The 67300-nt window shown below is 41.1% G+C and overlaps 1 protein-coding gene across 6 annotated transcripts; it reads left to right on the plus strand.

Moving 5' to 3' along the window:
• Positions 1–13053: 13053 nt before the first annotated feature.
• On the plus strand, positions 13054–52105 carry ehbp1l1a (EH domain binding protein 1-like 1a). 6 transcript variants are annotated; one of them, XM_053415590.1, is made up of 26 exons: positions 13054–13347; positions 20745–20802; positions 21049–21144; positions 21253–21306; positions 21414–21592; positions 21752–21897; positions 23537–23770; positions 27387–27446; positions 27529–27634; positions 33368–33433; positions 34669–38165; positions 38258–38312; positions 38543–38749; positions 39156–39704; positions 40177–42495; positions 42741–42915; positions 43818–43984; positions 44063–44111; positions 44232–44744; positions 44839–44890; positions 45072–45115; positions 45977–46088; positions 46968–47067; positions 47648–47721; positions 48705–48819; positions 49732–52105. In XM_053415590.1, exons 1-26 carry the CDS (start codon positions 13244–13246, stop codon positions 49823–49825), a joined length of 9225 nt encoding a protein of 3074 aa, XP_053271565.1. In that variant the 5' UTR covers positions 13054–13243; the 3' UTR covers positions 49826–52105. The 6 variants fall into 6 exon arrangements, with proteins under 6 accessions (XP_053271565.1, XP_053271566.1, XP_053271569.1 ...); XM_053415591.1 differs by lacking the exons at positions 34669–38165; positions 38258–38312; positions 38543–38749; positions 39156–39704; positions 40177–42495 and adding exons at positions 29057–29497; positions 29672–33283; XM_053415594.1 differs by lacking the exons at positions 34669–38165; positions 38258–38312; positions 38543–38749; positions 39156–39704; positions 40177–42495.
• The last annotated feature ends 15195 nt before the right edge of the window (positions 52106–67300 follow it).

Raw genomic sequence — 67300 nt, forward strand, 5'->3', positions numbered from 1 at the left:
GTGTTATGCCAAAAATATGATATGTGAGGTACTGGCGGAAGCTGAAGTACCACTAGCTTTTTCACTTCTGCTGGAGGCAAGCTGCCATTTTCTTCTACCACCTGTGTGTGTGTGCTAAAATTGGATTGTAAAGTTCTTCATATTGTAGCCACAGAGATGAAAATTATATGTTTTCATTGTTAGACACAACAATATATATATATATATATATTTTTTATTAAACAATCTGTTTATTGAATTTTACATAATTAACAAACAAACAATAGTGTTCCATACAGTAAAAATGACAGATGTAATTTCAACATACCACAGAACAGATACCAACCCCCCAACCCCCTCCCTCCGGCACCTAGCCCCAACAGATGAGCCAATATAGTTGAAAAATAAAGAAAAACAAACAAAAGAAAAACAAAAAAGATGGGTTGATAGAGGAAGAGAGAAAAAGGATAAATAAATAAACAAGTAAATACATTAATAAAAGAATAGATGACATAAATAATAATAATAATAATGATAATAATAACAATATAATAGTAATACTAAAAATAAATAAATGAATAAATAAATAGATACATACGATCAATAAAACAAAATTAAGAAAATAAATAAATATCTACAGTACATCGACAGGTAATAATAAAAAAAAAACATGTATATATATATATATAAAATTAAAAATAAATTAATTAATCAATAGTAAAGAAAATAAATAAAATAGTTAAAGAGGAAAACAAAACAAAACCAAAAGAACAAACAGACAAACAAAACAAAACAAACAAAAAAAAAAAAGCAAGGCATTACTTAGCACACAATGATCAGACAGCTTGTGCTATTGACATAAGACAGAAAGGGATTCCAGGACTTCTCAAAAGAAGAAGCCTTACCAATCAGGGTCAGTCTAATTTTTTCTAATTTAAGAAAATAAAACACCTCCTTAACCCAGTGAGTATAGGTGGGTGGGACTGGGGATTTCCATTTTAGCAGTATAAACCTCCTGGCCAGCAGAGTTGTGAATGCCATCAAGTCCTTATCAGCTGGGGAAAGAGTAAGTGGGAAAGGCCATACACCAAACAGGGCAGTTAAGGCATTGGGAGACACATCCCTTCCAATTATCTTGGATAAAGTACTAAAGATCTCAGACCAAAATCTAGCCAGACATCTCCAAAACATATGTGAATAATTTGCTGTGGCTTGTTGACATCGTTCGCATAGGGGAGACACTGTATCAAATACTCTTGCAAGCCGAGCTTTAGTGTAGTGAGCCCGATGGAGGATTCGGCATTGCATAAAGCTGTGTCCAGCACAGATCGAAGATTTATGTACCCTCCGTAAAATCCCCTCCCAAACATCATCTGAAATCACCTCTCCAAGATCTGTCTCCCAAACTGTTTTAAGTACAATAGAAGAGCCTTGACAAAGGTTATGAATATTTAAATAAATAGAAGAGATTGCCCCCTTTAATGAAGACAGAGGCTTCAGAAATGTTTCGAGATCTGAAGACTTAGGAAGAGCAGGGAATTGTGGGAATGAGCTATGGACAAAATTTCAAACTTGAAGATATCTAAAAAAATGTCTTTTAGGAAGCAAACATTTATCTATCAATTGCTGAAAAGAAGCAAAAATAGAATCGACATACAGGTCTCTAAGAGTTTTTATACCCAGCCTAGGCCATATAGAGAAAGTGCTTTCCAATAACGATGGGGGAAAAATAGGATTAGCTGCAAGTGGAGCACCAATAGAAAGTGTTTGCAGGCCAAAATTATGTCTAAATTGAGTCCATATTTTAATACTGGAGGCCACAATCACATTATTAGTATAACCAGAAATAGTTATACTTTCAATGATACCGGATGAACAGAATTTGCTTCCAGGATCAACCATGATGGAGGGACATCAATTTCTTCATAATTAACCCAATAGTTCAAATTTCTAATGTTTGTTGCCCAATAATAGTAAAAGAAGTTTGGCAACACCATTCCGCCCAGAGCCTTGGGCCTCTGTAAAACTTGTAGACGCAACCTAGGAGTTTTCTTGTTCCAAATAAAATCAAGAATAAGACTGTCTACTTTACGAAAGAATGAAAGAGGAAGGAAGATCGGAATGCATTGGAATAAATATACAAAGCGCGGGAAAATGCTCATTTTAATTGCATTGATTCTGGCAGAAATGGAAAGATCTAGTAGCGACCATCGTTTAAAATCTTGTTTAATTTTTGTGAGCAGAGAGAGATAATTATTCCTATAGAGATTAGCCAACATTTTGGTAACATGTACTCCGAGATAAACAAAGCCAGAGTTCACAATCTTAAATGGTACATTTGGGAGTTGAAGTGAATTGTCATTTACCTCTTCATTAACAGTAAACATTTCACTTTTGCCCAGATTAAGTTTATATCCTGAGAATCTACTAAATTCGTCTAGGACTGAGAGGGCTGCAGGAATAGAACGTGACAGATGAGACAAAAACAACAAAAGATCATCCGCGTACAGCACCACCTTCAGCTCTACACCATTTCTGGCTATACCACATATATCAGGATGAGACCGCAGAGCAATTGATAGAGGCTCCATCACAATGGCAAATAAGAGTGGACTTAAAGGGCAACCCTGCCTTATAGAACGATGTAACTGAAAATATTCAGAATTGGTGCCATTTTTCCTGACCAAAGCCTGAGGAGAAGCATATAATAACCTGACCCATGCAACAAATTTTTCCCCAAAACCAAATTTCCCTAAAATAAAAAAAAGTTAATCCCACTCTACCCTGTCAAACGCCTTCTTGGCATCCAGAGCTATCAGAGCTTCTGTGAGAGCGATTGGAGGAGGATTTTAAACCACATTAAACACCCATCTAAGATTAAAAAAAGAGTGTCTGTTACGAATAAACCCAGTTTGATCCAAAGATATAATTGAGGGTAGGACAACTTCTAAGCGTCTGGCTAGCAACTTAGACAACAATTTAAAGTCAGCATTCAACAGGCTAATGGGCCGATATGAACCGCATGAAAGTGGGTCTTTACCTTTCTTTAAAAGCAAAGAAATGCAAGCCTGGTTTAGGGTGTGGGGAAATGTGCCTGACCTGTAAGACTCAGTGAACATCTCTAATAGGTGCGGGGCCAGCTGTTTCCAGAATGTTTTATAAAACTCGGCTGGAAAGCCATCTGGGCCGGACATTTACCACTTTGTAATGATTTAACTGCCGCCTCAAGTTCAATTGCTGTGATAGGACGTTCCAGGACACAACAATATTTAACCTGAATTGCTCCCTTTCATTCAATGACTGTTTGAGAATTGATAAGCCTTTATTAGTCCTACTTCAGGGATACTTTAGAGTGAAACCAGTTTTTGTAGTCAAACGAAAAGTTTGAATATGAACCGTTACATTAATGTTCTGTTTTCACTTGAGTCACTGTTGAGGGCCTCCATTTTCTCCTCCTACCATTCAGCACTTTCCATTTGAATGGTGCAGATTAGGGCTCATGGAGATGTGACTGATGGTCATGACAGTCTTGTGATGGCTGGTCATCAGACACATGAGCCTCCTCAGAGCAGAGTTAAATGCCACTGACAACTGGTGTCCACAGCCATGCCTCTGAGAGAAAATGCCAAACAATGAGTCAAAGCATTGGCATAACTAGGTCACATCAGCCACAGTCAGTTATTATATTCCTTGGTTCTTTTTGTTGTTATTATTATTGTCTACTGATATGTACGGTTTGCTAGGTTTTGTTCTGTTGTTTATGCTTTTAATGTTGTATGGCATGTGTGCAGTGTTGTGAAACCAGCCAACCTACCAACAAATCAAACTGCCAAAACTTCCCAACCAATTGACAGAGAGGAGAGGTGAATGGCAAAGAGAGGGGAGGGGAGGAGGAGAGATAAGTGAAAGAGGAGAGAGACCAGGAACAGTTGTGTAACCATCAAGTTTCAGCTCTCTCAGACTGGTTGTCATATGACAATAAAAATATGTTATTATTGATAACAGAGAGAGAGGGACAGAGAGAGAGAGACTATGGAAGGGAAAAAACACAAAGATAGTTTCATGTAGTGAAACAAATCAATGTGAGGGCAGAGAGACTGCTTGACATACAATTTGCCAACTCACAAACACCATCACACTATTACTGACGATAACTCCTCAATTCACTTTTCTTTGCTGCTCCCTTCATCTCTATCAAACAATTTCTTGTGCATAAACACTTTAAACATTGACACAGTTTTCTATTATATTACAAACGTTTTCTTCAAATCAATGTTGTAAACACTGTTATTTTGTTGACATGTTCAATAAAATGCTGCATCTATTGCACTTCTGTCCAGCTGGAGGATTTTCAAAGGCCTAATGTGACATTCTGACAATAAAGCATTACAGTAATCCAGTCTAGTCCAACATATGCATGGACTAGTTTCTCAGCATCCTTCTGATACCGGATGTTTCCTATTTTCCTGATGTTGCGCAGGTGGAAGAAAGCTGTCCTAGAAACTTATTTTATATGTGGGTCAAATGACATGTCCTGGTCAAGCCTAACTTCAAAGTTCGTCACAGTGGAGCTGGAGGCCAAGCGCTCACCATACAAGGTCTTTATCTGAGATGTTTAGGGTACAAGTACAATGACCGCAGTTTTGTTTAAATATAGAAATAAAAAGTTATTGGTCATCCTGGCCTTGATGTTCTTGAGACATTCCTGAGGTTGAACTAAGTGAGATTCATCCGGCTTCATAGATATGTACAGCTGGGTGTCATGTATGTAACAATGGAAGTGTGTGTGGTGCTTTCTGATGATGTCGTCTAAAAGAAGCATGTATAAAGGAAAAAGTATTGGCCCAGGTACAGAACCTTGTGGAACTCCATGACTAACTTGTCTGTGTAGGGAAGAGTCATTGTTAATGTTAACCAATTAGAATCTATCTGATAGGAATATGACTTATCACAGCCTAGTGCTGCCCCCTTTTCCCCCTACATGTTGTTCCACTGTCTGTAACAGAATCGTATGAGCTATGGTGTCAAAGGCTGGACTGAGATCCAACAGGACGAGTATAGAGACAAGTCCATCATCCGATGCCGTGAAAAGGTCATTCCTTTCATTTTTCACAGTGCTATTTCTGCGCTGTGATGGATTCTAAATCCTGACTGAAAGTTTAAATAATTGCACAACTGGTTAGCAACAGGGTTTTCGAAGATTTTGGAAATGAAGGGAAAGTTTGATACAGGTCTATAATGAACTGAAACATCTGAATCAAGAGTGGGCCTTTGAAGCAGAGGTTGTGAAGTGGTGTAGTCAGCTCAGAAAGAACTATTCAAGAAAGATTATCTTAATATAAATCTGGTGCAATGGTTGGTTTAATCGTTTCTCTACTGGACATTGTATCTTTGTATTTGCAAATATAATTTAGCACATTATTCTTGTTCTGTTTCTACAGTTTGAAAAAATACAACAGCATGTCTTTTGATTGGCATATGATTCCACATTTTGCCGTATGTGTGTTGTGCACTCAGAGGACATACATGTGACTTACTACTACTAATTCTGTAGACTGTTGTGTCATGGTTGCAGGAACAGCATGATGTTCTTTGACCTTATTAATATTGTTGCATATGCTTGTGCTGCCTCTCACACTCTCTGCGCTTGGGATGGACAGCTCACAGGTGCTTGGCTTAGCCAGGCTATATTTACAAAGGTCATAGATGAAACTGTGGGGCATGATACTAGCAGGGATCTAATTACTCCCCCAGTGGTAAATCTCAAGTGCATGTTCACCCATACCCAGAATTTCTCTCAGTTGTTTATACCTACACACTCACACACACACGCACACACGCACACACACACACACACACACACACACACACACACACACACACACACACACACAAGCACTAAATCCTTCGACAGATGTGACCGGATGTACTACTTATACTTGCAGTCCCACACAGTCTGATCCCAAACTCGTATCCATCCGTTGCTAAGTGATGCATTCGGCTCCCTGGCTGGTCCCTGGTGTTTCTTTGAATGGACTGAACTTCCCCTGACAATGTCCCTCCATCCTCCCTATCTTCCAGCTATTTTCACTGGAGGCCCACTGGGCGACAGCTGCATTTGGGTTGGGTAAAAATAAAGAAAGAATGAAGGAAGAGCAGAGGGGAGTCTGCATCTGGGAATAGCAGTTTGTTAAAGTTGATGTTTTCCAAAGCTCCATAAAGTTGAGGTGATGTTATCCAATAAACTATTCTGGGAATTGCTCTATCCTGGTCCCTATTGATTTAGTGACGACTCTTAATATGGACATGAATGGTGTGTGTCACATTGAATAGTAGGCTCGAGGTTTGTCATAGTAGTATCTATAAGATTAAGTTATTTGTAAACGTCCACTTCCTGCCTGTAGGCCACTCACCAGTTGGTGTGCATCCTGCTTTGGAGTTCAGGGCATTACAATGTCCAGAGACTGAAGGTCAATATTGACAGGTGTCCTCAATGCATACCTTGTTTTTGTTCTTTTTACTCATATGAAAACAAAGATACTAATGAAGATAGTACAAAACCTCAAACATGGGAAGCACTAATAAAATATATCAGTTTACTCCTGATTGCAGGAAGAAGTTGCCTAGTGCAAACGCTCTGCCAGGAGTCCTAAACTAAATAACAAATTTGTACTGTTCATTACTAACCATTCAAGCTCCAGAATCATACTGTCACAATAACTGTTAGTTTGTTTCTTCCTGTGGTTTAAAGTAATATGGAGTCCCACAAGGCTAAATATTTGGCCCGGTGGTATTTCACTTGTAGCCTATGTGCTGTGTCTTGGCCATGTTATACATCTTTAAAAAACTGTGTTCAAACCCATTCTCTGTTGAAAATACAACAAATTCAAGCAAGGTAATAGAGAGGAAAGTAAGGATCTTGACTGTGGCCATCTAGCTTTTATCCAGAACACAAATATATTAAACTATTTACCTTAACCAGTAGGTACTACAACTGAATATTATTATTTTCATTACAACAACCAATACAACCTCAAGTTAAATATGTCCCTAATATTTCCTTATCTTTAATTCTTTATTCACCTCTCCTCGAACCGTCACCTTATCGTGGTGGAGAGGTTTGCGTGTCCCTATGAACCTGAGGGCTGTGTTGTCTGGAGCCTTGTGCTCCTGGTAGGGTCTCTCATGGCAGAGTGGTCTCAGGTGAGGGGCAAGACTAAGAATGGTTAAAAAAAAACCTCAATGAACAACGGAAAAAGGGGAGATGTGACCCGGCCCGGAGGAAGCCCGGGGCCCCCGTCTGGAGCTAGGCCCAGACGGAGGGCTCGATGGCGAGCGCCTGGTGGCCGGGTTTGCCACGGAGCCCGGTCGGGCATAGCCCGAACAAACTACGTGGCCCCCCCCCTCTCTTCATCCCATGGGCCAACCACCTGTGGGAAGACCCGTTGGGGTCGGGTGCGCAGCCACATGGGTGGCAGCGAAGGTCAGGGGTCTCGACGGACCAGACCCGGGCGGCAGAAGCTGGCTCTGGGGACGTGGAACGTCACCTCGCTGTGGGGAAAGGAACCGGAGCTGTATGGGGCTCCAGTAGGGGACTCCGTAGTTCTGCTGGGTGACTTCAACGCCCACGTGGGCAACGATGGAGACACCTGGAGAGGCGTGGTGGGGAGGAACGGCCTCCCTGATCTAAACCCGAGCGGTCGTTTGTTATTGGACTTCTGTGCTAGTCATGGATTATCCATAACAAACACCATGTTCGAACATAAGGGTGCTCATAAGTGTACCTGGTACCAGAGTACCCTAGGCCGAAGATCAATGATCGATTTTGTGATTGTGTCATCTGATCTGAGGCCGCATGTTTTGGACACTCGGGTAAAGAGAGGGGCGGAACTGTCAACCGACCACCATCTGGTTGTGAGTTGGATCAGGGAATGGGGGAAATTTCCGGATAGACCTGGTAAGCCCAAACGAGTAGTGCGGGTGAACTGGGAACGTCTGGAGGAGGCCCCCGTCCTAGGTATCTTCAACTCACACCTCCGGCGGAGTTTTTCTGGCATTCCTGTGGAGGTTGGGGGCATTGAGCCAGAGTGGGCGGTGTTCAAAGCCTCCATTGCTGAAGCTGCGGTGGCTAGCTGTGGCCTCAGGGTCTTAGGCTCCTCAAGGGGCGGTAACCCTCGGACACCGTGGTGGACACCGGTGGTCAGGGAAGCCGTCCGATTGAAGAAGGAGGCCTTCCGGGATATGATATCCTGGAGGACTCCGGACTCGGTTGCAGGGTACCGACAGGCCCGAAGGGCTGCAGCTGCTGCCGTGTCGGAGGCTAAGCAGCGGGTGTGGGAGAAGTTCGGAGAGGCCATGGAGAAGGACTTTCGGTCGGCACCAAAGTGTTTCTGGAAGACTATCCGGCACCTCAGGAGGGGGAAACGGGGAACCATCCAAGCTGTGTACAGTAAGGATGGGACTCTGTTGACCTCAACTGAGGAGGTCGTCGGACGTTGGAAGGAACACTTTGAGGAACTCCTGAATCCGAATAACACGCCCTCTATGTTGGAGGCAGAGCTCGAGGTTGATGGCGTTTCGTCGTCAATTTCCCTGGTGGAGGTCACTGAGGTAGTCAAACATCTCCGCAGTGGCAAAGCCCCAGGGATTGATGAGATCCAGCCAGAAATGCTAAAGGCTCTGGGTGTTGAGGGGCTGTCATGGTTGACACGCCTATTCAACATCGCGTGGGAGTCGGGTACAGTGCCAAAGGAGTGGCAAACCGGGGTGGTGGTTCCCCTGTTCAAAAAGGGGGACCAGAGAGTGTGTACCAATTATCGGGGTATCACACTTCTCAGCCTCCCTGGTAAAGTCTACTCCAAGGTGCTGGAAAGGAGGGTTCGGCCGATCGTCGAACCTCAGATTGAAGAGGAACAATGCGGTTTTCGCCCCGGACGTGGAACTACGGACCAGCTCTTCACTCTCGCAAGGATCCTGGAGGGGGCCTGGGAGTATGCCCATCCGGTCCACTTGTGTTTTGTGGATCTGGAGAAGGCGTATGACCGGGTCCCCCGGGAGAAACTGTGGGAGGTGCTGCGGGAGTATGGGGTAAGGGGGTCTCTCCTCAGGGCCATCCAATCTCTGTACTCCCAAAGCGAGAGCTGTGTTCGGGTCCTCGGCAGCCAGTCAGTTTCGTTCTCAGTGGGTGCTGGTCTCCGCCAGGGCTGCGCCTTGTCACCAATCCTGTTTGTGATATACATGGACGGGATATCGAGGCGTAGTCGTGGTGGGGAGGGGTTGCAGTTCGGTGGTCTGAGGATCTCGTCACTGCTTTTTGCGGATGATGTGGTCCTCATTGGATCATCGGCTTGTGACCTTCAGCACTCACTGGATCGGCTGGCGGCCGAGTGTGAAGCGGCTGGGATGAGGATCAGCACCGCTAAATCTGAGGCCATGACTCTTAGCAGGAAACCGATGGATTGCTTACTCCGGGTAGGAAATGAGTCCTTAGCCCAAGTGAAGGAGTTCAAGTACCTCGGGGTCTTGTTCGCGAGTGAGGGTACTATGGAGCGTGAGATTGGCCGGAGAATCGGAGCAGCGGGGGCGGTATTGCGTTCGCTTTACCGCACCGTTGTAACGAAAAGAGAGCTGAGCCGCAAGGCAAAGATCTCGATCTACCGGTCGATCTTCGTTCCTATCCTCACCTATGGTCATGAGGGCTGGGTGATGACCGAAAGGACGAGATCGCGGGTACAAGCGGCCGAGATGAGTTTTCTCAGAAGGGTGGCTGGCGTCTCCCTTAGGGATAGGGTGAGAAGCTCAGCCATCCGTGAGGAACTCGGATTAGAGCCGCTGCTCCTTTACTTAGAAAGGAGTCCGCTGAGGTGGTTCGGGCATCTGGTAAGGATGCCCACTGGGCGCCTCCCTTGGGAGGTTTTTCAGGCACGTCCAGTGGGGAGGAGACCTCGGGGAAGACCCAGGACTAGGTGGAGAGATTATATCTCAACACTGGCCTGGGAACGCCTCGGGATCCCCCCGTCAGAGCTGGTCAATGTGGCCCGGGAAAGGGAAGTCTGGGGCCCCCTGCTTGAGCTGCTCCCCCCGCGACCCGACCCCGGATAAGCGGATGACGATGAGTGATGAGAGAGTAATTCTTTATTCATTTATTTTTTATTGCCATGTATGTTGTGAAGCTCTTTCTAACCTTGTTTAAATAAGAGCTATACAAACAGTTATTATTATTATCATTACCATAGTTAGCATGTAGATAAACTACAGAAAGCAGCAGAAAAACCTCTCAGAATGTTGGTATTGGTTTTAAAACACTTTCCAGGTTCCACAGATCAATTGCTACCATGACTGCAACCTTTAAACAACTGAATTCTGATTGAAGAAATAATTAAACAAAGTGTCGGCAATTGTCTCACTACTTGGACCACAGACAATTAACTTATAGCATTTGGTAACAGATCTAGGAAGTATTTTGATCCAACTCTGACCAATGCTCCCAAAAACACAGCCGTGCACTAAATGCACTATAAGAGAACAGACTCCCCCGGGGTCTGCTCACAATGGAAGATGGACAATGTACTACTGCTCAGCACCATCCAAAGAGTCTGGGTGCAACCAGGTCAGGTACATCCAACCTAAATAGATAACTGAAAAAAACTGCAGGACTGAGGAATTGGACTACTCTACCAGGATAAACTCATATCCAACATGTCATGTCATTTAGCTGACGCTTTTGTCCAAAGCGACTTACATTTTCAGAACACTCAGCATTTATGAGGGGCCATTTTAGGGGTTCAGTATCTTGCCAAGGACACTTAGGCATGCAGATGGGATAGAGTGGGATTCGAACCGGCCACCTACTTGTTGCAGAACACCCCCCTCTGTCCCCTAGGCCACGCTCTCCCCAACATGTAAACAGCTCCATATAATGAATGGTGGAGATGATGGTTGTAACAATGCTGTTGTTGTTCTGTTTATTTTTTTATTCATTGATCATACTTACCACAAACATAAGATGGAGGAAGCAAGATGAAACTTCCTTTTCCCATACCCCTTTGTTTTGGTTGGGCATTCTGTTTTGATAGTCTTACAATGTTGTACAAATTCCTTGTATATACAACAATATATCTCCTATACTCCATTTTGTTTTCACAGAAGAAGTTTCATATTCCCTAGATCACATTCAAGATCCAGCAGTGTGGAACACCTGTGGTTTCTTTTAAATGTATTACTCTGTATATAATGATGTCTCATGCATTTTTCTTGACAAACTTTGTAGTTTAGTATATTTTTATGTGCATATCTGACACACTATGCTCAGAAATTAAATTAGTAACATACCGGCAGAGCTGGAAATGTAATTCTCTGTCAACCTTAAAGCATTTCTGTGTTGAGTTTATCATTATCTATCATCCATCTATTGTTTGCCAACAAGGAGAGTCACGTAGCCCGACATCCATGCAGTGTAGCCGTATCTTACCACTGCAACTGTGGGGAAGAATAAACATTGTATTCTCTGACTATATCAGCATGTGCAGTGAGTAAAGCAGTGGACCATGACAGCTTCTTTACGCAACCCCAAAACAAAAGTCTTATTTCTGGGGATTACGACAACGGAGAGTAGTGTAAACACTCCTCCCTGTAATGTATTGAATGTTTGGAACCAGATATGAACACATTCAGAGACTGACCCAGTTGTCCAGATGGCTGGTAAGAAAACTGGGATCCACAGAGTCAAGAGATGAAATTTCAAGATCAAGATTAAAAAAACAATTCATGGTCAACCCTGTGCTTGCCAGAGTCGCAAGACACACACCCGCCTGCCCAATAGACAGACAGACAGATTAAATGAAAATGAAAATATAAATTGTTGATATTAACTCTTTAAATGAATGTTTATCATCCAGAGTGTAAACATGGTGCCACCCCCCTCCCCCCTCTGTGTGTCTGTGTTAGCATGCAACATTATATTAACAGCTGCTCTGCGTGTCAGATTATTATTAGACTCAGAGCTAAACTGGAAAAGTCCCTCCAGCTGAGAGGGACCCATGACAGGGGAAACTTTCCCCTACAGTTCTGTTCTGTGCTCAGGCCATGATAATAACCCTCAACATCAGCTTCATGGGAACTCAGTAATCACTGTTTGGGTTAAGAGGATTTGTGCATGTTACTGTTATGACTTCCTTGAGTTAGATGAGTCATCTGCAGCAGTCGGATTTAGGCAGGGAGGAAATGCCATTTCACTATGTCTAGCTTCATTATAAGCAAGCTAAAACCAAAATCACATAAAACTTAATGGAAAACACAAGAACTTTTTCAGTTATGAATGACAGTTTTCTCAAAATTAGGCCTTATAAGATGAAAAAAACAGTTCCTGCAGGTGTTGATGACTAACTGTTGTGACTATTAGCTAAATAACCTTTTACTATCACTCTATTGGTGATTTGTTGACTGCAACATCACATATCTACCATATCTCTTTATTATTGCTTATGTGAAATATTGTAAATCATATTGCCCAAAAACCATTTGGGCTACATCAAGCCAGCTCTAACAAACCTGGGTGAAACAGGAAGTCTTGACCTTCAAGTTTGAAAATAAATGTCAGTTTTCAAGCGTTTTCATATTTAGTTGACCGAATCAAACAATGAATTTGGTCAACTTTAATCATACATTTTTGACTCATCGGTTCAGTATACAAGATGCTTAGTAACTTTAGAGAAAAAAAAGTTAATTTGTCATCAAAATGATATAGACAACACTTTTCATTTTCGCCTTTGACTGGTGTTTGTAATATTGTGTCACATGGTATCGAACGAAGTGGAATTTGTACACATGTATTCCACTTTTCTCGTACAATGTAACGGATGGATTAAATGAATATTAATTGTCTTCAATTTACAACTTTTATTTGAATCTTTTGGGGTTTTAAGACTTTAGCCTATAATATCCAACCTTTCGTCTTGTGGTAAGAGCTCTGGCTTTCATTTTGTTGCTAAATAAAAGCGCTTTGCTCAAATGCCTCTGACGTGAACGCTCCTTGTGTGTGAGTGTTTTATTTTGAAAGTCCTCCGTGCTGCTGTGCGTGTTCCGGGGAGCTTGACAGCATCATCTCTGCACAGAGTTGTGTGTTTGGTCAGCGGACTGTGAAACAGGGTCGGACCCCGGTGAAGAGTGGAGCTGTCAGAGAAGCAGGTGGCCGTCTCTCCATCCACCTCCCTCTGCAGGACACACGTTCACACCGAGAGGAGACAATGATCCCACCAGTCTGACCATGACGTCTGTGTGGAAGCGGCTGCAGCGGGTCGGGAAGAAGGCGTCCAAGTTCCAGTTCGCCGCCTCGTTCCAGGAGCTGATGATAGAATGCACTGATAAATGGTGAGAAACTGTCACAACACTTTATCTAGCATGGTGGACCAGTGATGTGTTCGTGAAATGGATGTAGAGTCGTGTCGTCTTCCTGCGGTGGCACCAAACTCCACTCAGAAATAGTAACATTTAATTATTTCCGCGGAATTATGTGCGCAATACAAAACAAAATGGCCTTTGAGGGACTATTTGAACGCTGTTCCGTTTTCCAGCTCACACAACGAGCAGGACATTTGTTGGTGAAAGGTGTTGGTTGAGTTGTTATCCTATTATTACATCGGTATACATTCACAGAGGGGCGGGACCGAAGTCCTGAAGTGTTCCTTAAAGTTGCCACTTGAGCCTCATGACAGATATTCACGATCGTGTCTGGATCTCCTGCTCATAGGACAATATTCTTAAAAAGTCTGCATCTTCACTTCATCAGTAGATTGGATCGAACTGTGCAGACGCGCCCCGGAAGGAACCTTTTCCTTCCCTTTGAGGAGAGCACGCCCCATTACTTCCGCGTCTGTTGCTTTTAATATTAAGCCAATGCATGTTGTCACTATGTGACATGGCACCCTGTGTACTGGGAGTCATGTAACCAAGTTGTATTGGCATGAGTGATGATGTCTGGGAGGACAGTCCGAGTCAGGTGCAGGGAGGATGTGGTCATCATCAACACCTCCAGGATTTCAGATTAAGGTGGTCAAGCCCCCCTCACACGGCCTGACTTAAATATATGTTAAGTCAGGTTCAAACTTTTTTTTGTTTAGCCGATAATTGTCTCTCACTGTTGCTAGTTATTTGTTGTTTACAAATAAAAAGGGATCCCACAGTGTCCCTTACTGAATCACTTTACTCAACTATCACATTATCACATCCTGGTTTCTACGTGTTATTCACTTGTGCTATTCGGTTAGTCTTATCAACAGGAAAATAGAAACATTTTCATATTAGGGTAATAGTAAACATGATTTATATGCACATTTAAAATTCAGCAAAAATTGGCTTTTGGGGCTTGGTTACTGTCATTTTGTCGACAAGATAATTAATGAACGAATTGAAAAACAAATTTGCAATGAAATTAATAATCTGTTGTAACCTAGCACAGCATTAAGCTTGATCTAAGTGTCTTTTCTAGTTTCAGACTGACACAGTTATTAGTTCCCTGTCCAGCTCCCCTGGTGTTTAAATAGCATATGCTCTTGCGTCAACCGTTGGGTTGTGAACTTCCATTTTGACATAAATGGCATACACTTTTTAATAGTTAGACACAAGCAGCAAGACTTTTGCCTGGACAGATATACAAAAATTGTAATTGATACATTTTCGGTGTATTTAAGGCTTGAAAACATTTATTTCAACTGGAGTTGAATTACAGATGGCAATAAACTGCTGCCCGTGGGGCGTCAGGAGACACTATGATGAGATTACTGCTACAGAAGAGCTAACCCTTTAAACGTGAATGTTTGGTGACTGACTGATGTTAATGAGCTTCTACCTGTCTTTATGAGTGATCATTTTACAAGTAAATACAGCTGAATTCAGAGCACAGCTATCATCAGGATTCTATAAGCGCAGCAGTTTGGATATGGTTGTTAAGGGACTGGTGGTTAACATGCTGTGTTAATGGGCCATGTCTCAGCTACCGGTTCATACTTGTTCCATTGTCTTGACAACAGAAACAGAAAAACATGTCTAAAAGAACAGCTTCACTGTGCATTTGTCTTTTTTTTATTTTTATATATTGTATATTTGAGCACAGCGTATCAAGGAGACAAATGGCTGAAACCAGCTGACATTAGCCAGCTAGCTACATTTACCGGACTTTCCCAACAGGGTATATATACTTTCCAGTAAACTTACTAAATTCCAAACATTGACCACACACGGTCCAGACATATACCTGGTTGTTAAACCAAACCCTCAAAACAACCAAGAGTAGGAAGAAGATGATGTGGTGTTACTTCTTAGATCAAATATTTTGTCATTATTTACACAAAAGAGTCAGTGTGATTTTGTCAACAAAATAAACTGAAAAAAACTGCAACTGACCAACAGAGCAAACTGTGCACATGGTGTGGGGGGGTCAACAATCAATCAATCACATTTTATTTGCATATCTTATATTCACAAATCACAATTTATCTCAAAGGGCTTTAACAAGGTGTGACATCATATGTCCTTAACCCTCAACAAGAGTAAGGAAAGACTCACCCCCCCCCCCCCCCCAAAAACAAGGGACAGAAACGTAGCAACCTCAGAGAGAGCCACATGTGAGGAGCAATAGATGCTGCATTAAACTGAACACATCAACAAAATTACTATATTTACAACACTGATTAGACTGATAGTTTATAGCATAATGGAAAGATGTGTCAATTTTTAAAGTATTTATACATAAGAAAATGTCTGATAGAGATGAAGATAGCATAATGGATAATTAAAATTGAGGAAAAACAGGGTTTGCAGGCATTATAAATGGTCACAATCTGAAAGGACCACTCAAATCTCACTATGTGACCTCTTGTCCTGTGTTGGTGTGGTTAGTGTTTGAGCTGTCTGGCTGACAGCTTCAGTCTTGGCGAGGCAGGAGTTCCTTTAATTCCATTATCATTACGCAAGGAACAGTCAGCATGTGCTTCCAATCTTCCAGCCCTGGCTTGTTTAGTGACCCACCTTCCTGTCACTCTGTTTATGCACTTTTCCTGACGTATCATACACAGCGACCAGTTTCAACATGTTTTTGTTCCTGTTACTTACGACACAATGTGTGTTTAACCAAGTAGGCTTGTATTGATATACTTTGCTTGGTCTGTGCTACAGTTATGTTCCCCATCAGGTATAAAAAGTCAAGGATTAGACACATAAAATGTTTAAGCAAGACTGAAATGAGAGTGGCCTTTGAATGTAAGATAGACAGCACAATTTAATTTTTTGCTTAAGTTTATTTTGTCATTTGGTTGTGGAGGGATCTTAGAGTTGTGAATCCTTCACATGTTCGTGTTCCAACGTGTGTATAGTTACCGGCTGCTGCTTTTCCCTGTCCTGGAGAAGATGGTCAACATTCCGTCAAGCCCTTCATCCACTGTTGGCATTGTACTTAGTTAAATACCCACTCAGTCCTCTTTCGTTACTTGGTTTTATACAAGAGGATGGTGGACTGGGCCCAGGTCCCTGCTGTCAGTTTCTGCTGCGGCCTAAGGATCTGGTTGTTATCAGTACATAACTGGTGTTTGCTTTCCCAGGAACTTGAGGATGACTTTTCCTATCTCTTCCATGTCTCCAAAATTAAACCAGTTAAAAGGAGGCACCTGGCCTCTATTTGCACAGTCAGGGTAGGTCACTAAGGACGAGGACAGCAGTAGTTGAGAAGACGGGAAGTCTGTGGTCCTCATCAAATTAGTAGGACTCTCCAATGCAGTGCCTTGAGGGGATGTACTATCATGTCAGCAACCTCTGTCAAGGTTCTATTTTGCATTCTCTCTCATATGCCTCTGGTTGTAGATCCACTTACCTTGCAGGTAGCTTGTTGTTCCCACTACTAGCATCAGCTTACCTCGTCTGCCTGTACGCATGTTTCCCTCCTTTTAGGATATAAAGTACTCCAGGAGTTTTAGCTTTCCAGTCCAGCTTACTACATCTTGCCTACCTAATTTAGATCATTGTCTGTACCTTTTTAGCCTTCTCCTCACCTGATTTGCTTGGTTATTAGGGACCTTGCCTGACCTAAATAAAGTCATCCTTGAGTTGCCTCTGACTGCATGTCACACAAGTCTAGCCATTAAGTCCAGACATTAGTAAAATACAATTATTTTTAGACAATACCCGAGAATCTCGCTTCACCACAACGATCAACTCCTTGCACGATGGCTCACTGAAACCTTTTCCATTCTCCGCTCATGTAAACAAGACCCCAGCTTAATGAAAAATATTCCACTTAAAGGAATGAAGGCGTTATATTGATTAATTTCATCTAAGTAAATACAGCTGAAATCACAGCTCAGCTGTCACCAGGATTTATAATTATCTCATAACTTTAAAGAATTTTCACATAAATACACCTTCATTTTGATTTACTATCTCAGTAAGTAATATATTTGTTATCAGTCGTTTGTGGGTTTGTGGCTGTGGCTCAAAAGGTAGAGAAGGTCGTCTCCTAGCCAGAATGTCGTTGGCTCCCCAGATCCTCCAGTCTGCATTCTGTGACTTTGGGCAAGATACTGAGTCCCAAATTGCCCGTGACGACCTTATCAGCGTGTGTGATAGAACAAGTTCAGCACATAGTAGCACTGTATGAATTTGTGAATGGTTGAGTGTGACTAGCACTGTGAAGCGCATCGAGTCGTTGATAAATGACCAGTGCTATATGATATTATATATATATATATATAGTCTATTTACTATTTGTGAGTCTTATATCCAGACAGCCACACTCGCAGCTCGAGGGAACCGCCAGCCATCATAGAAAGGAGGGAGATGTGCAATAATTAAAAAGAATGTGTGACCTCATGCAGTCTTGTTGTTGTTGTAAAGTCCTAAAAAGAAGCATGGGTTTGTTGGGATTTGAAGCTTCTCAGGAATATACATTTGTTGGTCACCTACAGGAGACAACACAAACAGTGCACTTGTGATTACGACAGGCTATGACAAGAATGTGTAAAATGTGGATCAGCTGGACGCACGCCCTTTCCGACATTAGTGTGTTCTATGTACGACATGTATTCTGCATTGGGAGGCTGCACTCTACAAACCACTAATTTACAGGCTACATGAGCTGAAAAAACACTTTGTACGTTAGTAGGTCAGCCTGTTGCAACATCGAAACATGTCTGTGATAAATAGCGCAGCAGGTGTAGGATTTGCTTTTAAGTCTCTGTTAAGATCAGCATGGCAGGCATCTATTTATGTTCACGGTCTCACTCTCACTCGTCTGTTGCTCACAAACTTTCTCACCAATTCAAACATTGATTATCTGAGTGATGTGACTTAAGAACGAGGCCTACAGGCACACTGTTGTCATGACAGTTGGACCAGTACGACAATGAGACAATATTGATTCAATCTGTTTTGTATTGAAGCAGCTGGATCAATGTCCAATTTTTCTACGTCATTTACTTGCTGTTTATTCATCCATCTATTAATTATGTTTATTTATAGCTTTTTGATAAAGCTAAATCATTTTTTATTATATTTATTGATTTATTACAATTGACTCCCGCAAACAGGTCCTGCTGCTGCTGCTGAGTAAGAATTAAGTGAAACAGAAGAATTAGGAAACTTATTTTGTTGTTGTACATGTGTTGTATTAGTGAGAGAAAGAAAAAGTGGTGGTTGTATGTAGCAGAGAAAAATGTATATGTAGAACTGAAGGTCTTGTACATTAATACAACAGTCCTACAGTCCTACAGCATGCAGAATATTCTTATATTCATATCTTAAATGTTCTTTGCAATATGTATGGAGTTATTTTATGTTAAAACAGTCACTATTGACATTGCACTGGGATGGCTCCCATTGTAGTCTGTTTAATGTCTGTTCCAGCTAGTTTGGACATCTATGTTCACACATACACCCTCCCTGGGTTATACTTTCAAAATGGCCGTGCGTATCCGAAAGTATTGCCGCAGGCTGCACTGTCTCTATCTGTGTCACAAACAGCTGCTGCCCCAGCATTATTGCCACTCACTCAACACAGTAGATGCAAATAGGTGATCATCATACTCGCAGGTAGGACCGGGTGATTCATTAAATTTCAATGACATCATGGTCGGATCGTAGATTGTGATCCTGAAACATAGATCATGAAGATGGGTCCTGAATCAGAGATTGTGATATTGGATCGTGGTGGCAGCTGATGGCGGATCGTAATGGTGGATTGTGGATCCTGATGGTGGATCCTAATTGTGGATAGTGGTGATGGAGCGTGCTCGTGGTGGTTTCTGATCATGTGCTAAGATAACAGCAAGTCTGCTTGACATACAATGCCTCCTCAGATATTATACCATTACTGGAAATATCTCCTCCATTGTCATTGCTGCTCCCTACATTTCTGTCAGACGTTTCTTTTGTGTATAAATACTTTAAACATTGACGCATATTTCCATTATGTTAAAAACGGTTTATTTTATTCAATATTTTTATAAAAAAATAATATAATAATTCATAATTAATTAATAATGTATCATATTAGTTACTAATATAATTAATAATATATCATATTAGTTACTAATATGACATATTATTAATTAATTATTAATTTGTATTATTATGAATTACCAAAATACTGCATTTAAAAAATGTTATACTAGTTTTTCCTTACTCTTGTTGAGGGTTAAGGACAAAGGATGTCGCACCTTGTTAAGCCCTATGGTATAACCGGAATCAGGATCAGAATTATTTTTATTGCCACGTATATTTGCATATATTGGAAATTGCCATGGTGTGGTTGGTGCACTCTACATAAAAACAATTGTATTTCCTTGAATAAAAGTTATTCAATCAAGAATATGCCAGGACACTACAGTGACCCCCCGCTGTAAAATTGTTGCTGCCGCTGCTTGAGGATTGCGGCAGATCCACATAATAGGCACGGTATCCTTGTACTGTGCTGAATTACCCTGCCGCATGTCCTCCTTTCTTACTCTTGCCACCCCCGCTGATCTGTGCTCACTTTAACATGTTAACAATAAACACCATCACTATTCAGAAGTTCTAAAGACACCTATAGTACTTGCAGTTTACTTTGAGTTTGTCCAATTCACTTTGGAGTTTATGAGACAGGTATTTAAACACATTTTGCGTTCACGATGTTCACCTGCCACACAGGAGACATAAGGTGACAGTAACAATCTTGATTCATTATCAATCAATCAATCAATCACTGAATATGGGATCGGCAGTTTATGTCAAGAGACACACACACACACACACACTCTTCCCTGCCCACTCTAGTCTGTTACGTAACATGGGCACAGATATTATTTATTTTTCTTTAAAGTTCAATAGATGTGCTATGCTTCCAAAGTCAATGAGTAACTCAAATAATAGACCAATATATTCATAAGGGCAGTACTTGTGACTCTCTTGTATTCAAATAATATATGATTTGTCCAATAAGTCTCAGTGGTCAAACTTCAGTCATTACTGTTCATCCAAATTCACAAACCGTTTGCTTAATATACTACATTTACTTTGTCCTACTTTATTTAGTTTCTCAGTTTGGACTTTTATAATCGCTGTACTGCCACAATTTGCACACTGACACTCAGTATGTCAGTGTGCAAATTTATTTACAAAAGAATTTAAAAATCATAATATTCCAACTCGCAGAAGAGTTATCTACAGACACACTGGCATACAGCAGGCAGTGAACAAAAATAGAAAAATGGATATACATTTGTGCTTTTCTGTGGTTTCAGGCAACCAGACAAACTGAGAGTGGTGTGGATCAGGAGGAGTCGACGTCACAGTACAAAGGTAAGAAAGCAAAGAAATGCGAGACATACAGTAGAATTCAAGTTTTCATTTACTTTTCACGGCTCTCTGAGTAGAAAGTACTCTCAAATACTGTGAAATCTGTTCTTGATTTTGATAGATCAAGAGGTTGAAATTTCTTTTTAGTTTTGTAATTTAAAGTGTGCAGAGGTTAAACGACAATTCATTGAAAAGTTAGCCAACGTTTTTTGAGATTGAATCCTTGGTTTCTTTCAAATGTTCTGCCAGCTCCACAGTTGGCAGCCAGGGATTCAGAACCCCTACAGAGGCCTGGTGATTTGGCAGGTTCCAGAGAGTTTAGACGTTTCTGTCACACTCTTCAAGGCAAGTCTCTTCTTATTAGTGGCTGATTCCTAATGTGAAATTGGTTAGGTATTAATCTGGATAGGAAATGGCATGGCTAAGACACCAAGCAATCATGTTTTTCAACAGGAACCCACTGCTGAGGAGTTTGAAGACAAAGATTGGACTTTTGTCATTGAAAATGTGAGTCTGGTCCGTCCGTGATATCCTTAGTTGTAGTTTCATATAATTTATTGAATGAACTTTTAATTGGTAGACTCAGATGATGACGAAGATGTTTTTTTCTACAGGAGACAAAAGGCCGCAGGAAGGTGCTGGCATCAGTTGATGTCAATATGAAGAAGTATGCCAGTGCCAATTCGGCCCAGTATGATGTAACACTGAAGCTTAAACCAATGTCCGTCAAAGTGGTGGAAGCCACGCTGAAACTCAACCTGTCCTGTATCTTTCTCAAAGAGGGGAAGGCCACGTAAGTCATCAACTCATCTATCGAAAACAGTTGTACCTCAAAGCTGTGTAGTTGTATTGAAGAACTTCAATCAGCTGTTAAAGCCCAGAAAAGGTTTAACGACCAATAATGATATTTTATCAAAATAGTTGTAAGATTCATCTTTTTCTACCCCCACAGGGACGAGGACATGCAGAGTTTGGCCAGTCTAATGAGTATGAAACAGAGCGACATTGGCAACCTGGATGACTTTGTTGACAGCGATGATGAGGCGGGAGAGGAGCGAAGGGCCAGCTTTGGAACTGGACATGCTGCTCACGTTTCTGGTAAGAAGGGGAACACGTTTGAGGATCATTTGGATGGTGACATTAATTTAACAAACAATCCTAGATCAAACAGTTCTAATCTGGGAGATTAGTACTTTAAAAGTAATGACTGGCAGATTATGTCTTTTAGAGTCTTAATGGCCACACAGAGCACTTTGCATCAGTGGTCACATTGAGATAGATTTTCATACTGCTCTTCACTAGCAAACACACTCACACATTGATGGTACATTAGTATATTGCTCAAGGACACTTTGACAAGTGTGAGTTTTTTTCTCTCCACAGTTGCCAAGTGCTTGCTCATTGTGGGAAACTGTTGGCTTTCTCTTTAATAAGGTCTTGACTTAAAGTGCCTTGAAATAATATATCTTGTGATTCGGCGCTATACAATTAAAACTGAAATTGAATGGTCTTGTGGATTCGCTATCATATATTCAGTGGGCAAATTGACAACTGTCGGACCGTCTGTGGTTCAGAAGGTAGAGCGAATCATCCAATTATGATAAGATTGGTGGTTCAATCCCTGGCTCAATTTTCCCTATTCCTCCATATCAAGAACACCTCATGTGTTAGTGTATGCCATATGAATGTGACTAATAGTGTGAGGTGATTGAGTTGAGGAAAACGTGCCTTAAAAGACATATGAACAATATTGATCAATATTTCCTACGATTGGAAGGTAACATTTAATCTACTGAATTGACTGTCTACTAAAATGGCTATTGAGGAAGGGGGTCATGTGATAGGAGCCTGACGAATCAGTGAAGGCTATGTTGGGACTAAAAAGACCCAATCAGCAAGCATTCTGGAGTGTCTGTGTCATAATTTCCAAACATCTCTGTTTCTGCTCGTCCAGACTAAAATGCAGCACCGGCGTTTTCAAACTAAAATGGGGACAGCATCATTTCCAAACATCTCCATTGTAACAGCTCTAGAACTCTGGAGTAGTGTGGACGTCAGACGTGGTTGATGTGTTTGCAAACGAAAACGTAGTAGTATGGATGTAGCGATAGACATCGCCAGTAGCGTAAAATCACCAGCATTAACTTGCACATGTGTCTTTAGAGATTGTTCTTATATAAAGTGCTGCTGCACTGAATTCAGAGTAGCAACTCATTACGATTTGCAGCGTACACACGAGGTTATAATTAATAGGGGTTATTTTCAGCCTCACCTCTGTACTGATTAAGGAGTTAGAAAACAACGATTCTCCTGAAGTTTTTTTCTCAAACTGCTGCTTCCTCTCATGCTTCCTATTTCAAACTTACCTCTATTTTATCCAATCTTTCTGTGCCCTGTAACCTTTTATCTTCCTCTAACAGCTTCTGCTCTTTCTACTGCAAGAATACATGACCTGGCTTGGAGGCCTGCAATTGAATCAGGCCCCACAGGTATTTTTTTTCTTTTTCCTGATTTACTCTCGCACCTTTTTGTTGGGATCCTGGTTGGTCACAGTATTCCCTCTTGAGGACTTATTATATTGACATACAGAATGTAAATCAGATATGTAATGTGAAGGTTTTTCTCTTGTCTGTAGTTATTGTGTTGAGCACTAGTCTGATGATCACTGTCCATTTCAGTCGTCCACTCGTTCATTTCTTCTTTTCCCTGTCCATTTCATGTCCTATCTTTTACCCAGTGATGGATTGCAAAACGTCTCCTGGCATTTCCTCCACCGTCTCGGCCCCATTCCATCCTCCTCTGCCTGAACCCCCACACCCCTCTGTTCCATCCTCTTTATTGCAAACCCACACACGACCACCAAGCACTAACCAGCAGGCCCGGCCCTCCCCCTATGCCTACTCATTACCGGCCTTTACACGTGCTCACCCTCCTGCGCTTCCAAAAATCTTCCAGCCGGTTGCCGGATCAGGTATCTGTGAGCAGATATTCCTCATCCTTTGTCCCTTGTTTCTTTCGGATCAGACTGTTTTGGTAGATATTAAAGAAATACCTCTCTGTATTGTAGAGTTACACTTGAGGTTTGGACAAAGTGTCTACAGTAAAGTGTTTGGTCAATCTTCAATCAGGCTTATATAAAAAAAGAAGTCAGTGTATGTGTTCAGTGAAACTTGTGGTGTGTAGTTGTTTAATGTGATCCACATGTTTCATTGGAACATGCCACTCTCTGCTGTGTCCATCATATCTCCGCCAAGTCACAAATTGAATGTCCTCGTTTTGAGTCCTTGAGCTTCACCCAGGCCGACAAATGATTCCTCATCATGTGAGATTTACTGGCTAATTTCTGAATGTTCCATTTACACAGCAGTGTTCCACAGTCACTGTAAATGTGTGTTCAGGAATGTGTCTCCAATTGCAGCCAGACAGTGCTGTTGCCTGGCCAGTGAGGTCAAGTCATATAAAGTGCATTGGCAGACAATGTGCTCTTAGAGTTTGTTTTCACATTATGCTCTGATCTCTGTTGGAGGGGTCAAGTGTTTTGCAAATGATTGCGAATGTTTATATTTTAGGGAAACAGCAATGAGTCATTTTATTTTAGGGATAGACTGATTATATGTATCTAGTAAATAGAACGTACATTATAAGGCTGATATATTCGTAATCCTTTTTTTCTTTCATGTTTATTCTTTTGACTATAAACTTCCCGTGACCTTAAACATTGCACAGCCCTGCAGAGTAGTTCAGTACAAGCTTACTTTAGAAGCTAGCTTAGACCTTTCACATTTACTGTGAAGGCTTCTGTACAAACAGTTTTAAAGAACACTTTCTTCTACATCCCCTGAATTAAGTAGGTGTTTAATCAGATGTTAATCTCAAATGTAAAATGTCCAATGTTCCTTATCCTCCCCATGACAAAATAGCTATACTGTAAGCCTTGTCTCTTGTTAACGGTTGGTAGTATTTACAATTACATTAATTGTCAATAACTTAAGCAAATTGTGGATTTTTTTTGGCAATAGAATTTTATGTTTTGTGAAATACACTTTTTTATTATCTATTTATTTGACTCAAAAAATGCATCAAAAAGGACATCAGCTTATCTAGAAAGTGCATCAATCAATTGCAATACCACACTATAATTCTTATTAGTGTGAGAAAGCACTCTGAGAGGATTTAATGTATTTCTCTGCATCTGTCTGTTTCTGTTTGCAGTTTTACTGGCTGTTAGCATTTTATGTATTTTTTGTTTATTTCGCAATTTTCATATCTTTAAATTTTCCTTCCTGCCCTCCCCTTTCTGCCATTTCCTGCCTCTCCTTTCTTTTTAGCTCCCATTTCAGCTCCTCTTAGGCCCCATAGCTTCCATAGTGACTCCTGTCCAGCTGAGGACTCGGAGGCCCAACTCTTTTCTACCTGCACTTCTCCTGAAGCCCTTTCCACCTCTTTTGTCTCTACTACAACCTCTGATAAATCTCTTCATCCCCCTTTTTTCTCTGGTGCTTCACAAACAGGTATCTTGTATTTCCAAATTTAAAATGAACAGTAATTCTGTGTTAGTGTTCAGTGTAAAAGAGACCCGAGCTTCTATTAAAAAATACAGTTCCAAATGTACACCGTGCACCGTTGATAGCTGTAGCCAGAGACTATTTAATTTTTTTGTTGCAGGTTGGTTTTGCATACTTGCATTAGGTATTGCATCGAGTTTACTTTCTATGCAACATATTTTTGCAAAACATTATCGTTAACTTGTTTTAGAGGTCCTACTTGGTCCAGTCAATTGGAGAATAGTCAAACAAATACATTTAGATTGTGTTCTTTTGGAGAACTAGCTAAACTATTGAGTTTTTCGTAAGACATCTTTAACTATTTAGCCCTTATTTAGCATTCGTTGTGAAACCATGAAAGGCTACAGTTGCCTATTTGACATTTCGATATCTGATGACAGCTCTGTTCCTAAGTTGCTTGAGCTAGATTTAAAGCTTCCTTACACTTACTGGAGGAGCTGCTTCACATCCCTGCATCTTGGAGGTCTTGAGAGCTTTTAATGTAACAAGCAAACATTTTTATTTTATGTGATGTTAAGCTTATAAGTATTCAAATTAAAAGTTTTACGCATTATTAGTCTTACCACCTGTTCCTATCTTCCTCTCTCAGCATGTCCTACTATCTGGAGAGCGCAGAGCGTTCCTTCTGTTTCGTCTGTCTCCTCTTCCTCATCAGCTCCTCCCACCTTCTTCCCTATTTTACTTCCACCACCTCCTGTTCCACACCCCAAATCTCATCCCACCTCTGGGGGAGGGCTAGGCCCAGCCCTCACCAGACCCACCAGTCTACCATCTGCCCCTGAGACAGGTACAGGGACAGAGATACTGTGTGGCCCTACTACGCTAGTTCATACTTTTCATTTCACAAACCTGTAAGTTTCTCTATCCTCCCATGTTTTTTCATTCTCATCTTTTTCCAGCTCCCTGGCAGAGTGAATGGAGGCCTCCTAAATCTCAGGCCCCTCTAGCACAGAAAAACCTCTCTCCAAAGTTTCTTCACGTCTCTGCTAATGATCCCAGAGAACCTGCAGTGCTGCCGAAAAAGCAGAGAATAGAGAGGCCATGTAATGCTGCTTTTTCAAGCCTGACATCCTCCCTTAGTGATCCGCCTGAGCCTCCCTGTTTTACTTTTGTCCCTTTCATTATTTTGTCTGCTCTTACCTAAACCCACTACCTTGTCTCCTGCTCCCACATGTAATTTACCAATACTGTATGTTGCCTTGGTTCATTCTCACTACTTCAGCTTTTAAATTCGTAAAAGTGATCTGACCCGAGATCAGTCTCTTGACAGCTTATATTGGTTTTGTTGTCAAGCTTCCCCCAGACATGTACGTCAGTATGTAAGTGTGATCTCAGATCTAAAAAAGCTCCATTTGAACAAACACATTAATAATCACATCGGCTAAGATTTTACAAAATTGCAATCTTTTTAAAACTGTCCTTTACTCTTGCTCTTTGTTACTTGACACATCAATGCATTAACATGGGAGAAAATGTCCACTGAACTGATTTTGGAAAGCTTACTCAAAATTTGGGTTATTTATCTCCCGTCATCCGTTCTTTCCCTTCCGTCTCCTTTCTTCCTCTCCTTCCTGTCATGCCTCTGTCTCCTCCCTGTCAGCTTCATCCTCTCTGCCCATTGATCAGTCTTTGGAGAAAAAACCACAAGGAGGGTATGGATTTGTTCCTTCCTCGAGACCCCAGGACACCCCTGTTATAGAGCCCTCACTTCCTCCTCTAAGGCCTTCCTCTGCTCTAATTCTCTCTGGGCATCCTCCTCCTCCTCCTCCCCACACATCCCAAACTGTGATAGTCTCCCCCAGTGACCAAGATACAGGTACAGAATAAAAAAGGAACAAGATTCACATTGTTCCTACATGTTTACTAGCAATAAAATAATAGACCAAATCCATCTGACATGCAAGCTCACGTCTCCCTCTGCTGGTTGTTTATATTTGCTGGTAAAACTATGCACTGTTCATTCTGTAGTGGCATATGAACAAACTTACGGGTTATTATTTATAATACTTCCTTTTCTTTTAGATTTCAAAAGACAGTTGAGCACACTGAGCGAAGAGGGTAAGCAGTGCACAACATCTACAGGTGAGCATGAACGCAAAATTAGGTAAATTAGAATAAGTGATACCTACATAGAATGACTACAACTTCATATGACGTTGCTCAGCGCCTGATCCATGGGCCCCGACCAGCCGGATGACTGAGACGTCCAGGAATCCAGATCAGAAAAGAGATCTGCATTTTGGAGTTGAGGTTCATAAGACAACAGCAGGGTGAGTAAATATGAGGCTACGTTGTTTTATCAGGAATGGTGTGGTTGGCATGGCTGCTATGGAATTACTGACCCCAGAAACTTTTGACACCCCAGAATTTGTGGCGTCAAAAGTTCTCAATGAGTTGCGGTTCATTATTTAAGAGAAAGATTTCAGTATGAATCTTGTGTATTTTGTGAAGTAGCAGTACGCTTTGGACAACTGAGGAAGCTCTAATCAGTGGGTGAAGCTTCACACTTTTCAAACATTTGTTGAAGTTGAAATGGCCTGAAAACAGGGGGGACTTTGATACTTTTTACTTTATATTTGAATATATATATATATAGTACACAGACATAAGGTGACAGGAAAAATCCGGATATATGATAGTTTGTAGGGATTTTCTGAGCTGGTATAGCCAGTGACAGCCATCGTGAAAAACCTGGAAAAAAACCTGGAATAAAACCTGGAAAAAAAACTGGGAAAAAAACTGGGAAAAAAACAGTTATTTTTTTAGCCTACAAACAAACTCTTTTTTTTAGATTGAAGGGGTTCAGGGGATATTTGAAAACACGTTAAATTCAGGACTCAAGGGAAAAAGTAAAAAGCCAGAAATGCCATAATGCCAACAGATGTTTTTAATGCACTTCTGTGAAAATGTATTTGTAATTCAGAATTTCATGTCTCATGGCAGTTATTTTATTTTAGATAGAATAACTACTCAATCAATCAATCAAATTTTATTTGGATAGCCCATATTCACAAATCACAATTTGTCTCATAGGGCTTTAACAAGGTGTGACATCCTCTGCCCTTAACCCTCAACAAGAGTAAGGAAAAACTAAAAAAAAAACTTTTAACAGGGTAAAAAGAACATAGAAACCTCGGAGAGAGCCACATGTGAGGGATCCCTCTCCAAGGATGGACAGAAGTGCAATAGATGTCACATGTAAATGAAATACCCCTTTATTTTCACTTGAAAATCTTGTAGAATAAGATTTTGGTGCCCTCTTTTGAGAAGCCTCCACTGCTTATGACTATGTTTGTAAGTTGCAGAAAAAGTATATTCATTGGCTGTGCATGAAATATTATTGCATATAGTAATTATTTTTGCATAAAAATTTGATCAAAAAATAACTTAATCCAAGTCATGTTGATGTAGCAAGTGTCAGATCTGGTAAAGTTCCTTCATTGTATTGTTATATTATATTTGTATTATTTTATTTAGCACTTTGCAGCTTGCCAAGACCTGGTAATTTCTTCCGTGATTTATGATAAAGTTTATGTTTCTTTGATAACTTCCTGGTTTAAATCTCCTGTAGTATTGTTTGCCATATTCTTGTCAGACTTGTATGCTGTTCAGCATTGGGACTATGGCCTGGGTGTGACATCATTCCTGTGATGGAGACTTTTCTTACAACCTACTGTCTGTTTATCCCTCAGACCTAAGAGCACTGCTTCCCCTCTGACCATTAGCCCCAGATCACCCATTGCCCCAGGGCTAAAATATTTTGAGATGCCAAAAACACAGACAGAATCAAGGGTGACAAGGATATACCCCACCATCCAGGAAACGCTTCCTCCCCACTTGTCTGGAACTAAGCAAAACCCTGAGTGTCATGATCCAACATCCACTTCAATCAAGGAGCTTCTGGTTACATCAAGGAGTCACCTGTCTCAGATGTCCATTCAGTTAGGGAGTCCAATAGCTCAACCTGAGTCTGTTCAGCATATACCCCATTCTCCTACTAATCCCCAAGCATATTCCAAATCACTTCAGAGACTTTTGTTGCACTTGCCCGAAACTGCTACAACTTCTGACACAACACCAATATTAAGGATAGGAGCGACCAACAAAAAAGAACATATAACTAAGGATTTGGGGTAAGTGTGGCATGGTGTTCTGTCAGTTAATGCCTACCCATGATATAGTCTCATAAATGCTTTTGAGTTCCTATCAAATCTTGTCAATTATCAACACTTAGATATTCCTTCATAGTTTTCTTAAGTCCAAATTTGTGTGCTGACATCAATCTTTGGTATACTCTACTCCTTCAGAAATGAGAGTATGGATGCCTCAGTGCCATCTTGTCTCAGAGGCACCAGTTCTACTTTTTCTTCAATGGAGGTGAACACAATTCAAGAAACTCAGACTGGAGAACAGTCATTTACAACAAACTCCCTGTCGGAGGAGCCACAAAGAGGCCCTCTAAGAAACAACCCTACTGTTTCAGTACCTGCTGTAGATGAGAAAATCACATGCATCACAGCTGCCTTGGACCAAGTCACTTCAAGATTGGACTCTCATGTTGGGTATCTCTCTGGACAGCAGACCACAACAAAGGATTTATCAAATCAAACAGAAGAATCTAGTGCATTGCCTCCAACTAGTAACTTTGTTGTCTGTAGTTTGGATTCAGATTACTGTATGGAGGAAGGGAGAACTGAAAGTGTGGCTCAGTCGATAAATAAGAGGCTATCGTGTGAAAGAGATTGTAGAGTTAAACAAGAACTTGGGTTACAAAGCTCTACAGTCAGTATAGATGAACAATGTGTGTACATTTCCAAGGTGGAACTTGGACTATTGGGTACTAGAGGGAGTTCCGTTTCTCATTTACCATCAAATATACTGTGTGAAACTCAGATTGAAGGAACTGTGAGAATACCAAGTATGATTCATTTACTATCAAGTTGCTCACAATATTCCAAGATTCCTGGTATGCCATCTTTACATCAGTCACAAGTTGTAGCTTGGCCAGATGAGAACAGTTTACTTTTTCAGAGGTTACCCAGCAAGACATTGCCAGTGCTCCTGTTAATAGATTATGATAGTTTGATTTATGCAGGTAGTGCAGGAATTGTGAAAATGGTGGACCTGACACCAACATGCTCAAAGTCTGCAAGTATTCCTGGATTCCCATCTGCTATGAAACGCGAACCTAATATGGCTCAGTTTTTATCTACATGTCCCAAAGTTTGCAGTGTCCCAGGTTTAGCCTCTGTTGGACCAGTGCTAGGATGTGATACAAATGTTTGGGACGGATGTTCTCTATGGACAAAGAAGTTGCAGATAAAAGAAGCATTGGTTTCAAATCTGTCCTGTGTCCAGGAAAAGTCCCAGGAGAATAAGAAGCACATAAAACAAATGGTTAATATGTTACCATCTTGTCCCTGTAAGGAAACCATTCCTGGATTTCCCTCTGTGCCATCAAGGAAAGATCCTATCATGGTTGATATTTTTCCAACTTGCCCAAGAAAAACCAGAGTCCCTGGTTTTCCCTCTAGGGAGCCAGTTAGTGCTCAAGATGAAGGTTTTGTTGTAACCGGGCATATTATCATGGCAAAACCATTTTGTAAACGTAATGTCCTGATTCATGATATTTCCCCAAGTGTGGCTCAAGATCTAGGCAAAGGAGACTTTTGCAGTTCAGTGGCATTGTTGCCATCATGTCCGGCGATATCGTGCTATGCAGGTATGCCCACAGCACCGCATAAGCTGTCAAGAAATATTGTCAGTCTTGTATCTATATGCCCTAAACAGTCCCAAACTCCTGGTATACCATCTCGAGACCAGAACGATTCAGATAAAAAAGACTGGCATGCCTTGAGCATATTAATTAACAAGAGACCGAAGAAGAATATACATGTTTACATTGTTCAATGGATACAGAAAGATACTGACACCTTTAAATATGGTAGAATGTTTGATATGTTAATGAGTTGCCCTAAAAAGGCCAAGGTTTTTGGCTTACCCTCTGCTCCACGGCAAGAACCTAGTATGGTTAATGTATTGCCCACATGCCCCAGATATAGTGCAATCGCTGGTTTGCCTTCAAAGACTGGACAACAACTTTGTTCCTCCACCTGCAAGGAATGGTTTGCTTATAAAAGTCTCCAATGGAATAGTCCATTTGTCCAAAGGGAAGGGCAGATACTAAATGCACCTTCATGTTTTGATAAGAGCACTGTAAAAAGAATGAGTGCATTATTACCTTCTTGCCCTCCGATTGCTACTGTACCTGGGTTTCCCTCTGCTCTAACACTGACATTAGCTGATGGCCCAATTATGGTAAAATTGTTGCCTAGTTGTACAAAGGAATCCAGAGTTCCTGGAATGCCATCCTTAAACCAATCCCAAGTTACAGCTTGGACAGATGATAGGATAGACCTTAGAATTAGGTGGCCAATGACAACAAAATGGCTGCAACAAACGAGGTCTGCACTGTCACATTCAAATTATCTTAATGTGTTCCATCATGATGGTGACTGTGACATATCTATGGTATCCATACTGCCCTCCTGTCCACGGACAGCCTGTTTATCAGGCTTTCCATCACTACAATGTCAGACATTGGCTTATATGCCAAGCATAATCAATCTGCTGCCTACTTGTCCAAGACATTCCAGAGTTTGTGGAATTCCATCTAGATTTTACAATGAGTCTGATGAAGTAGAATGGAGCGTGGACAAAATGCCAGTGTTGAAAACCCCATTAACAAACCCCAGAAAGATGTCAGTAATACATGACCAAAATATGTATTTCAGAGAGAGGGGGGTGGTCAGAATAATGGTATCCATGTTACCATCTTGTCCCAAACACTCTAATATTCATGGTATTCCCTCTAAGTTAGGAGCGAGACCAGTGGAACCTTTAATTAAAGAGGCTCCGAGCATGTTCAAATCATTTGCCACTTTACCAAAACACAGTCAAATTCCAGGTCAGCCTTCAAAGTATGGTGCAAATGAATTGGATGTCTGGTTTGAGGACAGGGATGCAATTTGGGAAACCCCATTTAATAGAGGGCATACGTTTGTTAACCAAGATCTTACAGTTAGGGAACTTCCACCCTGGGACAAAGAAATAATGCTGAGTATGCTTCCATCATGTCCACGACAAGCCCTGAATCCTGGATTTCCATCTGCTCCACAACCCCAAGCTGTTGCTGCCATTGTAGAAAGAAATCTAAACTCTGTAGAATTGACGTCATGTTGCCCAACACAGTCAAGTATCATTGGTTTTGCTTCAAGAGCATCAGTTATTTCTGATTCTAAAGTGGGCTGGCCCGTGGCGACAGTAAAGACACAAGGCTACCTTCAATTTCACCAAAAGCATTACTGTCTTTACAAAGATAGAATACAGGCAGTTCTTTCTCCTGAACCTTCTTGTCCACTGCCTGACATAGACCAGCTTCCCAATATGGTGAATATTGTGCCTTCTTGCCCAAAGAAAGCTTCTGTTCTCGGTGCACCATCAACACATGTGCACCAGTCAGGACAAGGGTGGCTAGTTAAAAAATCTATATTGATGAGTAATCAGTTGCCGTTGGAAGAACAATCCCTTAGTAGGTTTAATGTCAGAGAGAGATCAATGGAGTTTATATTCCCCATCCAAGATAAACAAGAGGATGTGCAACGAAGGACAGTTGAGTCATCAACCCGTCCCATCGAGGCCATTGTCAGAAAGTTACCATCATCAAGTTTGGAAATTCAAGTGGATCAGCCATCCTCAAGATTTGATGGGATTGTGATGTTAGATGGTGAGGCAATACCAGCCCGATTAGATCTTGATGCAAAGAAAACAAGATTGGATGTGTGCTCACCTTTAGAGATGGATAAAGATGATCAGGGCTTTTGGACAGAAGCCAAAGGAGTAGCTGTGCTAGAAAAAGGGTGAGTGGGTTGGAATTGGAGAGTTGGCGTCTGTCTGCGATATCAGTGGAAATTGAAACATTTGCTTTCTGACTCTGTTTTCAGAAACTTGCATTGCAGAATGTGGCACTCCATTCCTGACACGCCACTATTCTTGAGTGTTAAAAAGAGGTGGGTTGCCTTGGTTTGCACAGTGGTGCAATTACGTGTTGCATTTGCTTTTGTCGTGCCTGTCATCTGTGGAGATTTAAATTGCCGTGCGGTCCCCAAATTAATACAACGATGTCTGTCTTTTCCCTTGTCATTGCTTCAACCCTATGGGTCATAAAGAAAGTCAGGAAAAACACATATAACAATAAATGAGAACATATACTGGAATGAGGACTTAGGAGAGGGTGCATGGGTCATTGTGGAGGGTCACAGTGTCATGCCTGTAGAAGAGCCAAATGAAACCTTTTCATAAGAGTGAGGGAATGTTTTCACTACATCCCATTGCATTGTGAACCATGGTATGTTCAATACTTGTGAGAGTCAGTAAGTGAGAGAGAGAATAACACGTGGCATTTGTTTCTGTCGGAATAATTTATTTGTTATTATGTGTTGCATGATGATAATGCCCTCTTAAGGTAGGGCTCATTTTTATGTTAACATTGGACTTATATATAGAAAAAATATAATAACAAAACAACTGCAGAAAACAGGCACGAGCGCAAGTAAAAAGTAACAAAGACACCATGCTTGGGGCAGTATCAGAAGAAACATTAGATTTTTGGGGAAAAGGTTTTTTTAACGAATCAGTGGAGGTACTAGCCTAACAAAGATGTGTATAAAATATCCTCTGCATCTGTGTGGGTTAAAATCTTAATTTAAAGAATTATCCGAATTATGTAATTGAAAGCTACAGTTTTATATTTATTCTGAGCTTTTTATTTAGAGCATATGCGGTACAACTTTTGAGGCAGTGTTTGAGGAATTGGCTATGAAGGACTGGATAGGAAGTATTTTTTCAGCTTACCCATGGGCTTACAGCACTGGCTGTAAAGCAGTACTAGTTGATTCAACCTAAGCAAATGTTGCATGATGTTTTGCTTGCAGGAATGCAGCTTTTATCTCTTGGGAAGAGTTCTTAATACAGACTTGAGCAAGTGTGGTGTGGTTTTTATTTGCATGCATGATACTAAAAAAATAATTTTTAAAAGTTGTTATTCATATCTTTGCTATCATATACACATTTGTTGTATTTTTGCCATGGAGCACTAATTGCTTTGTCATTGATTGACTGGTGTGCAATGTACAACTCAATTGGAATGAAAATATGTAGAATTACATTGTTGGTATTGGCATTTCTTTTGGCACATTCCTTCTGTTAACGTTTGACTAAAGCGTTGTATTTACCTTCTCTTTAGACCTCCACATATGGTTTCACTACAACCATCATGCCCAGTTGTTGCTGGTGCAGCAGAATCCCAATCCCAGACCCAAATAATTAATGCTGAGCAGATGTTAGAAAAACATCCTACAAACAGGACCATATTGTGGGAAGAGCTGCCCAAGGTGTTGCCAATGTTCCCTGGTGCTGCCATGATGTTAAACAGTGATGATGAACTGAAGACAAAGACAGAAACTGAGATGACAGATCTGTTACCGATATGCCCAGCAGTTAGTGGCATATTTGAATTTTCTGGTACTGCTGAAAAAATGAATGAATGCCCACTGGACAGCCAGTCTACAAGGAATAAGACACCAAAGAATAAGGGAATTCCAACCAGTGACTGTACTCTTCATTTAAAAGAAGAGGCAAATTTAGTTAAACAAACGGTGGATAAAAATTCCTCCCATCCAAGTGCACAGTGTATGCCATATTATGTTAAGACTGAAATTGAGAACAAACTGTCCTCTTTCATGCTAACATGTCCCAGTATGTCAAACATTGCTGGCATGCCATCTAAATTGCCTGTTAAAGAAAAACATTCACTTATCAAACATAAGCCAATCTGGGAAAAGCAATCAAAAGTAAATAGAATATTTCCAGGATGTGCATTTCTTGAGGATGGAATGAACATGCAAGAAATGGTGTTACTGGTACCGTCGTGTCCCAGAGAGGCCATAACTCTAGGCTTTCCATCTTTATCACACTACAGTTTTCTTTTCCGTGGACAAAGTATGGTGGATATGCATCCCTGTTGTCCACATGTATCAAGTATACCTGGCGTACTATCTATCAGCGGAGTTAATAACAGATCATGGATATCTCAACAGAAACCACTTATAGATAAGAAAATTAAAACTGAGCTTGTTGTCATGGCCGTTTCTACTAAAGTAAATCATGAATCAGAAATGATGAGCCTTTTAAGGTCTTGTCCAAAAACGTCTTGTGTTGAAGGCCTTCCATCATTAATGAAGTATCAGTTGCACAAAAGCCGGGCTCCAGATTACCAACCATTAGGGGAAACGCTGCCAAAAATAAACATTGCAACAATTGAAGATAGACCTCACAATGAAGAAATGAAGGCCATGTCAGTAGGCAAAACGTTTACAAAAGAGACTCGAGTGCATGGATTTCCAACTGATCTGCCAACTACAGTAATCTGTAAAGGGTCTAGTAGCATCAGTCTCCTTCAATCTTGCCCAGCTATCTCCTTTATAGCTGGTTTTCCATCAATACAGAAAGCTGACAGCAAAGATTGGAACATTATTAGTCATCCATTATGGGAGAAGCCATTTAAAAAGGAATCTGTCTTGATACTCAAGGGCAATGGAATACACAAAGACATGACAGGAATTGTTTCTCTTGCACAAAGTTGCCCGAGTAAATCCATCATTTTTGGATTTCCCTCTGTACCAAAACCAAGATTGAGTTATGGTATTGACATGACAAATATGATCAGTCTTTCATGCTCTATGTCAAAAGAGTCGCAAATACTAGGATTTCCATCATCTCATAATTCAAAAGAATGGAAAATCAGCAAGGAGCCACTTTTTGAACCAAGAATGAAAGTAAAGCAAGTGTCACTGACTGACATATATGAAAGAGACGAGAGAGCAATTAAAACTATGATTTCCCTTGTACCATCCTGTCCAAAAGCAGCGCGAATGCCAGGATTCCCCTCTCATCCAAATCCCCTAAGTGTGTATTGCGCACCAGATATCATCAGCCTATCTGCGCTGTGTCCCCAAGTTTCCAGAATACCTGGAATCCCAGCAGTTGTTGGGGATATGAGTTTAACATGGGTAACAGAAAAGGGATCACTGTTAAAGAGATTACCAACGAAGGGGGTCATATTTGACACATCGAACGACAACAAAAAGATAATGAAGAATATGGTTTCCCTTGTACCATCCTGTCCAAAAGCAGCACGGATGCCAGGATTCCCCTCTCATCCAAATCCCCTAAGTGTAAATTGTTCACCAGATATCATCAGCTTTTCTGCGCTGTGTCCCCAAGTTTCCAGAATACCTGGAATCCCATCAGTTGTTGGGGATATGAGTTTAACATGGGTAACAGAAAAGGGATCACTGTTAAAGAGTTTACCAATGAAGGGGGTCATATTTGACACATCAAACGACAACAGAAAAATAATGAAGAATATGATTTCCCTTGTACCATCCTGTCCAAAAGTGTCAAGAATTCCTGGTTTCCCCTTTATCCCAAATCCAAAAACAGTATATTATAGCCTAAATATAGTCAACCTCCTTCCTTTGTGCCCTGCAGTTTCTACCATATCAGGATGGCCATCAGTTGAAGGTCATGAGGAAAAAGGATGGGTTTCTGAACTGGGTTCACTGATGAACACACCGCAAAAGAAAAGTCTGTTTAGGATTAACAGCTCACCAACAAAAATAGACAAACAAAACATGCATGCTTTGGTTCCATGTTGCCCAGGAGTGTCAAATATTCCAGGTTTCCCATCCAACCCCCGATACAATATGCTGAGTCTTTTACCTGTTTGTCCAAAAGTATGCAGTTTCCCAGGCTGTGCATCCGGCGAAGGGGCCTCAAAATTCCATTGGCTTTTAGATCCACACCCTTTGTGTGATTTTCTTACAAAGGAGACAATTTTGTTGATAAAAACACCAAATCAAGATGGCGAAACTTTGCAAAAAATGTTGGCCTTAGCACCATCTTGCCCAGAGGCGTCAAGGATCCCTGGGTTCCCCTCTGCACCTCAAACCAAATCCAAGATTGAACCCAATATAATAAGTTTTGTACATTGCTGCCCCAGTGTTTCGAGTCTCAAAGGATTTGCATCAACGACGACAACCCCAAGCACAGAATGGCTACATGAAGCAAAACCAATTTGGAAAAAACCTCAGCAGAAGAGGACAGATGTGAATATGACACTTGATGGACAGGAACAGCTAGTTTGCCCCATCATAAGAAGCATGGTAACATTAGTGACATCCTGCCCAAAAGAGGCCAGAGCGTGTGGTTTTCCTTCTGCTCAAGTTGTAAACAGACCACCAAACATGGTCAGTTTATACACATCTACCCCATGTGTTTCATCTGTCCCCGGTTTTCCCTCAGCAAGGATGCTTAGTTCTGAACATAACGCAATACAAACAAGGATACCACACCAAAAGGTCTTGTTTAATAAGCTGCAGAATGAGAAGATTGTTCTTATTGTTATGTTTCCAGCTAAACTTAAACAAGATGAAATTAAGACAATGGTAGCAATGGCGCCATCATGTCCACATTTGACTAAAACTCCTGGTTTCCCCAGCATTTTGCAATTTAATCAAACAGCGGAAGAAACCATGGCTACTCCATTGTCTTTGTCTACTGAAAAGCATACATCTCCAGAGTTGCCTATTGGAGAGTCAGCCGAGTCATACCCTAAAGACACAAGAATTCCTGATGTTCCCTTTACATCTGTCAGCAACCAAAGCACAGAACTTACACATGGTGAGATTTACAGTGTTATGGTCAAATTGAAGGATCAATTTATTTCTGTGTCGGTTCTTTTGTCATTTTGATTATGTTTGCTCTTATGACAGTGAAAAAAATCAAAGATGGTGCCAAGCAAACCGTAGACCTTTCTATACAAAAAGGGTAAGTGGAAGAGCCCGGTAATCTGGCATTGTTTGCTGTGAAGGGGGTCCATCTAGTGCTTGCCTAACATGGACTTTGTGAACTATTAAACCGTAGCTTTAGTATCTTGATTATAGAGTGCATGATGAATATCAGCATATCTTAAATCTGTATTTCACCACTTTTTGTATTACATTGCATTATTATTTATGTGGATCATGCCTTACAATCTTTTACATTTGGGTCCCCAGCATATCGCAATTAGGCAGAATAGCAGCAGAAGAGACCCGAACAGTGAAGGAAAAGTTGGACACATCAGAGCCAGTAGGAGTCTTGGGTTGGGAAGTGTTGGAGGCAGAGGGAACAGTAACAGAAAAACTGGCAGAAAACTCTATGTCAGCAAATGAGGAAGAGACCCAAGGATTAGTAAAGGCTATTGTGGGTGTTTTCCATAAGGGGTAAGTGTGAGACTGGTATTAAATTAATATAGCATGCCACATGGTGTGCGCATCAAATATTAGTAATCCTCGATGTAAAACATTTTGGCACCTGCAGCATCAAAGGGTCACAAATATCTTTTATGAAATCTGAATTTGGAACCTTCCCGTTTCCCCTATTTATCTCTTTTATTAATAATGAATGGATGTTACACAAATGTTAAGGTTATATTGCTCATCACTCGTTATAGCCATTGCTTTAACGGGCTTGGTTTTGTATAAGTTAAAAAAAATAAAAAGCTGGACTGCATTTATTTCTATATTTCAATACTCAGTGGTTGTTATAATTTGCTACATGATCATTGAAAACGTTGTTTTGGCATGATTCCAGAATTCACTCACAGATTTCACTATCCATTTCTCACAGTTATGAAACAGTAGTATCCATATTGGGGCCATCTAGTTCCACTGTAATGGAAGACAATCATCAACCCAAGGGTAACTCCTTTATGGACCTGAAGGAGAAGACAGAAACCCCTTCAGATGAGATCGTTCTCCATGTGGCAGACAACACTACTCCTATGCAGCAGATAGAGGGACAGTTCGAAGAAATTGACAATGACTCAAACATTGAATATCCAACAAGTGCTGAACCTTATATGAGGAACTTGGTATGCGATCAATCAGCATCTCCATCGCCAACTACGGACAGTGACGACTGGCATTTAGTTTGTGCAGGCATGAAGAAATGGCCACCATTGACGGAGGCAGATATCACTGAAATATCAGAAGATGGTGAACAAATAGATGGACAAGGGGTAACTGATGATCAATGGCATACAAATGAGAGATCACTCACTGGGCAGGACTCTGTTCAAACATCAGAGGACATAGAAAGTGTATTACCAAGGCACGAGACTCCGGTAGAACAGGATGAGGTTAGAACGGTGTTGACTTCTTCACAGCTGGATAAAGGGTGAGTGCTGGTGGACTATGACATGCAAGTGTTTGGTTGCATGGCGTGACAATGTACACGTCCGGCATTTTGTTTCGTAACATTGTCTCTTGTTCTGCCGAGGAACGCTTACTTGTCAGGAAATTGGGTGTCAGCTCTTTGTAATAGCTGTATGGATTGGCATTGTGATGTGGTATGGTCAAGCTGCTTTTTCTTTTTGTCTTGTATATAGGTGTTGTAAACTAAGGTCAACGTTGTCTATTTGTCCTGTATGGGCTGCTGTGTCATGCTGTGTGTACATACAGTAACTAAAGCGGCATACTCAAAATTATGTAATTTGTGTTTTGTGATGTGAAACAAGATTTAGCTGCTGTCTTTTAAGTGGAGCAAATTAATGGAGATTATGAATTTGATGGGGATGGAGTGCATGGAACAACTGTCCGAAGAAGTCAAGAACAGCATATTCTAAAGTCTTTTCTTTCTCTTCCTTAAGCCCTGAACAAGCAAGCTTGGAGGAAATGTCTGCTACTTCCCTGCAGTGCAGTGGAACAAATGAGTCCCTTACAGGAGCAGATGAACATAGAGGGGTACTTAAAGGCCAACCCTTGGATGAACAAAACATAAGTCCAGCTAGACCACAAGCTGACATTGCGGTTCCTCAGCGTGGCAGAAAGCCAAAGCGTGGCATTCCAGAGCCTCAACAGAAAGGATCTAAACAAGAAAAAGGCATTGTTCCAATACGGCCACTTAGAAGAAAGGATAGCTTAACACCAGACCGAAAACAAAAGCATGAAGCTATTCCAATCAAGTCTGTTCAGAAATATTCTACTGATGATCCTGCAAAACAGACCACTGACCTTACGTCATCTTGCGGCATAAACCTTGTACCTCAGAAATGCCATGACCTAGAAAGTGTTGGTGTTCAGATAATATCCACAGGTGAACATGGACACAAAGAGGAAGCAGAATCTGTGCCAATATCCAAGTATGTTGCTCCTCCTCGTATTAAAAGAAGAGATAGGAGTTTGCCACCTGAACCTCCGCCGAAAAGGAGAGAAACCTCTGTCACGAGAGAGAAATTTGTTGAAATAACTCATAACCAACAAGATATTAAAGATCAAGTTGGTCCTGCTTTAGAAACGTATGTTCCTTTTACCACTGAGAGAGCTTGTCAGAGAAGCTCTGATGTCTGTGGAGAAATTGCGCCTTTACAGATCATTGACAAACCATGTCAAACTGCCACTGAAATGATCTCTGCACAACCTGCAGAAAGAAAAGAACAAAGCATTAAACAAGAATCTCTTGGGAGTGTATCGGCACAGGAAGAATTCGTCTGTTCAAAGGAAAACGAACAAATCTATTGTGACCCAGATTGGCCTAGGGAAAGCAATACCACATCTGTGCAGGTCTTAACTCAAATAATTACTTCCTCGCAAACAAAGGGAATTGACAGCATCACCCCAAAGCCAGAACCAGAGATATCTCAGGTTGAGCAAACTACCAGTCACTCAATCATCAAGATGATACGTCTTCCACAACGTGGAAAGAAATATCCTTCAAGCAAATATTGCAAAATTGTCAATGACAAGGGAGTTTTGGATCAAAATGTACCTATTGTTGCAACAATGGAAATTACAACACCAGTGGAGATTGGCAACACTGTGATGGGTGATATAGAAAAGATAAATCAGTCAAAAATAGCAGGTCAGATAGTTGGTGATACATTCAACATAGCATTTTCTCAGAAATCAGAAAATGCCCCAGAGATAGCAGAGGCAGATAGAGACAAACAAACAAGTCAACCTATCCCAAGGCCTCGTGTGAGGAAACGTCTCAGTGGCTCCTTCCCAGATGACTTCACAGCTACAGTGAGAACTTCTCAGGCAGAGGAGGCACAGGCAGCAAGACAAGGTGGATCCATATTAATTTCATCAATGGTGCAACACAGCAAAGACCCTCCTCCTCTGGTTCATCAGCCTTCTTCATCGATAGAAGAAGTGAGCGGTGTGTGTTTGAGGAAAACCCGATTGAACAATGACAGCAGTGTTCAAGTAGAGGATGGTAATACTTCAGAGAAGACCACGGTATCCTCAAGCTTGCCCATACCAAAACCAAGAGTAAAGAAGCGTCTCAGTGATTCTTTCCCAGATGTCATTTCAATTTCTGGCTCACCACCTCCTAGTGATTCAGAAGCAATAGCTGATTTGATTAGTCATGAAACAGTCCAACAGAATGAACAGTCAAGCTTGTCTCTTCCACTGCCTGATTTAGACAGCACGTCACCTGTCGATCCCCCCCTAGGATCATCTCTAAGTAATCCAGAAGATACATCTGTAACATGCGAGGAGACAACGGAACGGTCACCATCCCTTGATTTAACTTTGGACTCTGAAGGAGGCTTTGTCACAATCCAAGGTGAAAATTACGTTGCATCAGAGGTAGAGCGGGATGTGCTAGCAGCAATGCAAGAAGACCATTTTTCCAAACCAGATTCCACAGAGGATACTGAGAGGCCCCTGGATGAAATCAGTGAAGGCTGGACTTTTACAGATAAGCATGTTGTTTCAGATGATTCAGCCAAAGGTACAGATGCAGTATCTGAGCAGGATGACATTGAAAAAGGCATGGAAGAAGAGGCAGAGAAGTCCCTTGCTTCCACTGCTGCATCTTCTCAGGATGACTGGCTGCATGTAGAGGATGGTAAATACAGTGAACCGATGGAAATAACACCAAGGAAGGAAATGAGAGATGAAGAGTTGGACTTTGGATTTGTGTCTGTAGATGTAGCTGCTGGTTATTTAGAGGATGAAAGGTAAGATTAGTGGAAGAGAGGTTACGTAATGTGTGTTTATTTGATTGAATATCCTCTCCATATATTATAATAAGCATTGCCATTTCCTTATTTCAAAATATTTAATATTGTTGTTGAATGTGGTTACATAAACCAAATGGTTTGGAAAATCAATAGCACCAGATGTGTTTTTCAGGACTTACATGTTTTGAAAGAAACTTCAGACTATTTTAATCATTTTGCTTTGTTTCTGTTTGTCCTTTTAGGCAAAGGGAGAGAACAGAAGAATCTTCAGGTCAGCCTGTACCTGTGACTCGTGGCAAGAAGCGTTTGAGTGGGTCTAATCTAGATGACAGCAAGACACAAAATGCTGGCCTTCACCAAACCAGAGAACTGACGACACCTCAAAAAAGACCTGCAGATGGGGCTGCCTGTTCGGAGGTATGTTAGTCTGTCCAAAGTAACCTTTCAATGTTTCTTTATTAGTAATTGATCTAATAACTGTGAGCAAGATCATGCTTGGAACGAAAAAACCTCCAGAGAGCTAGTACCAGTGCTGCACTTACCCTCAGTTTTAATGAGCTTTGTAGCCTCTTTCAACTTCTTTATTTGATTTTGTGAACTTCATCTTAATTTTCATTGTAATTATTATACTATTGCTTTGTGACCTGTTGCATTCTCAAGCTTGTGGCAATCAAGGGGTGCACATGAATCACATTTTACCCATGACTGATTGCATCAAGTAACTTTCTCGACAGGAATACACCACCAGCAGTGTAGATTGTTGACACAAGGCCGGTTCCATGAAATCATGCTGTTGACGCCTAATTCTGACCCAACCTTTTACATTTATTCTAAAAAAGGGTTTTCTGCTTGCCACAGTTATTAACAGTGGTTATATGAGTTACCATAGCATTTCTGTCAGCTCGATCAATTTCTGACCAGAATCCTTTGACCTCTCTCATCAACAAAGTGTTTTTGTCCACAGAACTGCTCCTCACCAGATAGTTGTTCCCAACTTTTTTTGCACCATTTTGATTAAACTTATAAGACTGTTGTGTAGTTTCATAAATAGTCAAACCCCTCAACAACAATAATGCCACAGTCAAAGTCACTGATATCCCATTGTTCCTCATTCTGATCTCACCATCAACCTAGGTGCTGCACGATTTACTACTGCTGCCAAATTTTTGTCCTGTTGGATAATTGCATAAATAGGTTTAGAAGTGCTCTTATGTAAGTGCTTGTTCAGTGTTCAGTGTATGTAAAACATTTTTTCTCTGTTACCGTCATCCCGCCGAAATGGATAACACATAATAACAGAAGTCTTTTGTTTTTTTTAGAGCCTAATGGCCAGTCCCACCTTAGTGATGTCGAGCCAGTCTCTACTGGAATGGTGTCAAGAAGCCACGCAGGGTCACAAAGGCATGAAGATCACCAACTTTAGCACCTCTTGGAGGAATGGTCTGGCCTTTTGTGCCATATTACATCACTTTCAACCAGAAAAGATGTAAGGAACAACTTGAATCCTGCTTTCACTGCATTAACTGTTTTATGTATTAATTTTATCTTCTTTTTCTTTGTATAGTAATTATGAAATGCTTGACCCATATGACATCAAGCACAACAACAGAAAGGTAATTAATCAAATTATTTGTTGATTAAGTTACCGACATAGCGTATTATATTCCAACAAATTGTTCCAGTGTTTGTTGATAATATAATCATTCATTCTTGATTTTTTATACATCTTACAGGCTTTTGATGGCTTTGCTGAACTTGGCATTTCCAGGCTGATGGAGCCGTCAGACATGGTCATGCTAGCAGTGCCTGACCGCCTTATTGTCATGACCTACCTGAACCAGATACGCACCCATTTCACAGGCCAGGAGCTCAGTGTGATTCACATAGAGAAGGACAGCAGCGAGTCCAGCTATGCAGTAGCAGGGGACCGGGACACCCAAGACGACCCAGAAGCAACTGTTCGCTACTGTGCCCAAAGGCTCCAGGAAGAGGGTATAAGTCTTGAGACGAATGGGACTTCAGGCACTACAGAGAAGGACAGTAAGACCAATCGGGATGTGGTTCCACCGCCAAGAGCTAAACGATCGCAGGTTGCTGGGGCAGGTGGGGCTCAGTCTCCCGTAGCACCGCCAAGAACAAGTCTTTTGTCCAAGACAGGTTTCTCTCATGTCAAAGATGCTGACCTGGTCAAGAAACGAAGGTCACAGCGGAGGAGTGGGTCGCTAGATGAAGGAGAGATATCAGTGGTATGATGCCTTATTCCCTAGGTCATTGATACTTTTAATTTTACATTTGTCTTTTACTTATTTAGGATAACCTTTATCTCTTTTGTCTTTGTAGGTCATTGCAGGCCAAGAAGACAGTGTAATTAGCCAGAGGAAGTTGGATACGGGTAAATTCTTGTTGTTTTTTTGGACTCAAAAACATTATCACTACTGACTAACCTTTACAAAACTGGCATTTGTTTTTGTCAACATTTTACCTTATGATTTGGAATAATTCCATTTGTTTACAACAATCTTATTAGTGAAGTATAAAAAGAAATACAGTGAATTTCTATGTTTCTCTTGCAGAGAAAACAGACACAGTAGTTGAGGAAGGAAGACCAGAAGGCCAGGTAACCATTCGTGCCATTGTCGGGTTGAATCTCTAGAATTGTTTCTTTACTTGGTCCAAATTTGTATGAACTGGGGTTTCCCTAGGAAAGTAGTTTTTGAAACTCTTCTCTTTGGTCACACATGAAGTAGTTGTGGTAGTATTTTTTTTTAACCATTTTAAATAAACTGTATGTCGAATGCCCTTCGCGACCTGTCATCTTATCAGCTTTACACTAGGAATGTTGACTGTAAATTGCCTGAGAAAGCGCAGTGTCAAATTTGGTCTGATTTGGACACATGATATGTTGTGATATGTTTCATTAAACAGGCATACATCTCTGCAGTCAGGGGGGGCGGGGCTTAGATGTGGACTGAGTTGAAAATGTCCTCTTTTACATCCTCAGATAAATCAGATAAAACACTAGCACTTGTCAGCCGCTGTTGTAATTCAAAACTTGCCTGCCAGCAGTAATATAATCCCACCAGATCATTTTTATTTTCACCATATTGCACTGACTGACATTCACAGGAGTCACAGTTGCTGGTCTCCATCATGGCAGCAACATTTACAGAATCACTTCCTCTTTAGCAATTCATCTACAAAGTAAAAGCACCACTGACATAAAGTGATGAAAAAATATCAGCAGTAAATTATTCAAACTAAAAATCACAAATGTGCACAGAAGGAAAGCAAAATCCGTTTAATTTCATGATAAACACTAACTATACTAGTTGTGCAAAATATAACTGCTGCCATCATTACCAAAGGCCATCAATCAGCCCATTCCAATTGGGCAGGCTTTGCCAGGCACTGCTCGTGTTAATACAATGTTGTATGAAGTAATGCTTTCCACTGATTTTGTGTGTAACAATTTATCCAGGACCCCAGTCAGTATGTTCTGAGTCAGATGGAAGCCCTCGAAGCAGAGCAAAATCATATTGATACCAGAGCAGGTGTGGTGGAGAGGAAACTCCGACAACTACTGGAAACAGGTAAGATAGTCGGATGTCTAACAGGAACTAAAACAATCTCATTGAAGGAGTTCATGGTCACAGGTGGATGCACAGTAGGCAGGAGCTGAACCTAGAAAGGAGTCAAACTTATGACATGACAAATCCCAACCAGCCTAGGTTGAAAAAAATTCAAAAAATCCTACCTTTAACCAAATTATAACTAAATAAAAATAAAAATCACCCATTGGCAGGAAATTACAAGATAAGCACAAATTAGAAATGTATTTAGCCCTAAACAGACAGTGAACTGTGGCAGACACAGTAAGTAATACAAACCTGAAGAAGATATTGAGCACAGCCTGGCAATAGAGAGGCTGTGCTCTCAGTGTGATGGAGGAGCTGTAGAGACAGAACTACACTTTATTACACAGTGTCATAAATACAGTGACATTAGACAAGAATTATAATTTTTTTATTCCAAGAAAAAATCTAAGAATTCCAAAGTAAGACGGAACGTGAGAAATGACCCTGCATTGTAGGGGAAAAATAAAAATGTGCAGGGCTGGCAGCTAAATATGTCACTTCCTGCCAACAACTTCCTGTTACTTACCAACATCTCCTTCTGTGTTTTTTTTTATTTTTTTTTATTCATTCTGTCGTTATTCAATGTTGTTCCTTGTAATTTATCTTTAGATTTTATCTTCATACATTGTTGTAGTTTTAATATTATTATTGTAATTGTACTTTGACAAAACATTTGAATGTCATGCCAATAAAGACTATTGAGTTGAAAAAAATTAAGTAATTTCTGATTTCAGGACATTGATTATTAAATTGATGGAAAGATTTATCTCCCCTCAACACTTACCTAACTGAAAACTGAAAGGATTTAAATAATGATGTGATTTTCTCTCACAGGTAGTGACAAGGTGGAGGAGGAGAGGCTGATTCAGGAATGGTTTACACTGGTTAATAAGAAGAATGCTTTAATCAGGAGGCAAGACCATCTGCAGCTAATGTAAGACATCCACACTTTACTGATGGACACATGTATAAATTGTATAATGTACTTTCCATTAAGTAGTATTTAGTGTTTGTTTGTTGTCCCCTTGTCATCGCTTTATATAAATGTGTGATACAAAAGAACCAGAACAGCTACTGAATGGAAGATTTATATGTACATTATTTTGCAAACCTGGAGAATTCCGCTTTTCAAATTTACATCATTTTCATCAGCAAGTAGAGTGTTCTAAATTGTTAGGGAGATACTTTGGCATCTGTTAGAACTGTGGGATTCATCGGCTTATATGTAGCTGGTGCTCATAACTGTTTCAATGTTGTGCATTGTGAAGTTCAAATGAAAGGTAATGAGGCAACACTATACAGTTGTGTTTCACGCTCATACAGATACATACACATCTTAGTCCAAACACAGGTGGAGATGATGGTCAAACTGACATAATCCAAACCAGTTTGGTGGAATTCCATAACATAATAATAAAAACCTTTTACCTATATTCACTTTTAAACTATTAATGCAATGTGATACTCCATATCCATCCAGTATCACATTGAAATGCATCTCTTCTGATTGACAGGCTGGAAGAACAAGACCTGGAAAAGAAATTTGAGCTGTTAAATGAAGAGCTGAGAGACATGATGGCGATTGAAGGTACAACTTAGCTTCTAAACATACTGCCTCAACATAGTCCATATCTTAGTCGTACTCCCTTAAAACACTGTGGTTGAATACAGTGATTTCAGTCTAGTGCTCAGGACCTGCTTTCTCAATGCACTGAATTAGACCACATACAATGAAAGCACTGAAGGCCAAGAGGAAGTGCCTTTAAAAATATGCGTGACTGCAGCTTTCCTCCTGAATGACATAGCTCAGACATACAGTTTAACTTCTCCTTCTAACAATAGCCACAGAAACTCTTTTGTGAGTGTAATCTGTGAAATAAGCAGCCTATGGGGAATGGACCGGCGTTCACTGTTGGTTGCATACTTTGAGAATAAATCCAAAGTTTGTGACTTTTATATAATAATATTTAAAGTATAGAGTGATTCAGTGTGAGATACCCATAAGGTGGGCTGTCACATCAAAATCAGAGCCGGACCTGTTTCTACATATTAAGCAACAACTTTGCTGCACGATGCAGTACTTATCTGATCAGATATTAACAGGAGGTGAAATACCATGAGATCATTTGGGACCCTCTGGCTGTATCTTTAGACATTCATATGCCATTTTTTGTTAGACTGTGAAAGGAAGGTCCTTGACTGGAATTACACTGTGGATTATGCTGTTATATCAGATGTATGACTATGCAGGATAAATGTAGTTATTGATTTATATAAGATAGTTTACACATATTTGTGGGGTTTATTTTGTAGGCCTCTGCAGCATATACATAAGCTGCCTGTTTATTGTCTGGTGCTTTTCCAAGCATGCAAAATCAACTTGACAGTGTAGGTAAATATAAAATGATTTGTTGAGGTGTTTTTGTTTATACAAATTAACCCTCCCAATCCCTCCTTATAGCTTCTAAATGTTCATCCTTCACACTATTGTTTTACTCTTCAGCTGCACAGAAAGTTCTCATCCCTCTCACCTCTTTTCCTTTGTATGCCTCTGCTGTCTTTTTGGTGCAGAGTGGCAGAAAACGCAGGCCCATAAACACAGAGAGCAGTTGCTGCTACAGGAGCTGGTGTCACTGGTCAACCAGAGAGACGAACTGGTTCACAATATGGACGCCAAAGAGAGAGGGTGAGATACAGTCCCTGTGCTGGTTGGAGTGTTTTTCAAAGTCGTCTTTTTCTTTTATTTGCTCTACAACTGAGGGTGTAGTAGTTTATTTACCTATAGTTCTGAAGGACACTGTTTTGTACAAGGTGTAACATCCTCTGTCCTTAACCCTCAACAAGAGTAAGGAAAAACTAAAACCTTATTAACAGGGGGAACAAACATAGAAACCTCAGAGAGAGCCACATGTGAGGGATTGTAGGATTGAACGAAGTACAGCGAACACATCAACAAAATTACAATATTTAAAACATTGATTAAAAAAAACAGTTTGCAACATAATTGAGAGGTGTATCAATGTTTAAAGTACTTATGTAAGAAAAGATAGAGATGAAGGGAGCAGCAGTGACAATTGAAGTGGAGGAGGTATTGACAGTACTGGTAAAGTAGGCAATAGGCATGATGTGTATCAAGCAGTCTTGTTCAGCTCTCACCACTATCTACGATTCCACCATCATGTAAAATAAACACATTTATATATAGACACAAATAATTCCAAAGGGGTCAGCTTTTTCCTGCCGCTGTTTAATCCCCACAGTGAGATATTGGGAAAGTCAGCATTAATGTTAAATATGTGACTGTCTATGTCCTAACTGTATTCAAATAGATACATTCACTGTTACAGAGACTGAGGGACTCTGCTTTCAGTGGTGAAGGCTTTGTTAGATAGATGTGTACCTGAGGTTTTTTTTTACTTCTTTAACGACCCCTCCCTTCCTGAGGATGCAAATTACATCATGGATATGTGAATTTGTATGCTGTGTGTGTCGACAGCTGGAAGTAGAAGTATATGTGCTCTGTGACACTTTTTTTAAAGATAGACAAACATCATATGCTTCTTGAAATCAAACCTGAGACTCGTCCTCTTGTCTTCAGAGCCCTGGAGGAGGACGAGCGTCTCGAACGAGGCCTGGAGCAGCGGAGGAGGAAATATGCTAAGCAGCAGAAAGAGAAGTGTGTGATGCAGTGATTGAAAAGAAGCCATGAAACGCTGGGTCATTTCTCTGAGAGACGATGGGCAAAGAATGGTCAAGAATGGGACAGATGTGTTTGGTCCTCTTCTGCCTGCAGTCAGATGGATTTGCGTGGTTTTAAGGCAGCAGGAAGAGCCAATTAGGCCAAGACCACCAACATAGCTGATCCAAGGATAGGCCTTCCTGCAAGAAGCGCACTGAAGCAATGGGAGGTGGGGTTGCCTTTCCAATGGAGGCTCAGGGGGTCCAAAACTAGAGTGAGGCTCCGAGAAATATCAGCTATGTTTAGGCTCTGAATCAACTCAAGTGTTCCTTTAGAGCATGTCAGCATGTCGATGAAGATCAAGGTGGTTGATCTGCGGGTAGTGTCACTTACCCACTCTACAAAAGAGGCCTCAGTGCCTCAGAGAGCTGCCTATGCCTTTTGACTGTTTGCTTTGCTGTTCCTGTGTTGTGTATGTAGTGCCTGTTACTGATTGTCAATGTGAAGTTTGTTTGATTGAAAGTTGCGTAAAGATACAAGCTGCCAAAAACAGGAGGGATGACGTCGTGGTTTCTTAATGCCTCACACCAATATTCACATGTTTGGATTGGACCTGGTAACATGGAGTTCATTGTTTTCTGATGACTGTTGCTCATAGCAGGATGACAAAGGACCCAACAAGTAAAGACATATGCTCAGCCAACTGTCTTCCTCTGATATGAATATAATGTGTAAATGTTTTTGCAGCTGCTGTTCCTATCAGCAGGACAATAATCTACCAGTGCTTCCAGCGCTACATGATCAAAAATGTTTTACTGTTGGGCTTAAACTGCTTTATTGGTGTTGGAGTTAAGGTAACGAAAAACTGTGGCTTGTTTACTTGGATAAGGTTATAGAATGGTTGTGGTCCTGGTTAAAACCAATTTTGTTGTAGGTGGTAAACCACAAATATTAGTGAAACATTTTGAACATAAAATGAATAAACACAATTGTCTTTCCACAGAAGTCGTGAAAGGCAAGCATACTTTTATTTTTGTCCAGGATCATTTAATTTTTTTTTTTATAATCTTTCTTTGTACCTCTCTCAACAAATTATTTGTAATTCTTGTGATTCATAGATTACCATCCCTGTCTATCTCATTACTGGTCCTCATGTGTGACTGCACAGTGGGTAGCTCTCACAAGGTTTGTCTTCAAGGACGTATGGCAGAATAAAAATAGAGAAAAACCAAAAATAATAGTGAACTAAGTGGATAAGTATTGTCGGGTTTAAAGCCCTGTCTCTTAGGTAAATACCCATGTTTGACCCACTTATCTACCACAACATGCTCTTAGTCAATCTTTATCTTATCCCACTTGACGTCTCCGACAGAAAGCTATCTTTGAAATACATTACTAGGCAAAATGTTTTAAGTAGAATTTGCTATAACATAATATAAACTGTTTTTAGTCTTTCAAAATCCCAAAGACAACATGAATAAGGAAGTAATGTTTCCAATTAATGTTTGTCTGTGTGGATTATTGAAACTTGGAGGAAGAATGGGGTATGGGCCAAAAACAAACACTGCCAGAGATGATAAGTTTAAAAAATATGACTGAATTACCTGTTTTCACTGATTGAAAAAACTTAAATAAATGATTCTGGCAAGAAATCTCTCTTTCCATGCCCCCGGCTTCTGTGCAGTTCTCTAAGATGTGCTATGTTCAAAATTACATTAAAAAGTGAGGTTTTAACTAACCAGATTTTGTGGAGATACTTTGTGTAGGAAAGAGACACGGTTGCAAGGGTTTGCTTGTTGTGGAAACTTTTGGGTTTCTATGTAACATTAGCTGGTCTCCGCCCTAACTTTGTAAAGTGCCTTGAGATAATGCATGTGTGGTAGGATTTCTTCTCCTGTTTGAGTAATGACAATATTGTGGAAGATGCATTTCACAAAGGTGAAGATGTGAATATTGGTGTCTGGTGAAAGCCAAAATAAACATCAGCTAAAAAAGGGAATTGGTGTTTCCAGCTCTTCGATGAATAAATAAAGTACACTTCCTTGTCTTTGCACTGAAAGGTTTTTACAAAAAGCTTTTAATGTGACAGACACTGACATTTTTGGACGTGAACATTTTTGTGTGTAAAAGTTTGCAGTTCTCCTGTTGTTATACTGCTGGTTGTCTTAGCTTTGACCACCTGTGTGAAGTAGTTACAGTTTGTCAAAAGGATTGCTGTTGCAGATTGTGGTTCAATGTTATATTTAGACTGTTTGTAAACCTTTAAAAATACAAAATTTTTTGAATGCCTTTACACATCTTGTGCATTTTTCTTTCTGTAAAATCTTTTATTATATTTCGATGAATACATTAATTCATGTAGGATTTAAAGGCTTATGTTAGTTTCTGAAAGCAACACATTGAAGTTATGGTGATCTACTTCCTGATTTTGCAGGAAGGCCAAAGGATGAGGGTTAATTTGTATAACTTGATTATGCATTTTGGTATCAATCAATAAATAACATTTTATTTGTATATCACAATTAACAATTTGTCTCATAGGGCTTAACAAGTTGTGAAATCCTATGTTCTTAATCCTCAACAAGAGTAAACATTTAGAAACCTCAGAGAGAGCCCAGGACGGACAGATGTGTAATAGATGCCATGTGTAACTCCGGGAAAATGCGACAAAATAACAGTATTTACAGCTTTGATTAGAAGAAACAATTAGTAACATAATGGAAGTGTGTCAATGGCTAAAGTATTTTCAGAAAATGTCCGATAAAGATTAAGGGAGCCATGACAATTGAGGAGTTATTGTCAGTAATGAGTAGGTGTATTGCAGTGGTGGGAGGTACTTTGTTACTGTATGTAACCCTCATGAAATTAAGGCTACAACCCTCAGGAGTAGTAAAAGTTATTGCCAAAAGGGGGCGCACTATGCATTCCGTTCAAGGGGCCTAAAGAGGTGTTTTCTAGACCTCCAACTTGAGAGTGTCAATTGAAGTTATTATACGATACTGGAAACTCCGATTGTTTTTTTTATACGTACTAGAAGAATCTGAACGGACTATATCCTGGGAACTGTACATATACACTGAAAGGGCTGAATTCTTTTAAAAGAATCATGCAATTTCCACAACACAACAATCTGCTCTTCTTTTTATTTTACACTTTTTTATATTGTGGTTGTTGCATGACTGATTGTGAAGCAGTAAACCGGTCATTTGTTCAACTTGTTCATTGTCTTAGGCCTACCTCTCCTTTAGTGCTTTTTCTAATACTAGCCCCAGACAAGTGCTGCATGTACTTAAGTAGAATTTTCACATATCTGTACTTTCCTTGATTACTGATTTGCCTGAGGATTTATTTATTTTACTCGATACATTTTAACACAAATTTCTGTACTTTCTACTTCTTATATTCTCAAAAGTGGCTCGTTACTTGAGTAGCAGAGGTTGGAGCACCTCTCTCTCGCTAACTCGCGTGCCCCCACCCTCGGGAGATGCGCTGGCCCGGCGGCGTGTGTAAAGTCGGGGGTGCGAGACCCTAGCGCCGGAGGTCGGACTGCCTTGGTCGTCCGTGGATGAGCAGGCTGTACCGGTGATCCCTCCGCAGGTTCACCTTCAGAAAACCTTGTTACGAGTTTTACTTCCTCTGTCTAGATAGTCAAGTTTGATCGTCCTCTCGGCGCCGATCCAATGACCTCACTCAACCACATTCCCCATCCATTTATTTCCTTTAGAATTATCCAGGTGCTCATGCAGGAGCTCAGTTCAGTTTTTTCAGTCTTTGTTATTCGGTCTGAAATTTGGCCTGCGATAAAACTAGATTTATTTTTTTTATCACCTGAAAGTGCTCTGTATAGCACTGTGAAGGTTGTAAACAAAAGAGGAACACATCCTATTTTGTGTGCCTAGAACTTGTTTCCTCTTGCTGAGTTATCATAAGGGAAATTGTGTATCACTCCTGCTGAATAGAAAGTGAAAGGTCCATGATTAGTGATTTAGTGTATATATTGTGGTCTATTAATGTTCTTAGGCAGACACAATAGGCCCTTGTTTATTCTGTTGTTTTGGTTCTTTGTTTTCCCTAAGAGTTCAGATACACTAGTCCATTGCTATTTGAACTTAAGCATCTGGGGTTCAAAATTTGTAAAATTATACATTATATGTATATTATTGATGTATTTTTTTCATTCAGTAGAAATAAATCCTGAAGAGAACGATTTTGTGTTGTTTTGTGTCTTTTAAGGCCTACTATAAAAAGCACTTTGGTGGTTATGGTCAAAAGTATAGTTTGGTACTTGTACTTTTGATACTTAAGTACATTTCAACACCTGATACTTTTAATACTTAACTACTGAGCTTCTTTAAGACTTTTACACAAGTTATTTTCTTACGGGTGACTTTTCTTTAGCCACTTTCAGGTAAGATATCTGTACTTTTACTCAAGTATGGCTTTCAAGTACTTTATACACCTCTGAATGTGTTCATGGAAACACAATTTGCACCATATGTCTCAGATCCAGTCCTTCTAGGGCTTAGCACCAACTCAGCACCAGCATGTTGTGTGTTTCCAGATCTCAAACAAAAGCAGCAGCTCTACAGCAGCAATGCCTGGAAGAATTATTAAAATAATTAGAAGGAGTCAACATGATAACTCTTGTATCCATTGTTCTGGCTGCTTTGCATTGTAAATCCTCTCTGGAAGGAGTTCTTTGTATTCACTCATCTCCCTCATGGTTATTTGATGTCATCAAACTCTGTATTATATCTGTCCTGGGTCTATGAATGTGTTTCAGGGTGGATTTTGGAAACTTGGTGATTTCAGTATATCTGCTTTCAAAGCAGGGACATTCAGGTCTCTACTGAGTGTCATAGTAGTGTTCACAAGGTGGACAGAGTGGCCATCCTGCATTGGACCTCTGCATGTTGCAGGGCCAATATTTGTTGCCTATGTGTACTGTGGGACTTTGACCTGGTTGGTATGAAAATAGTGTGCATTTGTAAATTGTGCATTTGACAAATTCCGGCTTGTGGGATCTATCGTCTCTTTGCAAGGTGTCTAAAAGAGTTGCCCCTTACATATGGAAAATGTTTTAGAGATAATCTCGATGCAACAGATGATGCCTGGTTACGTTGTCACCTTGGTTCTCTGAGTGAAGAGACTATCTCTCCCACTCTAAGGCCTCTAAGAGACATGTGTCAATCAAACTATCAATGGATTTCACGCCAACACAGGTGTTTTAAAGGTGAACTGTAGGGCGTGGCCGGGCAAGCTGGTGTATTGAAAAGTAATGTCTACGCACCTTGAGAGAGGGGGATCATTCCCCATACATATAGAATATGTAATAGAGTGGAGAGGTAGTCTCTTTACTAACCTAACACAACAGGTGATGACATGTTTAGTCGCATGTTTTCTTTAACCACTGGCTGTCAAGGTGGTGTCCTGTAAACGGTGTGGGCTTTGTAGATAATTGGCTAACTTTTTGAAGTAAATCTGGTCTTGTTAGGAGAGACGGCGTTCATCTCACTTGGGATGGAGCAGCTCTCTTATCTAGGAATATTACTCAGTCTATAGCATGACAACCCATAGTTGGGACCAGGAAGCAGTGCTAAACACTCTCTGCGCTCCGTCTGGATCAGTCACAAAACCCCATAGAGATTGTGTCTGTCCACCGTCCGATTCAATTATTGAAATTAAACAATAACATAGCGAGAACTCCACACAAAAATCGAATACAAATTAAAACAGCCTCTAAATCAACAGGGAACTAAGAATTTAAAATGCGGTCTTTTAAACATTAGATCACTGTCATCAAAGGCTATTTTAGTTAATGAAATAGTCTCCGATTACACCATAGATTTATTATCCCTCACTGAGACGTGGCTGCATCCTGATGAATATGTCTAAATGAATCTACTCCCCACATTCATATAAATTCACAGGTTCCCAGAGAATTTGGACGAGGAGTTGGAGTTGCTGCAATTTTTAACTCCAGTCTATCGATTAATCCTATACCTAAACTCAGCTATAACTCATTTGATGTCTTGTTCTTAGTCTTCCACGCCAATCCAGGAAACACCAACAGCCAATTTAGAGTTTAGAGCCAATCACAGCACAGAGACAGTCTTAGCAAAAGTCACTAATGACCTTCTAATAGCTTCAGATCAGGGACTTGTGTCTGTCCTCGTTCTGTTAGATCTCAGTCCAGCATTCAACACAATTGACCATCAAATTTTATTACAAAGACTTAAACAGTTAATTAACATTAATGGAACCGCCCTTAACTGGTTTAAATCGTATTTTTCTGATCGCTCCCAATTCATGCAAATTAATGATGAGTCATCTGTGCGCACCAAAGTTAACCATGGTGTTCCACAGGGCTCTGTGCTCGGCCCAATTTTATTCTCATTATATATGCTTCCACTAGGAAACATAATCAGGACACAGTCGGTAAATTTCCACTGCTATGCGGATGACACCCAGTTATATTTGTCATTAAAACCTGAACAAAGTAATCAATTAACTAAACTTCGAGCATGTCTCAAGGACATAAAAACCTGGATGACCCGCAATTTTCTCTTATTAAACTCAGACAAAACAGAGGTTATAATACTTGGCCCCAAACACCTTAGAGATACATTATCTCAAGATATAGCTGCGCTAAACGACATTGCCCTTACTTCCAATGAAACAGTCAGGAACTTGGGAGTGATCTTTGATCCTGATTTGTCCTTTAATTCCCACCTAAAACAAATTTCTAGGACAGCCTTTTCCCACTAGCGTAAAAAATTTGACATGTCCTTTCGCAAAAAGATGCAGAAAAACTAGTCCACGCCTTTGTTACATCGAGACTAGACTATTGTTATTCATTAGTATCAGGCTCCAGCAGTAAGACGTTAAAGACTCTGCAGCTTGTCCAAAATGCCGCAGCAAGTGTCCTGACGAGAACAAAGAAAAGAGAGCACGTTTCTCCTGTATTAGCATCGCTACACTGGCTTCCAGTTAAATCTAGAATAGAATTTAAAATTCTCCTCCTCTTTTCAAGGCCCTGAATAATATAGCGCCAGTTTACCTTAAAGAGCTGTTAGTACCTTATAAACCCACTAGAGCACTCCGCTCCCAGAATTCAGGCCTACTTGTCGTCCCTAAAGTCTCTAAAAGTAGAGTAGGAGCAAGAGCTTTTAGCCATCAAGCCCCTCGGCTGTGGAATAATCTACCACTTTCAGTTCGGGAGCTAGACACCATCTGCTCATTTAAGAGTAGGCTCAAAACATTCCTTTTTGATAAAGCTTATAGTTAGAGCTAATTAGTGCGGCAGAACGTAAATTTCCCTATGTTCTAAAATAGGAAGCATTTAGTTTAAAAAGGCATAGATGTATTGATGGCTGATCTACTGAGTGGGCCACATGGTTTTCATCGTACTACCATACAAACCAGTAGCCAGTCAGATTTACCTTGAGCCTCAGTGTACCCCCAAGTTCGACCTGTATCCTTGTATCATTGATTACAAGGCAAAAACCCCTGATGACGCTAAGACGCTCGGGAATTTATGACATGACACACGGAGCTTCTCTTTCCAGCTTCTCCTTCCTCGTCTTTATACCTAACACATCGAAGTAAGTCATATCTCATCAGTAAATGTTACTGACTTGACCCCTTCCCCGAGCCCTTTTGCTTTAGATCCGGGCCCACTGTGGCCGCACCATGGATTACGATTGTGGATCGCGCATCAGAGGTCGCAATGGTTGATCCAGTACGGCGGATTCTATATCGTGCGGGCTGATCGTAGTGGTAATGGCGGATCTTGTGTTGTGTCATATAATGGTGATGGACCAAGACCGAGGTCGGCGGCTGATGATGGATCCTAATAAGCAGCAGTGGACAATGACTGTCCTAGAGTCTCCAGGTTCATTCATTCAACATTAAGCTACTTTCCAGAGTCCTGCTGGCGTCCCTGTCAGGCAGTTCTAAGAGCCACGTTCATATTAATTAATCCCGGAGCAGCCAAGTAGGAAAAACATGTAAACGTCAGCCTCCGTCTTGTAATTCAGAGTCAGAGATATCAGGAATTTGATCGTGACACTTCCCACATGGTGAAACTACACACAGCACATTGTCGTTATATTGATTGTTAATACATAAACTGTTGGTAAACATTAATTACATCATCGCATCTGTAGATATCACTCCAATCATCATCGGCTGGGGGAGCAGTCGCTCCGTCGCCCTCCTCTCCGCGCCGCCGGAGGCTCAATGTGCGGCACTGGGAGGTCCTCATCCGGTGGCGCCTCACGGCGTCGCTGTTGCGGGGGCTTTCTTTCTCTTGGACCGCGGGGCGGTGTCCATCGCCGGTGCGGAAGGCGGGCCGTTGGAGGGGACCGGGTACGCGGTCAGCGGCGGCCACTCTGGACGCGTGTCGGGCCCTTCTCGCGGATCACCTCAGCTACGGCGACCGCTGGGGGAACCCTCTGTTCAAGCGGGGGGGCACCCTGCGGTGCGCCTCGGCTGGCGCCTAGCAGCTGACTGAGAACTGGTGCGGACCAGGGGAATCCGACTGTTTAATTAAAACAAGCATCGCGAAGGGCCACGGTGGGTGTTGACGAGATGTGATTTCTGCCCAACACTAAAAACAGGTCAAACTGAGGAGGGCTTGTTAAGTTATCTTGACTCACTCAGTGTAACTTGGCGTAAAAAGTATGAGCGTAGCGTCTGTACTTATTTAAATACTTTATTCTCATGTGCATCGGCTCTATTCATCCGTCTCATGCACAGGTAACAAGGGAATTGACAACATACGTCATACACAGAGAAGTCGTAACACATCTAATAAAAAGGGCAATACTGCTACCGTAAATCAATGAGAAGAGCGTTCTCTATAATGATACTTTAACAGGGCTGTTTTAGACAGGGTAAAAAGGTGCTGTTTTAAATTATCCTTGTGGTATTTTGACCAAAATATTTTACAGTCATTTCATTAAGATCCCAAGGAACCATTTCAACTTGCGGTAAAATTGGCATAATATGTCTCTGTTAAATAAAGTTTAGTTAAATCAAAGATTGTTTCATAAATCTGATTCAATTTGTGCTCATTAAAAGAAAAGAGTGATGAAGGGCTGACATTTTTTTAAATAGTGCTTTTTAAATAATGATTTAATTATTTTTCTGGCACAAAAGGGTGAATGAATAACAACAAAAAGAAAATAAACAAATATCGGTATCGGCTATCGGCCAGATTGTTATTTTAAATATCGGTATCGGTATGGGCCAAGAATTTCCATATCGGTGCATCCCTAATAAAAAGCATAATGGCGTCGTCTCCCTCCTCACACATGGACAGTGAAGCAGCTGAACTCGTTAATGTGAACCAGGCGGTAAATGTCGATTGGGAGCAACACAAGTGTGAACACAGGGTTTCAGACTAAAGACAAATTATCAGCGCCGCTGTTTCACGATCAGAACTGAAGCAGCGGTTGGTTTGTTTCATATCAGAGTCTGAGTGTCGTCATCCGCTCTTACTGGCCTGAGCTCACGTTACACTTTCACTCACACGCAACACAAGTTATTAGAACCTGAACAGAACTAAACTTTTCTTTGTGTTTTGTTTGATTCACTCCAGAGTTTAAAAGACACACACACACATACACTAACCTAATACAATAGAAATCCACTAAAGCACTGTGCTCCTAGATTTCAGGCTTACCTGTCATTCCTAAAGTTAGTGTAAATGTTTTTATAGCATTTTCTAGTCTTGATGACCACTGTGATGGAAATTCATCTTGAGATCTGAAATAATGAAATTCTCACACTGGAGTTGCTTTTGAGTCTTTATAATAATAAGCGATACCGGTTGGAAGAAAAACATCACCAAATAAGGGTTCCATCCTGTCAGGTAGACATTATCACAGCAGGGAGACACCTAGTCAGGGGATTTCCACAACCTTAAACACTGGTCAGTGGAATTTCCCTCCAAAACACTCAAAGCGCTTTACAGTACAGTTTGCCATTCACCCATTCACACGCTGCATCTATAAGCAGCACTTGTTTGTGCTTTGAGGGGCAATTCGGGATACAGCATCTTGCTCAAGGACACTTCAGCAAGCAGATGGGGAAGACTGGGCATAGAACTGTAGACCTTCTGGGTGAAGAACAACCGCTCAATCTCTCAGACACAGACTTCAACTATCAAGCTCTTCTCCTGTGGAATAATCTTCTAGTTTCTGTTCACCGCCAGAACACTAGGCGGAGTAACGTTTTTTTTTCAAAGACAAAACACAAAAAGAAGAGACCTCTTCTTCTTCGTCGACTGTTTATTTACATCGCCACTCCGGCTCCTCATAGCCTATTTCTGGCGGACAAATCGGCCAGTCAGTGACGGGTTATACAAGTGGTCATACTTTCGGATCTCTTCTGCCAAGTGCTCTTCTATTTGGTCCATATTCGTTCTTCTAAATCTTCCGTGATTTCCGGAAACTAGACTCCGGACGGGATGTAGTAAGCAGACCAATCACAAGCCTTGCGGGCTGCGTGAGGCTCGCGTCGCTTTGTCGTGTAGTTAAAGCCTGAAACATGCTTCTGCGTTTTCACGGGCCCGTAAGCGCAAGAGCCCTTCCGGGTCCCTTACGTGCTGACGGGCGTCGCCCCACTTTTCTAAAATTTACGGCAAAGCTCTGCAAGGTCACTCAGCCCGCAAGGCTGTGATTGGTCTGCTCTACATCCCTTCTGGAGCTGCATTTCCGATTTCATGCCCCATAATACAGGCAGAAACAACGGGAGATTTAGAAGAATGAATATGGACACAATAGAAGAGCACTTGGCAGAAGAGATCCGAAAGTATGACCACTTGTATAACCCGTCACTGACTGGCCGATTTGTCCACCAGAAATAGGCTATGAGGAGCCGGAGTGGCGATGTAAATAAACAGTCGACCAAGAAGAAGACGTCTCTTCTTTGTGTGTTTTGTCTTTGAAAAAAAACGTTACTCCGCCTAGGGTTCTGGCGGTGAATTGCGTTGCAACACGCGCAGCACGTTAGAGAAGTATAAACCAAAACGAGTCCGTCGATGCAGCTGCGTGGCCTTCTGCGGTTGCAGTCGCAGGACTATAATTCAGCCTTTTCTAACTCAGTCGTATAGTTAGAAAAATTGGCCGAAGCACGCAAGCCCGCAGAGGGCACGAAAGGGGCGTGTTGCGTGTCTTGCGTGCATGCGTGCGTGCGTGCAACCCGACTATAATTCGGCTGTAGGTCTAGAATGCCGGGGGACACATGACATGGAGCTTCTCTCTCCTCTTCTCCCTCATTATCACATTAAAGACATTAATATCTCATCAATACATGTTACTGACTCGACTTCTTCCCTATGCTTCATTGTTTACAGATCTGGGACCGCAGGTGGGGCCATATCAGGAATCATGATAGAGGATCATGAATCAGAGATCCTTAAATGTGTGCAGGCTTAACAATATGCAGAGTCCGATACTTGTGAATTCTCAAGCCAGGGATGGAGGTTATACCAGGCCGCCTTGAAGCTCCTTCTCCTGTACCCCATCAAGGTTCTTGAAGACAAGTTCAAATTAGGCTGCATTGGTGGGTTTTCTACTTCTACGTGTACACACCATATGAGCTCTAATAACACTGTCCACATCACAAACCGGATTGTCCGGTGCTTGTATCCTCCTTCTTGAATGTCACCCTCAGCCTCACTCTCAGGATCTTCATCTGTCTCTCCTTCCTGCTCAGTGCCCTCACTTTGAAAAATAGTCCCGCCAACTAAAAAGTCTTCTGGCATGCTCGCCACTAGTCGTGACATCATCTCCAGTTTCTTTGTATTACTGTGAGATCTACACCTCAATAAATGCCTTGAGATCATTTATGTTGTGATTTGGAACTATACATAAAACGAATAATAATATGACCTCACAACTTCGAGTGAGACAGCGAGTGAAGAGAAATGAAAAAGTTGGCCCATGGAAAGATATTGCCCCAAACTTGATATTAATGATAGTTATATTAACTCCACTTCTTTTACTTACTGTAGTTTACGTGATGTAAGGGAAAATTCAACTGACCAGTTGTCTCACTACAGTGGCCTTGGCAAACAGGGAGTTTGCTACAGCGGACGGACACAGCAGACAGGCACTGAGGAGGATTTCATATCTTTTTCATATTACGTTTTATGAAGCACCTCTTTGTATTAATTCTGGCATGTCTTCTTTTTTTCATACTGTCTTGTGAAACGCCTCTCTGTATAAGTCCTGGCTTTTTCACCTTCGCAGCCAGTTGTTCCATCCTGAGCACCCGTGTAAACTCTGCAGAGCTTACTATTATAAAGACTCAATGGCAACTCCAGTCTGAGAATTTCATTATTTCAAATCTCAAGATGAATTTCCATCACAAATTGGCGTCACGAACAGGATCCCTTGAAAGATCGTCTGGACCCCAGAAGTCTTCGGTGGCTGGCCACCCGGGAGAGAAATTTTCTGCCTCTACCTCTAACATTTAAGAGACGAGAGGACCGAAGTGACTGGGGTTCTGGACCTTCTTCACAGGGATCCAAAGACCTCTCTTTGGTCATCTTAAATCTGGTGAGATGTTGAAATTCTGATTTTCACGACTGTTTAGATGATTTCTCAAATACGAAATCAAACATAAGAAATAATACATTTAAAGGGTTTTATTTGGAACAGGTGTGTTAGTCATTCTCTCTGGATTATTGTGGATTATTAATGTTAATCTGACCCATTTTGTGGCAATCATCCTAGTTGAAGGCATTTTTCCTGTTTTGCCGGAGAAAGAAACAAGGATTCGTGGAGACGTCCACGTCTTAAATTAGAGTGTTGTGAAAATAGTTGATGAGTCCTTTTTCACACAGCTAATTAATAAGGTTATGAATATTGTTGATAAGCCAATTTCATAGACCAGATAGGATGGGTAACAAGGGAAGTCAAGGACCCCAAAGCCCAGAGGGTCCTATTGTGGACTCTGTGGTTGCAAGGCACAGATGGGATAGTGTGACATTTCTTCCAGTATGGTCCAGAGACTTTGCTTTTCCTCATAACGGGTCATTCAGTGTCGACATTTCATTTTTTTTACTTTTAAGAGAGAAACTCCTCGAGAAAGAGGAAGAATCAAAAAAAAAAAAAAGGCAACAAAAAATAACATAAAAAAAGAGTGTAGGGACAGAAAACGATAATTTAAAGGTCGTTTTCTGTCTAAGGTTGACAAGAAGGAAAGTGATAATGTTGGAAAGAATGTTGAAAAGTAATCATATAGAGCTCTGTATTCTCCTTTTGAAAGGGTGTGGCAGTCCTCTTCTCAACGCCTGCCTTCTCCTCACCAACGACAAAACCCTCCTCCACATGATGCAGAGACCAGACTCCACCAATCAACGCTCAGGCCCATCTCAGACGCCACCCACCGCTCTCCCAGTCTATGGAGACGGGGCAGCGGGAGGACTGAATCATGACGCCCTCTCTTCCTCATCCTTAGGCCCCACTGACTTTGCAAAGATATGACCACACTGTGGGGGAGATCTCCGTCTGACTCCACCAGACTGGGATGATGCGGGTAATGCAACACACGTCAACGCTCTCAACACACTCCTCAACGCCCTGAGGACCGCCTTCCCCAATAAAAGTGACATGTCCAAAATAACGGGGTGCAAACAACAACTAGACGAAATCGTAGGAGATTTCCTCACAAGTCTGACTGTCCTGTTTGATCAACACAGCTTTATGATGTAGGCTGTGTCCACCCTGTCAAGGCCAAGCAGACAAGATAACACTGATGGCAGAGCCATCTTCACTGAACCAGGAAGAGAGGGGCGTGGACGTGGCCGTGGGAGAAGCTCTCTCGACAACCCAAAATTCCCAAAGATGAGTGTTTCATCTGCAGAGGAAAAGGACACTGGGCAACGAAATGCCCCAGCGGCGAGGGGACGGGGAGACAAGAACTTTCACTGCCAACTGAACTTTGCAGAAAGTGAGGAGGGGGCAGACGGGGAGGAGACGTCCAGCCTACCCACCGAGGATCAGAGAAAGGGAAGTGAAACACACACACACAGAAGCGCCAGCACACACACAAATACATGCCACTGCAAAGAAGTATCAGCTTGCATTACTAACCGCACACACACACACACACACCAGATTACACACAACTTTGTGGTTCTTATGTTAAGTACAATAGTAATGCCTTTAAGAAAATGCCTTAACTCCAAGTTAACGGTCACAAACTTAATGTAATGGTTGACTCTGGTGCAGGTTATTCTGTGGTTAGGATGTCAGATTTGCCCACATCTCCTGAGCTGAGTGGTGGCTTTATATTCTTTCAAATGCGCCGCTCAGTTAGACAAACATCCCATAAGGTTTGAACATGATTTTCTGTTGTCTCCCTGTTGCCCAATTAATCTATTAGGAAGAGATTTGATGATTATGTTAGGCCTCAATTTAGTATCCTCCTCTGATGGAGTGGCGGTTACACAATTATTTTTCACCCAACTTCACAATGTCACAGACCACACATGAGCAGCTGTTTGCATATCAGTTGCAACTTCCTATAAATGCCTCCACTGATCTGCTCTCCACGTCACACTCTCTCATCACCCTTTTCCTGATTTCATGCACACTGATTCCTTGAACTGCACTTCACATGTGACAGATATAGCAGATCACGTTTATGAATATCTGTTTTTACTTTTTTCTGATGATCTAATGTTGTGCAATAGTAGGAGTAGAATTGACGTTGGCTAATTATTAATAATCATGAAATATGATTATTAAAATAACAATTATTTCTTAAAAATAATCAAAAATGATAAAGCTATTAATTAAGAAATGTAACACATTTAATTAGAAATGATACGGTTATCCATTAATAATAGTTAAAATAATTAATGAAAACAATAAAATTATCAATTAAGAATAATACAAATCTGTAATCATTGCTTATTGTTGCGGGGCACCACCCTGGTTACAGGGACCAACGATACAATCTATAAATATCAGTCTCATAATGATAAATGTCAAATCAATAATCTCAATATTTAATATTAATAATTATTTAATTAACAGTGAAGGCTACTAAGTTCGAGCACAGGCAATCATAATCCAGCTGCAATCACATACATATGCACAAATAATCACAGACTACAGATACTTTAATTACAAAAGCATTTATTAAAAAGGGGAAATAAAGTTAATGTTATTCAATGATTCATCATTTTAACAAACTCCCATATTTCAAAGATAACAACAGCAGCAGCACTTATCACAATTCAGAAAATACATGTAAAACCGGCGGTCTACCTATGTATGTCTGTCTATGTGTATGTGTGTGTGTCTGTGTCAAAGTGTCTCTCTGTGTGTGTGTGTATGTCTATGTGTATGCATGTGAAATAAAGTTAGTGTTATTTAATGATTCATCATTTTAACAAACTCCCATATTTCAAAGATAACAACAGCAGCCGCTTATCACAATTTAGAAAAACACATGTATTCATCTATGTGTATCTGTGTGTGTATCTGTCTGTGTCTATCAATGTGTGTCTGTGTGGGTGTGTCTGTGTGTGTGTGTGTGTGTGGGTGTGTGAGAGAGCGAGAGAGAGAGAGAAAAAGAAGGGGGGCGTGGCGATGACGCAGTCACTTGGTGACGTCACATCTAAGATGGCGGCCGATCATGATTCGTGGAATCAAGGCCTAAAAACTCTCAAAATGGCGGATTGACTACAAAACAAGATGGCGGAGCCGTTATGAATTTAGAGCCAGAATGGGAGGAGAGGGAGAGAGGAGGTGTGGCAATAATAGATTCAAAATGGTGGTTAACTTGCGTTATCCAAAATGGAGTCTATGTTAATGACACCATGTGGCCGGAGCTCACACTGGTGGTCGTCACATGAATTACACAAAGGGATTTTCAGACAAAGAGAATTCTTTGTCTCTGCTTTGGCGTTCGGCCGCATGGCTTCCAGATGTGTCCGGCCTCTCTGAATATAGATTTAACTATGTTACATGAACTGTATTCTAAATACAGATCGGATATGTGTATAGGTCGGTTTAGAAGGAGAGAGAGAGAGAGAGAGAGCACTCAGAGAGCAAAGCTCTTAAAAGCACCGTCAGAGACAAGTTACATTTACTTTACCACTCAGCACCCAAGTGGCGTTGTGTGCTGAGGTTTGAACGGTAAAGTCTCTTTAAAGTTGTTCAAACGGTCACAATGAGCTGGAGACGCTGCTCACGGCGCTTAAAAACTGTGGCACAAGGCCGTAACCGGAAACCGGAAGTGGCGAATCGCCGCTAAACATTAGAGACTCGGCGGTCTCATACAAAACAAATACATTCAAGTATTAAAACAATACGCTACGTATTAGATTAACATCTGCCCAGACAATAAAGCCTCTTACTGTGACCTCCGCGGTGTTGCTTGCGCGTGGGGCGCGGATTCCCGGGAGTCCAGTGAATGTCTCGTTAAACCCCAGGATGCGTGCGAACGGGCGGATTCCTGGAAAACAAAATCAGTGTCCTGGCCTCTTAAGCGGTGCTCCGGTGGGTCTCGTGGTTGCAACGGAGATCAGCGCTGGGCCGAATCGAGCGAACTTCTCTTGCTCTTGGAATGGAATTCAGCTTCGTCTCTTCTGCAGGGATGAACAGCGGTAACGCTGCTGTGGATTTGGAAAGAAAGTCTGTGATGCTCGACCGGCGAGCGAGTTCCTGTGCGCGGCCTCTTCAAGTTAAAATAACAAAAGTCCTTTTGAAAATAAAAACGTCGACTAAATAAAGAAATAAAAGAAATGAAATAAAATAACTCTGGTTGCCCCCTTTAGCACCTAAATCAGCTGGGAGGCCCCGAAGGGGGCCTGGTGTTGTCTTCAGAGCAGGGTAAAATGGCAGCGATGTTTGGGGTCTCAGTGGTTTTGTTCTACCTGAGAGGTCCTCCTCCTTGAGGAGTTGGTCATAGGATGATGCTGGCTTTAAGCCAATTGAGTGTCAGAAATGGATCTGAGTGGGCGGGGCTTGGAACTGAGCAGGGGCTTCTGGGAAAACCCCAGGACATTTTTCCACCACCAGGGGGAGATTCTTGAGCCTGCAGGAGGATGTTTTCCCGCCCAAAGTTTAACAACCCTTTGTTCCTCTCGGCTCCAGTGTCTGGCGGCCCCCCCGCTGGGCTCTGGCCCAACAGTCCCCCTTTTGGTCTGGAGAGTGGGCTGTGACCCCGGTCTCCAGGGCAAACTATGGTCGAGAGTCCAGTGATAATCCATGAGAGGTAATCCTTGAGTGGAGTTGAAGCAGTGAAAGTTAGTTCATTATGAGGCAGAGAGGCATAAATGTCTTTGAGGCATGAGTCTAAACAGAGAGAGGTAATTGTCTGGGCAGACAGGCTAAATAACATATATTCTAAAACACGGCACACACTTTCAATTTCACATAATGCTTATCGGCAGTTATTGTTAAAATACCAATGAATTTCGGTGAAGAGTGAAATGAAAGAAAAGTGGAAACACGAACAG

Source organism: Pleuronectes platessa, chromosome 23, assembly GCF_947347685.1.
Source record: "Pleuronectes platessa chromosome 23, fPlePla1.1, whole genome shotgun sequence".
In the NCBI taxonomy this organism is placed as follows: domain Eukaryota; kingdom Metazoa; phylum Chordata; class Actinopteri; order Pleuronectiformes; family Pleuronectidae; genus Pleuronectes; species Pleuronectes platessa.

What these genes read in the sequence shown, in the direction of transcription:
- ehbp1l1a (XM_053415589.1), top strand. Translation starts at nt 13,244, where the DNA reads ATGACGTCTGTGTGGAAGCGGCTGCAGCGGGTCGGGAAGAAGGCGTCC. An exon ending in TTTCTGTCACACTCTTCAAG is followed by an intron (nt 21,145 to 21,252) that starts GCAAGTCTCTTC and finishes GTTTTTCAACAG; the next exon opens with GAACCCACTGCTGAGGAGTT. An exon ending in ACATGCTGCTCACGTTTCTG is followed by an intron (nt 21,898 to 23,536) that starts GTAAGAAGGGGA and finishes TCTTTTACCCAG; the next exon opens with TGATGGATTGCAAAACGTCT.